This window comes from Lactuca serriola, chromosome 4, assembly GCF_051521515.1.
Source record: "Lactuca serriola cultivar US96UC23 chromosome 4, Lser_US96UC23_V15, whole genome shotgun sequence".
NCBI lineage: Eukaryota > Viridiplantae > Streptophyta > Magnoliopsida > Asterales > Asteraceae > Lactuca > Lactuca serriola.
The window spans coordinates 261,402,704-261,474,792 of NC_136411.1; the positions used below are offsets into that span (position 1 = coordinate 261,402,704).

Below are 72,089 nucleotides of genomic sequence, written 5' to 3' on the forward strand. Positions count from 1 at the left end.
AAACCATTAAACATTCCATTTTCATACTAGATAACAATTAAAAGAAATTAGAAAATTACCGTTTTTCATACAAAGCATCTAAACTTTGATCTAAAACACTTTCTTTATCGAGCTGCACTTCTGGCACACCATTCCCCAACACATAATCAGAAGGGACAGTTGACGATGAACTCACACTATCAGTATCATCGCTATCAAGCATTGCAGCATTCTTGCGTTGAGAACTACCTGCAAAAAAATAAAAATAAAAATAACACCACAATTACTTCAATGTTATACAAACACAAATTACTCAATAGTTGCATATGGAAGCAACATTTCGAATATGACGCGTTGACCACTAACAAACCATCCGCTAAATTTGGGAGGAAAACAACCCAGATTGGATTCAACGAAAAACGAAACCCTAGTTTTATTTTAGTCTAAGAATCGAATACAGAAACAAGCATATCAACAGAATCAGAAATCGTATATGAAGCAGACTGATTTACAAAAACTACTCACGTTGTTTACCCATTGGTGACAGCTCCTGGTTGAAATCGTTATAAGGAAATACAAGGTTGACTATGAACAGGAAAAGGCTTGAAGAATAACAAAGAATGAATGGAAGAACGAATGAAATCAAGTGTTGTTGAATATGCGAAAGAGAAACTGTCCATTAAAGAGCTTTGGTTTTTATGGAGCGCAAAGAGATGAGAAGGGGGCTGGCATAAATTTCTCTTATTGCCGACTCAAAGGAGTAATATTCAAGTTGAGTGGTTCGGAATATTCGAGTGGCGTGTGGGGAAGTAGAGGACCCAAAACGATCCTGGCCGTTGGATTGTGGAGATTTCGTGATTGTTCAAGGTTGCTTTGTGGAGAGCAGCTGATGTATCTTATGAGAAGATGCCCTACGTGTTGCACTGTATAACGACTTCAGCCGCAAACGTACGACACTTTTCAACAAAATACGTGGACGCGTGAAAATAAATTGCAAATTTGGTAATCTCGTCGACTTGGTATTTCATAATTGGGCATTTGACACCAAACCCCTTGAGTTTGACAATTTTATACGAATTTCTTTTAACTTCGTTTTCTTGTTCATTATTGCCTAATAGTTAGAAAGCATGTGTCATAAATCTCATTCATCAGGTAAAGGACCTCATGTTGAAGTGTGAAAACTTGAGCAAATGTGTTATTGATGAGAAAAAGGTGCTCTTTGTGCACCAAAGTGATCCTAGTATGCAAATGTGTTATTGGTGAGCAAAGGTGTTCTTGGTGTGCAAAAGTGCAAGTGCCCTCTTATTGATGTGTTGATATGTTGAATGCACTCCGGGTCATCAGAATGCGCTCTTGGCTTGTCAGGTGGAGCGGAATGCGCTCAATGATGTGATGAGGCGGTTTGAATGCACTCCTAAGTGCATGGCAGATGGTCATACACATCCTTCAATGTTAGTGTCCTATGATTTGCTGGCAATTAGGACATCCATTCATGGGTTAACTATGGATGTGCCCATGAGAATTAAGGTTTCGCATGTTTGCCTATAGATAGGCACATACCCACTTCATTACTATTTGTGTTAATTTTTTGGAGCACATTCAAGAGATTAATAATTGTGAGACCACATCTTTTGGAGCGGTTTCCAAAATAGAGTTTTTTTTAAGAGCTCAAGTGACATGTAAGAAGTCAATAAAACTCTCTCTCTCTCTCTCTCTCTCTCTCTCTCTCTCTCTCTCTCTCTCTCTCTCTCTCTCTCTCTCTCTCTCTCTCTCGTAGACATATGTCACTTTGACCGAACCACGTTGATATTATGGTTAGTTTTCAATTTTTCGTTTGTAGAATTTTCATTTTTATTCTATGTGTTTTTATCAAAGTTTGTTTATCATTTGTTTGTAGTGCTTAACTTGGTTTGTTGAATTCCTAACAAAATGGTACCATATCTATTCATAATTTCGGTTTATGGAAAATCCAAATCCAAGACTATCTCTACCAAAAGAAATTACATGAACCTTTTTCAAAAGAAAAACCTTTTCTTATGAAGCAAGAGGACTGAGATTTGTTAGATTGGCAGACACTTAGTGTGGTGAGATTATCATTGGCAACAGACATTGCTTACAACATTTTCAATGTGAAGACTACTCATGGTTTGATCAAGGTGTTATTTGACATATACGAAAAGGCATTCAGCGGCGAAACAAGGTTTTTCTGATAAGATAGTTGGCAAATCTAAAGATAAAGGAAGGTAGCTCAATGGCCGATCATATTAATAAATTTAATTCAACCTTGTCAATGTTGATTTCGGTCGATATTGGATTCAAGGATATAGTATAAGAATTGCAACTATTATCATCTTTACCCAAAAAGTTGGTACGGAACGGCACCAACATTTAGTAATTCAAACGGTTGTTTTAAGAGAATGTTTGAAGGTATTCAAAGTTTAATCCTTAGTGAGGATATGCTCATAAGAAGTACCGGAGAAGCTTCCAGCAGTCTTATAAGTACTGAAGACAGAGGAAAATGGAGTCCAATAGAAGGGGTAGGGATAGTGCAAGATCGAAGTCGAGAAGGAGAGGTGGATAGAACAACAGGAGAGAATTACCGATTGAAACTGCAAAGAGAGTGGTCATTTCAAAAAACAATGCTTGGAGCTCATGACAGGTAAAGGGCAGTAGGAGATGATCAGATGAATATTACAACAGAATTTGAAGGCGATGCGCTTATTTTTTTCAGTTAAAACACAATTGAATCTTAGGTCTTGGATTCTAATGCATCATTTCATGCTTAGTTATTCAAGAGATGTAATGTAAAACTTCATGCTTACAAAGGTAATGGAAAGACTCTCAGATTAAAAGTTTCTAGATATCATGAGTGTTAGGGATATGGCAACAGAATTTAAAGGCGGCGTGCTTATTTTTTTCAATTAAAAATGCAATTGAATCACGAGTCTTGGATTCTAATGTCTCATTCCATGCTAGTTATTCTATATATGTAATGTAGAACTTCATGCTCATAAAGGGAATGTCGGACTAGCGAATTACAAATGTCTAGACATTATGAGTGTTAGAAATGTGGTTCTCAATATAACTCTGAGTACTAATTAGACTTTAAAAAATGTAAAATTCATTCCAGATCTGAAGAGAGTTTTGATATCGGTGGGGCAGCTTGATAATCAAGGTCATCATGTTTGGGGTTGTAAACGAACTGAACGTTCAGCAAAACGTTCGTGAACCATTCGACAGAAAGTTCGTTTATGTTCATTTATTTAATAAACGAACGAACATGAACAATGCTCTCGTTAGTTCGTTTACGTTCGTTCGTTTATGTTTGCTTACATTCATTTGTTTATTTATGATTATTCGATTACATATATATATATATATATATATATATATATATATATATATATATATATATGGTTAGGATTAGGGATGACCAGTTTGTCCCAAATCCCGATCCCGTACCGGAAACCGGTACCGAATTTAAAAATATGAGACGGTACTTGGTACTCAAAATACATAAAATTCAGGAATCGGTACCGCTGGTACCGGTACTAGTACCGAAAACCGGTACCATTCCCGGTACCGGTACCGGTGATGTTAATTCGGTTCGGTACTCAGGATTGACTTTTGACCAAATTCGGTTTTCGGGAAATCGGGAACGGTACCGGTCGGTACAGGTTCCGTCCCACGCTCATCCCTAGTTTTAGACCATTAGATAAGATTAGTATACGGGTAAGATTAAATGGTGTACAATAGTTACAATGGAACACAGTACATATAAACATTTCCTCTTAATAAAAGAAAATTAAAAATAGTAATTATAAGTGCATAATTGACATTTTGATTGATTCTCAAATAAGGAAGTCAAGAGAATTAAGGATAACACATTTATCTTAATTCAAAAATAATATTCAGTTACTAAAATCAACTATAATTCTCTATATATGAAAAAAAAATGATGGTGTATGAATCATATTAAATAATCAAAGACACTATAAGCATCTACCATGTTGACCAATGACCCATATGTCATCCATGGGTACGTGTTACCATGACACTATAAGCAACTACCATGTTGAAAAATAACCCGTATGTCATCCATGGGTACGTGTTACCATGACACTATAAGCAACTACCATGTTGACCAATAACCCGTATGTCATCCATGGGTATACCATGACACTATAAGCAACTACCATGTTGACAAATGAACCGTATGTCATCCACGGGGTACGTGTTACCATGACACTATAAGCATCTACCATGTTGACCAATGACACGTATGTCATCCATGGGTGTTACCATGACACTATAAGCAACTGCCATGGTGACCAATGACTCGTATGTCATCCATGGGTGTTACCATGACACTATAAGCATCTAACATATTGACCAATGACACGTATGTCATCCATGGGTGTTACCATGACACTATAAGCATCTACCATGTTGACCAATGACCCGTATGTCATCCATGGGTATACCATGACACTATAAGCAACTACCATTTTGACTAATGACCCGTATGTCATCCATGGGTGTTACCATGACACTATAAGCAACTACCATGTTGACCAATGACTCGTATGTCATCCATGGGTGTTACCATGACACTATAAGCAACTATCATGTTGACCAATGACATGTATGTCATCCATGGGTATACCATGACACTTTAAGCATCTACTATGTTGACCAATGACCAGTATGTCATCCATGGGTATACCATGACACTATAAGCAACTACCTTGTTAACCAATGACCCGTATGTCATCCATGGGTATACCTTGACACTATAAACAACTACCATATTGACTAATTACCCGTATGTCATCTATGGGTGTTACCATGACACTATAAGCAACTACCATATTGACCAATGACCCGTATGTCATCCATGGGTATACCATGACACTATAAGCAACTACTATGTTGACCAATGACCCATATGACATCCATGGGTGTTACCATGACACTATAAGCAACTACCATGTTGACCAATGACCTGTATGTCATCCATGGGTATACCACGACACTATTAGCATCTACCATGTTGACCAATGACTCGTATGTCATCCATGGGTATACCATGATACTATAAGCAAGTACCATGTTGACCAATGACCCGTATGTCATCCATGGGTATACCATGACAATATAAGCAACTACCATGTTTACTAAAACGGTTCTATTACACTTCATCATTGTTTGGGCAGCATCCAAGCACAACATCATTATAGGGTGAACAACAATGCTTAAATTTGGGGCAATAACATCGACAATCCACGACTTAATCAAATTTCCCATAGACACAGGTATAGCAACCATCCAAGCAATAACCAGGAAAACCATCGAATGCAAGAAAGTCATGGCATCAAAGGCAATCACAAGAGGTGAAAAATGCATATGAGTGGAGGAACCAAAATTGAGATAAATGATACACCATAAATACCTGTAATAGAAAGTTAGAATCGGTTCCACATTGCCAACAAGGACAAAATCACTCAACCTCCTATAGATACACAAACATGTCTTTGCATGGGAACCCACATATATGGTAGGAATAAGCCAAGATGTAATAGAACACAACCTGAACATCAAACATGACAACATGATAGTAAAACGAAAGGAGAGGGCAAGCCTGAAATAGAAATAAGGCAATCAATGTGGAAATCGACAAGCTGGTGCAAGCGGGCATCCTTAGAGAGGCTATCTTTCCCTCATGGATCGCCAACCCGTTCATGGTCTGAAAACACGAAGACAGTTGGAGAATGTGCATAGACTACACAGACCGGAACAAAGCCTGCCCAAAAAACTGCCACCCACTCCTCAAAATATACCAAAAAGTAGATTCACTAGAAGCTTTCTAGTGGAAATGTTTTCTAGATACATACAAGGGATACCACCAGATATGTATACGTAAGGAAGACAGAGGAAAAACAATGTCCTACACGGACTACGACACCTTCTGCTACCAAGAAGTTCCTTTTGTTTAAAGAACGTCGGTGCCACCTACCAGCAGTTAGTTGACAAGGCCTTAAAAGTCCAATACAACCTTGTTGTGGTACGTCGAAGAAACCTTCAAAAAATTAGAGATATCGAAAATGAAGCTAAATCCTACGAAGTGCACATTCAGGATAGATGAAGGACAATTCCTTGGATACAACATCACCGAAGAAGGAATACAAACCAACCCAAGCAAAATCAGAGATATTATAGAAACCAATCCATGAAACAATTGAAAGACATGCAAGGAATGAATGAAAATATAATCGCCCTAGGACGCTTCATCTCGAAGTCAGCCAAAAAGGCCATGCCACTTTTCCATACCTCGAAGGGATTTGTCAACAAAAACAACTTCAGATGGGCGAAAGAATCAGCTCAAGTACTAGAATAATTGAAAGCATCCCTCCGGAAACTACCAACGATGGCCAACCCAATAGCTGGCAAGATACTGTCCATTTACCTAGCCATGTCCCAAGAAACTATCAATGCAACCCTCGCCTTAGAAAGAGAAAAGGAAGCAACTACCGATCTATTTCGTCAACAAAACGCTATAAGAACCAGAAATAAACTATCCAGTGTTGGAAAAACTAGTCCCATCATTAATCCGTGTAGCAAGAAGGCTACGATGATACCTTCAAACACACCACATTGAGGTTCTGACCACCCAAACCATCCAAAAAAATCCTAGAAAAACTGGAAAAGCTCGACCGTCTAGCTAAATGGGTAATTGAGCTAGGGGAGCATGACATCAAATATAAATCAATATCTAACATCAAGGTACAAGCCTTAGCCGACTTCCTTGTAGAATTCTCGAGGACCAACATAGTGCAAAAAAACACCTGAAAAAACGACAATCGAGTCAAACCTCTCAGAAGGAGAAGTAGCGTATTGGACCTTACACACCGATGGGGCTTCCAACAAAGAAGGGTTAGGAGCAGGACTAATATTGAAAAGCCCAAACGTGGACAAAGTAACATATGGGCCACATTTTGACTTCCAAAGATCAAACAATGAAGCAGAAAATGAAGCTCCTTTTAGTAGGAATGCACTTAGCAAAAGAGATCGGAGCAAAAATAGTGGAAGATTTACGCGACTCCTTGCTGGCAGAAAACTATTTCAACGGATTTTATGAAGTGCAAAATAGAAGGATGCAGAAATAGGTTGACGCAACAAAAACGTTAGCAAACACTTTTAGACACTCCACCGTAAAACAAATACCAAGATAAGGAAAATGAGTGAGCAGACACGTTGATTAAGCTAGAATCAACATCCTTTGATCACTTAACAAAAAAATGTCTTGGTGGAAGTTCTCTCAACAGGAAGCATTTAAGACAGAGAGATTGCAATATTAGACGAGGAACAACCAAGGTAGATGACAACGTGCATCTACTACCCGCTCCACGGTATCCTTCCAGACAATGGAATAGAGGTGAGAAAGATCAAGATCAAATCACCCCAATACACCATCCAAAACGGAACATTGTATCGAAAAAGTTACCTAGCACCCTGGATGAAATGTGTAACACAGAAAGAAGGAGGGTCGATACTCCAAGAAACGCATGCTGGAGAACCAGGCGCACATTAAGGGGCCAATGCACTAGCAAGGAAAATTTTCCATCTCAGAATTTACTAGCTAGACATCTACATGGACGCCATGGAAACCACATGCCAATGGAAAAACTGAGGTACCCAACAAAACATTAGTGGCTGGTGTCAAGAAATGACTTGGTAAAAAAAGGCAATTAGGTAGACGAGGTCACCACTGTGTTATAGTCATACATAACCACTCCTCACATCAAAACACAAGAAACACCGCTCAGCCTAGCATATGACAGGAAATTACAAGAACTAATAATAGATACACCGCACACAATTTCTTTTGGCGAAACCAAAAGCATCGAAGACCTCCGCATTAACCCCTACTTGATAAAAGAAAAGCGCGAAATAGAATCTCTTCTCGAAAGGACATATAAAGCAAACATCGGGAAAATTTATAACAAAAGAGTGAAGGAACAAGAATTCAAGGTTGACAACCTGATACTAAGGAAGAATGAAGCCATTCGTGGTGAACCAGGAGACACTCTAGGTCCAACCTGGGAAGGCTCGTACAAAGTCGTGGAAACATACAGTAAGGGGTCATATGTCTTGGAAACGATGGAATGAAGACCAATTCCTAAAACATGGAATATCCAGAACTTGACACATTGCCACTACTAAAAACATATGCACAAAAGTTTACGTCCTAAACAGACATGAGCACGTATTCTCTCTTTTATTTCCTATGTTTTCTTCATTAAAAAGCATGTAACAAAGGATATGCTAATCTCTATCCTCCTTTTTGATATGCATCCAACACAAAGTCTTTAATTTGAAAAGTGCACAATTATAACAATCACATGTGATGAAAAACGGAAAATGGTTCCAAAGCCTCTTTAATCTGCTATGAGTGTAGAGGCCAATGCCTCGACCTTATATTCTACACGACAAACAGTTCCAAAGTCCCTGGCTTTGACCTGCCAAGAGTTTAGGAGCCAATGCCTCGACCTTGTATTTTGCACGACAAACGGTTCCAAATCCACTAGCTTTGACCTACCAAGAATCTAGAGGCCAATGCCTCGAGCTTATATTCTACAAGGCAAATGGTTCCAAATTCCATGGGTTTAACCTGCCAAGAGTCAAGAGGCCAATACCTCGACCTTATATTCTACATGGAAAATGATTTTGAAGCCCCTGGCTTTGACCTACCAAGAACTTAAAAGCTAATGGCTTGACCTTATAATCTAAACGACACACGATCCCATAACCCTTGGCTTCGAGCTACTTGGAAGATAGGAACCAATGCTATGGCTCCATCTCTTTTATTTGACTTGATAATCTATCAAACAGTCCTAAAGTTCATAACTTCGTAATTGATTAAACACTTTACAAATCAAGGACCTAACAATTCTAACTGCCAGACTTCTAGGCACAACATACTTAGACCGTAAATTTTGAATAGCGAAACATTACAAGCTCAATACGATAAACTAAGAGTTGTTCAACAATGATTAAGGATTTCAAGCAAAACAAAACGAAATCAACACACGCATATAGTTCACAAAGATGATTAAACATGCCCAAATAGCCAAACCGGCCTACATACCCAACAACAAAATATTATTAAAGGGAAAACACAAACTTCACAAAGAACCAATGCCACCATCAGGCTGCATCAGACGCTTCAAACCACCAATGTCCAACTCCCCTAACCCTAACACCAACGCGTAATCTACATAGGGCAACCCATTTAACGCTTCATCAATAGTCACATCATAATCAATAGTACTTTCCGGAATATCTTCCAAACACCCACCACCCTGAACCAATTCCTTCACTTGACGAACACCTAATGTTTTCCCAACTGCAACACATGCTTCACAACACAGCTGAGCTCTTTACTCTCCAAAAGTTGATGAATAACCCTAGAAATACCCTCCTTCATAACCCATCACAGATCCGTTTTCGAACGCTTGACTACCATTGTTTTTTCCCCAACAAGCCGATCTTTCTCCACCATATCTTTCTCAAAACTTTCCAATTGAATGTTTAAACCCTCGTTCTCCTGCTCTTACTGACCGACAACAACACCAAGAATAATCTTTTCATGCTCCAATATACTAACCTCCTCCCTCAGAGCCTCCATCACTTCTTGAATTTTCTTCATCCCAAATAGGCCCTTCTCCAACCAGACAACCTTAGGTTTCAACTCCGATCGAGAGGATAACAACATAACATGCTCTGATTGTAACATATGCATTTCCCTCTACAGTTGGACTCTATCTTCATCAACCGCCAAAAACCGCTTTAAAGGGTTAGCACCCTCAGCAAAGAAGCAAGCACTCTGGGCCGCAACAATTCAGAGCGACCCAACAAAATTAAACAAAGAATACCCAGACATCTCAAAATCTGTACCGGGAGGAAACACATTCTTGGTTACATCAACCACCATCTCAAACACAGACATACGATAATCATCCTTAAGAGAAAAACGAGGGTAGAAATCCACAACACTCGATCCTTGTCCTTCGCTCTCATAACCTACTATGACACCACAATGTCCAAAGCCAAGAAATTGTGCATCCCTAACACCAACTTCCTCCACACCTTGAGAATTATCAGGAATAACAGTATGATCAATGATAACATCATTAACATGCACACTTAAACCAGGAACGCCACTCTTATCCACATTCATGTTGACTGGAATATATATAACACCAGCTTGAACAACATAGACCTTGGAACTACCACCACCCACCCAACGCGGCCATAAATGTCGGACAAGTGCAAGCCCTTCAGTGTCATCACTACTCTAATTTTCCTAGGTCGCTTTACGTTCCTTCACCATAGGAATAATCCCCTCTTTGTTATCCTCCACAAACTCCCCTTCCACAACTCTCTTCCCAGAAGACTCCATAACACGATCCAAACTCACACGATCGATCGAGGTGGACCAAGAAGGATGCACCGTAGATCAGTGCTACTCAACATCCTGAATGGCCAAAAACTGGGCAATAAAGGCCTCGTTCCTAAAAGCTACAGAAGAAAACACTTTATCAACAAGATCCACCTTGTGAAAACAGAGACTGTCTACCCATTTTTTAGCTAACACATCAAAAAAATCAACCCTTTTTTCATCCTGGCAGCCCTACTCGTCGAGCTGAGGCTCTCAACTCGTCGAGTAGGTGACTTAAAATCCTGCGTCAATTCTGGTTTCTACTCGATGAGTTTAGGGCTCCCCATTCGTCGAGTAGCTCTACAAAAGTGAATAAATTATAATTAAATGCGCACCACGAACCAGGCATTACAGATGGATAGTGGGTTGGGAATTGCCATGGAGATTATAGTCAAATACCTGTAAAATTAAGTTTCTGCAGAGAAATTAATTGAGTTTAAAAGGGAGCAAAAATGGAAATTTGCATAATTTCAAGGTTGATAAAAGATCCAAACACCAAACAAAACCATTCTACTCGGATACATTGGGAAATCTACCATATTACATAAGTGAAAATTAGTTTTCATCATACTTTCAATTACTTTCAGTTTTCAAAGTGAATGTCATAACAGAAATAAATGAAAGTAGTATGTTGTAATGACCAATGAAAGGATGTTGCTACTATTTGCATCCTTAAGAGAAATACTAATGGAACATACAATTTTATCATTTGGTAGTTCTTCAACTATAAAGTGCTAATAAGAAAAGAAAAAAAGTGACAGTAAAAGAAATAAAAAAAAATCCCTTTTAAGCACCTTGAGTTTCGGTCCATATTAAGATGTACACATCGAACCTGAAATCACAAATGATCTTATTATGATTTTTGTTTTAAAATTTCTAATATTTAGAAATTGTACTTTGAAATTTCTATGTGTTTTCTTTTCTTATTATGGCATCATACTTAGACAAATCTATCCAATTATAAATAATTTAATTAATACCTATGCCGGTTCAAGGTTACACGTATTCTTTCATGTACTACATCCCATACATTTATTATTGACTCAAGTGATTCACTGCAAATTGTAAAATAAATTAAAACTCATGCACACACATAATTAATTAAGTAATTTAATTAGTATAAATGGTAAATTAAAATAAAAAATAAATTGTAAATCATTATACGTACCTTGGCAACAATAGTTTTTTTTGGATTAATGATGCATAGCTCAATTGAACTCCATCTCACTGCCTTTAGTTGGTAACAAATCAAAGATTCCCAATTTAAAATAACCACAACTAATTACTCAAAATCAACCGGTTAATTATCTTAGTATGGTATCTTTAAATCATGAATGTGTTTCTCGTGCTTCATACTCCAAATCTAAACAAAAACAAAACTATTATTATTATTATTAAAGTTGCGTCTCACTTGACACAATGAAACTTACACATCATATAATGAAAAAATAAATAAGATATAAAGTTATGATCACTAACCTTGGAGGATAAAATAAATATGGAATATCAATTTCGGTCTCTGTTATTGATTAGTACAAAGTCAAGCAAAATCTCATTGCTTAATTCTATGAGACAATGACAGAAATATTTTTGTATGTTTTCATTTTTAAAATGCATCAACTTTTAAAACTTCATACTATATGTATGTAAACCATATGGTCCATTGATTAATCCTCTTAATAAAGTGGAACATAAATGAAAAAATGTCATTCGGACATTGCTTTTAGTACATCTTGTAGTAGGCATCGTATCTCATGGTATTGAATGATATATCATATATACCACATGCTCACCTAGCCCTAATACACAGATTTTAATCCAAGTTGTGTTAATAACTCATGTTATTTAAAGGGTTAATAACATAAAAGGGAGACAATACCTTAATTTTATAGAAATTATTGAAGCTTATTTGAAACAATAGTTACAAAGATATAAGGGTTTCAATTAGAGCCCAAAATTGAATCCAAAGTTTAAAACGATTATAACTGCTGGAAATTTCGATAGAACTACCACAACTGAGAAGTGTAAACTAACTTAAAAGAATAGGATAAATAAATCAATTTAAAGAATGAAATACATACAATTGTCTTCCCATTGAAAATGTCAAGTTATCTGTCTTTTTCCTGCAAGAGAAAAATAAAACCATTACAAAAGCTTTCCAGAAAATGATCACGAATAAATAATAATAATAAGATGAATGATCCTTGGAAGTCGAAGACGACAATAATCATTATTCGACCCATAAAGAAAGAAATATCCCTACCAGTTTAAGATCTTTGCTATTACCTTGGGACTTGTAAGAAGATCATCAATAGTCATCCAGAAGCATTGACTTCTTGATCAAAGCAAGTATGGGCATGAATGGAATCCTTTTGTGAGAAGTGTCATATCTTTCTCCTTCTGCTTTTCTGTTAAAAAGAAATCTATCAAAGACTTGAAATATCCATTTTTTATTGAAAAGTTAAAGTGTAATAAAAAATGGTTGCAGTTTATTCCTGGAAGGAAACACTACAAATTCCATAAATTCATCAGACTGTAAAATATAACATACGGAAGATGGATTTCATTGTTGTGTAACAGTTAATAAAGTCCTATTCATTTTTATGCAAACTCATAAACAAACATCTAATTACCTGAATGCATGGAGTTTGTACGCAACGGATATGGATATAACATTGGCCCTGGGTACAACTTTTTGCCTCTTTGCTACATCCAAATTTTATTGTTTCACAAGTAGCCTTGAATCTAAATTCAAAGTCAATAATTGGGTCCATAGGCGAAGCATTTAATTAAAAATCAAATTGACTGATGCATCTGAAAAGTCATTCGACCATCAAACATAAGCAAAAAGAGTTGAGACCTAGAAAATAATTTTGATGGTGGCTAAGACTTACACATTTATTTTGTTTTTCCTTAAAGGATTCCTACTAGACAACTGTTTTTATCCATTTTCATGCCAAATTGCAACAATCAAAAACAAAAAATCTTAAAACCCTAAATCGTATAGATGTTTTCATGGGAAGGGTAGAAGAGAAAAAATTGGCAGTAAGAGCCACGCAATATGAAGAATGAAAAGACAAACCCCCAAAAAAAACCACACTGAATCCCCACCCACGATAACATCCTTCGAAACTGACACAACAGGTATCACCAGACCACTAAATTCTGTATCCTAACTAAACCTCCATATGCCAGTGTCGATAATTGAAATCGCTAACAACCATCAACCCATGATTCCTCAATCTTAACAAAAGAAACAGAAATAGCATCGCCATCTATGAAACGTTCATGAATCGAAGCGGATAATTGAATCCATGAAACCCAAAATTGAAACCAATAGACTACTGACAGTGATGAGCATAAAGGTGATATTATGAGTCATCCATACCTCACCGATGTCGAAGATTGGAGTATTAATCGACATTCCCTAATTCAAAAACAAAAAAAAAAACAAAACAAATACAATTAGTATTTGTTTAGAGGATGAGGAAAGAAGTAAAACCAAAAGGTCGTCTCACAATCCAACAATATTTAAAGATTGCGGATAATGTGGGGATCCAATTTTCTCCGACAAATTTGAAACCAAAAATGAAAAACCGAAAGTAAGGCGGTTGAGATTGATTGTGGGATGTTCACTCTCTAAAGCTGATGAGTTTAGAGAGAGATTGAGGGTTCTCGAAAAAGGATGGGAAGCATTGATAGAAGTGTCTATAGGCGGTGGTCTGAGGAGAAAACACGTATTAACAGCAATTAGATTTTTATTGGCTTATGAAGAAAATAAAAGATGGACAAATTATAATAACTAGTGTAGCACCCCATGCTTCGCATGGGTCAATGTATTGCATTTTTTGCATAGCCAAGTGGGTTTATTGTGTTATTCTCCCAATTTTGTGATATCATACCCTAGGAAATACAGTCAAGAGAATGATGGAAGAAACCATCAAAGCAACATGAAAAACATGAAATGTTATTAATTATTAAGAGTTGAGAAAAATGAGAATAAGAAGGCAAATGATTCACCTATACATTCATTGTTTTGATCTGATCTGACCCATACTTCCCTTTCCCACTTCAATGTCATAAGTTGATCTAAAAAAAACTTGGATGATTGATGGCTGGGCAAATTAAGTAGGTTGGTTTTAAGGTTGTTTTCCAGGTCATATGTTTGTGACAGGTGTAAGTAGTTTCTACAACCGCTAAATCCAAAAACTTATTCCACCTGCCGCAAAGCAACAATTTTCTTTTGGGATTATTCTAAAGAATAGTTTATAAAATTCAGAACTTTGTATACCTGATACTGATCTGCTATGTTCACACAGACACAATCCTGTTCGTGAATATTCATTAAAAGTTTGCCCGGCCACTTCAACAGCAACGTCCATGTAGAAAGCAAATTTAAACGCGATAGCTCATAGATTCTTCAAAATATAATCCAAACAAATTACACATTTAGCATCAGCATATTGGTAAAAAGCTTTAAAAACTACATACCCAAATAAATAGAAAATATAAGTAATAACATATTACAGTAACTTCATCATCTGTTGCAATACAGTTGAAAAAGCCACTTAATAGAATGGAGAAGGATTTTCTACATTTATTGAACTTGAAGAAACTAATACACTAAAATGTCTTTTTAGAATTGTTGAATAAAAAAAGATAAACCTCTGTAGAGTGTAGAAGATGATGATACAGGAAAGGAGCCCATAAATTCTCATCCTCAAACCAATTCCTGCCTGTTGACACCAGTAAATTTATAAGTAAAGGTAATTGAATACTAATATTGTTCCTCACTCTGAAATTAATTACATTCACTACAGAAGTTAAATGTCTACAAATACAAATCTGATGAAGATAGTGAATCATGTCAATGAAATACTCACCACACTCCAATGACAATGCCTCCAACTGTCGAGAACCAAAGCGATGAGAACTTGTACCTTCATCGAAGGTTATCCCAATCATATCTAACCACGACTCTCCTGCAGAGCTTCCTTGAAGAACAACCTGCATCCGAATGAAAAATAACTAAAATCAAGATTAAAAATGCAATAAAATAAACAAATTTCAAAGTTATTTGTATATCTAATTATCTATCATTAGGAAAGTTGTATCTATGAAACCAAAGAAGCATAAATACAATCCATCGAAGAAACGACATCCACCATTTTCTCAATGACCTTCTCAATCGAATCAACAACATCTTGAATAGTTGCAATGGTCTGAGCACTTTCTTTTTCCATGTTGATTCGAAAATTTTCTTATGAATAAATGGTTTGAACATGTCACAAATTTAGTGTACATATACAAATAGAAAAAAGGATTTTGAATTTTCAACCATAATAAAGAAAACAAAATACCGTATGAAGAGAATCAGCTCCAAGTAAAGCAAACTTGGATTCTCCCGTGACAGCAGACACTTTTGGTAGTGGAAGTTACTTCCTAACAATGGGAAATTAGAAGCCCTGGTAAGTGCCTCTAAAGAGAAGGAATTGCATTCATAAATAGTAGAAACAACCAAGAAACAAAAACCCTAGGTAAAGAATCGACAAATAAGCAGAAATTTAGCATAAATTGGAAACAGAAACAACGAAGAAACAAAAACCAAAAACCATGCATAACGATTCCACAGATCCCGTATAAATCACAAAAAAGAAGCCTTCAGAAATTAGAGAGACAAACCTGATTTGATTGGAGAGATTGTTGGGGGTTGTAAGGTGCTCCGGTTTCCACTGATAACGGTAGTTAACAGAGATACCACTTGTAATCGGAGATGGAGAGCAACATTGATTTAAGATGCCGCCACCGAAACACTCATGCTGCTGGCTGGAGTCACAGTCCCGACTGTGTTTTCTTGCTTTTTCCTGCTTCTTCCACGGAGGCTATGGCGGAGGCGGTGTCGCCGAAACCTAAATCGGAGTCCGGTCGATCGTCATCTTCATCGTCACTCTATTCCCATCGTGACCGACAGTTTGCCTTCCTATCATGGAGGCGCTGATTTCATCGAACGCGATGAACATATATTGGAGAGAAGCGAGCGTTGAAGGACAGGAGATAATCATCATACTCTCCAGAAGACAGTGTCTAAATCGGGGAAAATATGGAATAAATGGGGAAGATAGAGATGAATGGTGAAATCGATCTACATGCGGAGGAAGAAAGAAAGAGATTAGCAAGAATGGCGGTGGAGAGCACGTAGGCACATGAGACGATCGGTAGAGCTACACAGTGCATCTGGCGATTGGGTTATAGAGGCGGTGGAGGCGGCAAGCTGATGAGTCACAAACCATTGGTGGTATTGAAGCCAAGCCAAACCTTCCAAGCCACAGCTTAATACCGGACACTTAGCTAAGAGCGTTGGAAATTAATTGTATATATAATAATAATAATAATAATAATAATAATAATAATAATAATAATAATAATAATTGGTGGACCAATAAAAACAATCACTATTCATAAAAGTGCTTTGGATTTAATATATATATATATATATATATATATATATATATATATATATATATATATATATATATATATGGAACTGTGAATATACCCTTACGGGTATATAAGCTTAAGTACCCAAACACACCACAATATGTCGTTTTGTTGAATATATTCATTATAATGTTTTTAAACTTCAATCCCTAACTTGATTTCCTTTCAAGATTTTCGAAATTTCACTATTATATTTCTTTATATTGCATATTTTTGTCGAACACCTACTAGACTATATATATTATAGTTGAAAATGAAAATTATGTAAGAGGAAGATAAATGTGTAATTTATAAAAATCATGGAAGTAAATCAAGTTAGAAATGAAATTATAAGAATATTGGACAATTAGAATGTATTATATGATACAAAATGACATAGTATGGTGAGTTTGGGTACCTATGCTTATATACCCTTAAGGGTATATTCACTTTTTCCATATATATATATATATATATATATATATATATATATATATATATATATATATATATATATATATATATATATATATATATACTATCTTAGAAGATATCTTAAATTTTCTAAAAATAAGTTGAATATAATAATATTATTTTTTAAGTCGTTCAAACCATCAAGTTAATTGAACGACTAATCTTTAATATAATAATATTAAATTTTTAACACACTTTTCCTTTATATGAAAATCAAGCGTATACACTGAAATCAGAATATTTATTCAAATCTAAAGGCTAAATTCCTAATTTTTTGCTGAAAGTAATGTAGTAGACTCATTCAAATTCAAATCAATGACTCATTCAAATCGTCATCTCCCTTTTCCTTCATTGCCCACCCCTATCAACCATCCATCGACTCGTATCAAGAGTTTGAAGGTAAAAATCCATGCGTTTGTTCTCATATTGTTCAAATCTTCATATTTGTAAGAAGTATTCAAGATTTTCTCTGCTCTTTCGTCTTCTATCTTGTAATGTACTACATTCACTTCTCTAATTTTGAATTTTCTTTCTTTTTCCTGCTTCCAGAAATGAGGGCTTGGAACGATGGTATTATGTAAAACAGTTTATGTGTTTACGCCTTACCTCCGTGGTTTACGCCTGCCACTACCGGAGCACCTCCACAATTCACACTTCCCATTGTCGGCGTCTATCTCTTTTTCTCTAAAAAGCCCTAAATGCCACCACGACGATCAACTAACTACAACCGGTCACCGTTGTTCCAGCTACAGGTGGTTTTTGAGATGGTTCTTTTTGCAACAGATAGAGAAATATTCAGTAGATTGAAAATTTTGGTGCTTATAATGGTAATATTTCACATCTATCATCTTTTCTTGGTAGTAAAGTACAATTTTACAGCAAAAATTACAAGTCACTGTAGCATAGAGTTTTTGATGCATTTTGTTCTTTTGAAATGTGTTTAGGATATAAAGATTTAGTTTTGGTACCCACACAAATCTCTTAGTTTGGGTACTTCCTTAATGGAGCCTGGAACTCGTACTTCCAACACAAAAGGTAAACTTTTAACCATCTTCAAGTTGATTAGTGTATCATTTTTGTGACATTTGGAATTTAAGAAATGCAGTTTTTTCCCATAAAAAGGGTGAGAGGAGAACTTGAACTGATGCTTAAGATGATCATTTTTAAAATCTTTTGCATTATAAATCCTTGTAATTTAATTTTTTGGAACTTGATTGGTTAATGGGTAGTTGTTTGATTCTGGCGTTCTTTTTTTTTTCAGAGAAACTACATGTGAAACTGAAACACCAGGGGCTTGGTTGTAAGTAGAGACATGCTACATTATAGATCGGTCATCTGTTTCTATTTTTGCAGCTCCAGATTGATCAAAAGAGTGGACGAGTATTCAATGAAGGGAATGGAAAGAGGATATATTTGGTTAAGTTTTTTCTTATTTACAATATTATCTAATGGAATGTTTATTATTAGTTGTTAACAATTTAGTTTCAAAGAGCTAATCATATTTGTTTCCCATTTTTATTTTGGTTATATGTAAAAAGATGCATATTAAATTCTTCACTCTTAAATTTGTTCAATATTCACATTAATATGATGGATCTATTTTTTTTTTTCTAGATTTACATGAAGGAGGGTTAGTAGCAGCGTATGCATACCTTTTATACTCTTAAGACGATTGTTGGTTCTTAACTTGACATGGACTCCACATCACCAATTAGTAGCTTAATTTCCAGTTTTCCATATTTTGAATCTCTTTTATCCAAAAACAAATATGGGACAATCCACACCCTTTAATTATACTCTTCATCTTTTCAAAACCGTGTTTGGTTATTCAGTTTCGATTTATTCTCGCACATCTAATTATTTGCATTTTACCTGTTAAAAATAAACTCATTTCTATGCTTTTGTTAGAAATGGATATAAGTTGTTATGAGGAAATTTTTTTAGATACAACTTGGCTCGATGCATGGAAATCAATGACACACATTATTTGTGTAGATTTGCTTATGTATTTACTAATTAAGGCATGAAAGTACTATTTATTATCAGTTTAGCCACACAATGCTTTCCTCTATTACCCCCCCCCCCCCTCCCCCCCCCCCCCCCCCCCCCCCCCCCCCTTTTTTGTTCCTTTTCAATTGGCATGATGGGGAAACCCAAAGGTGAGCTGATAGGAGATGAGAAGATAGACTTTGAAAATGTGTGTTCTTTCGGTAAATATCTTAAAATTTGATAATAAATTTATTTTGCCTGCAAGGAAGTCATCTGTTACAAAAGATATACGGATACTGGAGTACAATGCATCATAGTTTGAAAATCTGTAAGTACAATGCTAAAATTTGTGAGATTTATCAAAGTACAATGCATTATTAAGATAATTTATAAAGTACAAGTTTGCAATGGAAATAAATGACAGTAGGAAGTCATAAAAACACAAAGAAATAAAAGTAGCTACTTTATTTTACATTTTTTTTGTTATGGGTTATTAACTGTGACTAAACAATCTATGGTTTTATACTACAGTTACATATGATGAAATCTAAGTGAAGACCCTCATTCCATGATGAGTTATGTGTGCTCTATGTGTGGTCATGTGTTGGGTGTGTGTATGTGTGCTACTGTGTGTCAGGTGCTATGATTTTTTGTTATATGTATGTGTGGGTGATTATATGTTGCTATGAGTATGTGCTATATGTATGCTACAAAGTAAAAAATATATATAAATTTTTTGTAAAAGATGTAACAACTTTATGTTGGATTAGTTAGTTTTTGTTCAAATTTATCAATTTTCAAGTTTGTTATGATAAAATTTTAATGTTTCGTAAGGTATCTAACTAATTTAAGTCACTAACAATTTACTAATTTTCATGTTATTGTATTTAACTTAATTTTAGAGTTATTTATTAAAATGACAATGGATTGTCATGATATATGACAATTGTAGACATTTTTTTAGAATTTCCTCTTAAATCGAAAAAAACGGTGTATTTAGTTTTTTTTATAACACAAAGAATATTTGACTAAAAACGTCACTAATTTTAGCAGCGAAATTACGAATATACAAAAATACGCGAATAATTAGTGAGGATTATGTATTTTTCATTAGTAAAAAAAGTGAAATTAATATTTCTAAAAAACGTAAACAAATGTAATAAATTTAGTTGAAATGACTAAGGTTTATTTTATACAAAGTTGACGTTATGTGTTGAGATCCCATCGGGTCCACTTTGTTAAACATGTAAACTGAAAACTTAGAAAAAATTGATTTTGTGGAAACTTAATTTGTGACCAAATATGAAAAACAATGCATCTTAATACTTTCAACAAAACCTTCATATATTTTTCTTTTCAACAATATTTATATCAGCCATGTTTCAAAATTTTCACTTTATGGATTACTTGTGAATTTTATAAAGAAAAAAAATATGTTTGTAAGTTACTTGAGAACACGCAATCATGCCACAAAGACACACATAAAACACCATCTCCACGATCCAAATCCACTGGAAATTGTTTGGCCATACACCATCACAATTTGTGATCAAATATGTATTTTCCATTGTCGATTTAGAGTAAGAAATGATTCCAAAATAAAACTATTTGTGGCCATTGAAAGAAAACCAACCGTCAAAAGAAAACTATTCGTAAAAAGATAATACACCTTATCTATTGCGCATCCTTTGAAATATGATTTTTTTTTCCGAAATAACCTATATGGTCGTAAACAAAACTATTCCCTCCTCCCACATGCTCATTGGAATATTACATGTTTCTGAAAGGGAAACAATTCATAAAATCAAACTATATGCGACCCCCCAAATAGAACGTTTAGAATCTATTCACTCCCGCTGCTTTGCACGGGTAAACGACTAGTATATATATATATATATATATATATATATATATATATATATATATATATATATATATATATATCAAATCCAAAGCCCTTTTATGAATAGTGATTGTTTTTTATTGGTCCACAAATTATTTATTATTATTATAATGATCAGTTAAATTAAGTTTTATATTTTAAAAACAAGACTTCAATGCATTAGTATGATGGATTTTTAATGTGAATCAATATGTTTTTTTTACTACATCTATTGTCTTAGCGTCGATAATTGAAATCGCTAACAACTATTAGTCCATGATTCCTCAATCTTGACAAAAGAAACAGAAAAAGCATCGTCATCTATGAAACATTCGTGAATTGAAGCGAATATTTGAATCCATGAACCCAAAAATTAAAACCAATAGACTACTAACAGTGATGGGAAGAAAGGTGATATTATGAGTCATCCATACCTCGCAGATGTCGAGGATCGGAGTATTAATCGACATTCCCTAATTCAAAAACAAAAATAACAAAAACAGTTAGTATTTGTTTAGAGTATGAGAAAAAGAAGTAAGCCAAAAGGTGTCACACCATCCAAAAATATTTAAAGACTGCGGATAATGTGGGGATGCAGTTTTCTCCGACAAATTTGAAACCAAGAATGAAAATCCGAAGGTAAGGTGGTGGACATTGATTGTGGGATGTTTACTCTCTAAACTTGATGAGTTTAGAGAGAGATGGAGAGTTTTCGAAAGGGGATGAGAAGTATCGAGAGAAGTGTCTATAGGTGGTGGTCTAAGGAGATAACATGTATTGACATGAATTTGATTTTTATTGGTTTACGGGAAAAATAAAAGATGGACAGATTATATAATAATAATAATAATAATAATAATAATAATAATAATAATAATAATAATAACAACTAGTGTAGGAGCCCATGCTTTGTATGGGTTAGATTGGTATTTTTTTTTTGTTGAATTTGTATGTTGCTTCGTAGTAAAAGGATGTAAATGATGATGATGATATAGTAAAAGTGTAGTAAAAGGATGCAGAGGATGATGATATAGCAAAAGCGTAGGAAGGATCAATTTCTTCCTTTACAAAATAACAAAATCATATAAGTAGGTTTTAGATTTGGAAAAAGAAAAAAAAAGGAATAAGAGGTTGCATTAAGAAACTATTTTATTATATATTCCTTGATGTTAATACGACATGAGCTAATATAAATATCTATGTTATATTGTAAGTGTGAAAAAAAGGGATAGTTTTTGACTTTGTAACCTAATACCTTGGGATAACTGTTATGGATATGCCTATTGTGTTATGGATATGAGGTAATAAAACACATGCTGAGGACTCCGAAACAATTCCATCTTTGCCTGCTAAATCCACCATGGTGCCAAGACTTCCATCACTATAGCTACGAATCCAATTACAAAACTCCAATTATATTCATCTAAGCGAAGATCATGTGTGTGTCTGTGTGATACGCTGCTACACCGCCGACTCCTTCCCCTTAGACGAAGAGGTAACTGAAACCAAAAACTAAAACTGTAAGCACGAAACTTAGTGAGTTCCCCCATCATACCACATACCATACAATCACATAACATACATACTGCCGGCCAATTCTGGGGCGCCTGACGTACCCATGTCAAGCCATTATGGGGTGCTGACCTACCCATGTTAAGCCGTTCTGGGGTGCTGACCTACCCATGTCATGCCATTCTGGGGTGCTCACCTACCCATGTCATGCCATTCTAGGATACTGACCTACCCATGCCAAGCCATTCTGGAGTGCCGACTTACCCTCCGGTCTATCTCAACCGAACGCGGTGACTATTTCACCCCTACTACTACACAAAATATCATATCATAATCATGCTGTCATACATATACGGGGTGTCCGACCTACCCATTGGTCCTAGCGACCGAATCGAGGACTAATCCCCATTCTACTGATACTATCTCACATAACATAGCAACTAGCAAACTAGCAAACTCACATATCTAGCAATCTAGCATACTCACATATCCAACAATAACAGACCAGACAATTATCACAAAGATAATCATCCCAACTAACAATTACTAGCGGGCCGACCTTGGTGCCGTAGACCCACTTCTACTGGAAGGTAACTCACCTCGATGTCGTGTAGTGTCTGAACTGTCCTCGGCGTGAAGGTCGGCTCTCCTCGACACCTCAATCCCTACACGACAACCTCCAAGTCATCAAACAGAACATACAACCCTAACCCGGGTCAATACCAAAACCAGGCAAAGTCAACATTGGTCCAAGTCAGCACCCAGTTGACCTGACTCACCGAGTTGGTCTACCAACTCGTCGAGTCCATACTCCATTAACCCGATCCAACCCAGACTTCACTCGTCGAGTCTAGCAAGAACTCGACGGGTTCTGCTTCATTCAAACCATTGGGACCATCTTCATCCGACTCGCCGAGTTGTATGAACAACTCGTCGAGTCCTTCTTCAAAGGTTGGGAGATTGCCATGGACTCGGTTGGTCTGTTCTAGCACTCGTCGAGCCTCATGATTTCCAGGTCGAAGGCAAACCCCCTAGTAGGCTAAGCGTTCCTTTCACTCAACCAAAACCATTCCAGAAGAAGTTTTTGGGGGAAAAAGTGTCTCGACTCGCCGAGTCACCCAAGTGACTCGCCGAGTGCCTCCTTGTCCAAAACTATACAGTCGATTTCAGTGGGGCTTAACACACCAAAACCATAAATCTGGCCTCCTAATGTCCATTTTACACATAAAGTTCCAAACTTGGTACGCATGCAAGGGGTCTTTGGCCCAAGAAGTCATAAAAGATGGCCTCTAAGGTGCATGGGGTGTTCATGGCAACAAAATGGGCACTTTTGTGCCATAAAACCCCCCAATAGACCTGGATCTAAAGCATACACTGACTTCCAACACTAAATCCCCAATACAACCTCTCTAGGGCTTAGAAAGATGAAGGAAAAGGCCCAAAATCAAGATCTATAGACAAAGGTTCAACTTAATACCTCCAATAAGCTGAAAATGAGCTCCAAACTTTGGATCTTCTTGTTTCCCCTTGGCCTCACAAGCTCCTTTCCTCTTCTCAAGCTTCGCCATCCACCAAAAAGCACAAAAATGGCCTTAGAACACACAAAAACGGCTAGGGTTTCGATAAGATGTCTTCTGGGGGTATATGGGACGATGGAGGCTGAGATAAGGTGTTTAAATAGGGTGGAAACCATCAATTTAGGGTTTTACCCAAAAAAACACCGACTCGCCAAGTCAGTCTTCTAACTCGTCGAGTAGGTCACTTAAACTGTCCGCGAATCTCGACTCTACTCGACGAGTTGGCCTCCAACTCGTCGAGTCCCAAAGAAAAACACAAGAAATGCTTGAATAATAGGCATACCAGGCATCAAATGTTACAGATCTCCCCCAATTATCTTAGACTTCGTCCTCGAAGTCTGCTGCTCCATCCTGAAAAAGCTCGAGGTAATGCTCCCTCATCTCGTCCTCCGGATCCCAGGTCCATTCCGAGCCCGTGCAGTGCTGCCACTGCACCTTTACCAGCTCCACCCTCTTGTTCCTCAGATCCCTTGAATTCCTGTCAAGGATTGCCACTGGCCGCTCGATGTAGTTCAGGCTGTCATCAACTTGAATATCCTCCAATGGCACCACCGCCGAATCATCTACCAGGCATTTCCGCAACTGAGAGACATGAAAAGTGCTATGAATCTGACTGAGTTCGGCTAGAAGATCCAGCATATATGCCACCTTGCCCACCCGGGCTATAACCCTGAAGGGTCTAATATACCTGGGGCCTAGCTTGCCCCGCTTCTTGAACCGAATGATGCCCTTCCACGATGACACCTTCAGGAGCACCATATCCCCGACCTGAAACTCCAGGTCGGACTGTCGCTTGTCGGCATAACTTTTCTGCTGACTCTGAGCAGTCTGAAGCCTGCTCCGAACCTGCTGGATCCTTTTCGTAGTCTTGAGTACCACTTCGGTACTCCCCATGACTCTCTGCCCAACCTCTCCCCAGCATATCAGGGTCCTACACTTCCTCCCATACAACATCTCGAAAGGAGGACGGTCGATACTCACATGATAAATATTTTTATAGGAGAACTCAGCTAATGGAAGGTAAGTATCCCAACTACCTCTGAAGTCTAAAACACACGCCCGCAACATATCCTCCAAAGCCTGGATGGTCCGCTCGCTCTGGCCATCCGTCTGCGGGTGAAAGGTGGTGCTAAAATGCAGTCGAGTACCCAACTTGTCATGAAAATTCTTCCAAAACTAGAAGTGAACCGCACGTCCCTGTCCGAAATCACTGAAACTAGCACCCCGTGCCGCGCCACTACCTCCCTGATATAGATATCGGCCAACTTTTTGGCCAAAATACTCTCTTGAATCGGAATAAAATGGGCGCTCTTGGTCAATCGATCCACGATGACCAAATCGAATACACTCCTTGCGCGGTCCTAGGAAGCTTCATAATGAAGTCCATAGTAATATCCTCCCACTTCCACAGCGGGATATCCAACGGCTGGACTTTGTCGTGACGTCTCTGGTGCTCAGCCTTGACCTTCCTACAGGTCAGGCACCTCTCCACGAACCAAGCTACGTCCCTCTTCATACAGGGCCACGAATAATCAAGACGAAGATCCCTGTACATATTTCTCACCCTAGGATGGATAGAGAACTTGGATTTGTGCATCTCTGCCAGCAATACCTAGCACACACCCCCATGATAAGGGAACCACTCCCTACGGTGAAGAGTCAACAATCCCCGACTATCATAGTCGAAGGAGGAAACCTGACCCACAATTTGCTCGCTCTTCCGATGTTCCTCCTTCATGGCCTCCTGTGCTGGGCCTCCCGAATCTGCTCCAACAATGGAGTCACAACTTTCATCCTCAGTCAGATGTCCCTGATCGGCGCTGCCTTGCGGCTAAGCGCATCGGCCACAACATAGGCCTTCCCCGGGTGGTAGAGGATCTCGCAATCATAATCCTTCACCACATCAAGCCACCGACGCTGTCTCATATTCAGATTCGGCTGGTCCATGAGATACCTCAGGCTTTTGTGGTCCGTGTAAATGGTACAACGAACCCCATAGAGGTAATGGTACCAAATATTGAGGGCGAAAACGACAACCCCCAGCTCCAAATCGTGCGTCGGATAATTCGCCTCGTGAGGCTTCAGCTGCCTCGAAGCGTAAGCTATAGCATGCCCCCTCTGCATCAATATCGCGCCCAAAACCGAGATGGACGCATCACAGTATACAACAAAATCCTCCATGCCCTCTGGTATGACTAAGATTGGCACCTCACACAATCTCTGTCTCAATGTCTCGAATGCAGCCTGCTGCTTAGCCCCCCAGCAAAAGACCACGGCTTTCCTCGTCAACCGGGTCAGGGGCATGGCTATCTTGGAAAAGTCCTAAATGAATCTTCGATAGTAGCCTGCCAGTCCCAGGAAGCTTCAAATCTCAGATGGAGACCTTGGAACCTCCCACCTCATCACGACCTCCACTTTGGCCGGATCAACCGAAATCCCGTCCTGGTTGACAAGGTGCCCAAGAAACTGCACCTCGCGCAACCAGAACTCACACTTGGAGAACTTATCATACAAGCTCTCCCTCCTCAAAGTATCCAGAACCTCTGCAAGTGCTCCTCATGCTGCTCTCGCATCTTAGAATAAACCAAGATGTCATCGATGAAAATTATCAAAGACCGATCCAACATCGGTCTGCACACGCGGCTCATGAGATCAATGAACGCGACAGGAGCATTGGTGAGCCCGAAAGGCATCACCACAAACTCATAGTGGCCATAACGTGTCCGAAACGCAGTCTTCTGCACATCCTCCTCTCTGACCCTCATCTGATGATATCCTGAAAGCAGATCAATCTTGGAGAACCAAGACGCTCCATGTAGCTGGTCAAAGAGGTCATCAATCCTTGGGAGTCGTTAACGATTATTCACCGTTACCTTATTCAGCTCTCGATAGTATATACACATCCGATGTGACCCGTCCTTCTTCTTCAGAAACAGAATCGGGGCTCCCCAGGGTGAACTGCTCGGTCTAATGAATCCCTAGTCTAACAGCTCCTGTAGCTGTGTAGACAACTCCTGCATCTCAGGAGGAGCCAAACGATACGGTGCCTTAGCTATCGGAGCCGTACCATGGACTAGGTCGATCCTGAACTCTACCTGCCTCTCCGGAGGTATCCCATGCAACTCCTTGGGGAATACATCCGCAAACTCTCGTACCACGGACACATCGCCCACCGTTTCCTTACCCGCCTCCTGGGTATCCATAGCATAGGCGAAAAATCCTGTGCAACCCTACTGAAGGTAGCGCCTAGCTCTTGCTTCTGAACATAAAGCTGGTCCTTGTTGTGGCCTCTCACCCTGAATCACCAGCTCTCCTCCACTTGGGGTCCTGATCCACACCAACTGCTGCACGCAGTCAATCACTGCCCCATTGGGGCTTAGCCAATCCATACCAATAATAACCTTGTTCCCCCGCAAAGGTATGAGAACCATATCTACTAGGTAACGCTCCTCGAACAACCTCAAGACACAATCTCGGTAGACCTCTAATGCTCGCACTGACCGGTTGTCCGCAATCTCGACCTCTAGAGGGCAATCCAACATGCCCGAAGAATCAGGAAACTTCTTGCTAATTGCAAGAGAGACAAACGATCGCGTAGCACCCGAATCAAACAATACCCGAACTGGGATACCGTTCACATTGAACGATCCTAAACGGAGCACATACATAACATATCAGAATCACATCGACATAACATAAAAGCATAAGAAAGAAATCGTACCCATCACCACATCGGGTGCAGCGCGTTCCTCCTTGGCTGTCAATTGAAATGCTCGGCTCCGCACCACTGGAGCCTCTACCTTGGCCTTCCGGCCATCCGTAACCAGTGCCGACGCTGGGGTCGGCACCGCCACTGGTGTTGCTGCTGTCAATCTAGGGCAGTTAGCCTTCTTATGGCCCCTCTGATTGCAATTGAAGCAAATCAGGTCTGACATATGCACTGTGGGGGTGGGGGCAGTACAATCCCTGCCAAAGTGCCCCGTCTTGCTGCACTTGTAGCAGCCCGATGATCCCGCTCTACAAGCTCCCTCATGCGGTCTGCCACATTTCCTGCAGCGGCTCTGGCCCGGCTGGCCCTTCGACCTAATTTCGGATCCCTTGGGTTTCTTCCCCGAAACCCCTATCGCCAGCTCAGTCTCTGCTTTCCTCTTGTTGACGTGCTCCAAATCAAGTTCCCTCTCTCGCGCCCTGGCAATCATGGACTCCATGGTCGGTCAGGCTAAATAGCTGAAATGCTCCCGAATATCATCCCTAAACATATCATGGTAGCGGGTCTTCTACATCTCCTCATCCCCTGCATACTGGGGTACTAACAGGGCCCTCTCCCTAAACTTGGCGGTGATCTCTGCCACTGTCTTAGTTGTCCGCCTCATATCCAAAAACTCCCTGGCCAGCTGCTGAAGCTCCACAGCCGGCACAAACTCAACCCTGAATCTGGTCACGAAATCTGGTGACGTCATAGCCTCGACGGCTGGGGCTCCCAAAGAGTCACAAACCGACTCCCACCAGACTCTAGCTCTATCCCTCAGACATCCCACAACAAAGCAGACCTTCAACCCTTCCGGGCAGAAGCTCGTCAACTACGCATACTCAATGTCTGCGATCCATCTCCTAGAAGCAATGGGGTCCTTTCACCCCGTGAAAATCCGGCGCATCACTCCCTCTGAAGTCCTTGAAGGACAGTGTGCGCGTACCCACCTATCCAGACGCCAAATCACTCCTGAATGGTCGGAGGCGATCCTCCATCACCTCGATAATCCCCTCCTTGATCGACCCGAAAATAACCGGGATCGACTCAAGGATACCTCTCGTGATCTCAGATGCGTTGAACCCGTGTAGCCCGTCATCAACCTGCTCAGATCTTGCCCCCGAGCCTGATCCTGATCCTGACCCAGATCCTGAGCTTCCTGCTCCATGTCGTGTGACCACCATACTGAAAATAAACACGTAAACGTCAGGATCATACATACTCCCGAGTGGCCTCACACACTCTCTCGGTTTCCTGATTCCATCTCGACCCTCCTTGACTCGAGTAGGGATCCTCTGCTTTTAGTAGTACGGGCCCATACTACCTTCCACATCTATCCATACTCTCCTCAAGGATTGCCTCAACTTCACCAAGTCCCCTTACCAATATCCATTTCTATCTGATCTCATCCTAGGCTTTCCTAGGGCACCCTCCGACCTACTCTCCGCCATCAGCTGTACTAGGAGTCCCTCCTTCCTTTCCCTAACTAGCTCGGGAATACTGTTACATATCCGCTCACTAGTTAGTTAAAGTTAACCACGACCCTCTTAGCACAAAGCAAGCAACATTTGTGCATTGAGTAACCACATCAAGCATAACCTAATAAGGTTATCCTACCACTGGCTAAACAGTCCTAACATACAACTCATACAATGTGCATTCAATGAATCTTCTTAGATCCTCAGCCCTAATCTAGCATGCAATTCTCAGAATCATATATCAAGCATACAAGGCATCCTCCTAGATCCTCAGCCCTAATCTAGCATGCAATTCTCAGAATCATAAATCATACACATAACATAACAAGTATGAGTATCTTGGGGAAAACTTACTTGAGCTCGGCCGGAAGCACGCATCACACATCTTGTTCTTTCTCAAAATTCTATATCTTAAAATTTTAGAAACTGTTTTCTTTGTGAAAAATCTCTTAGTTCCTCGATTTGAGTCCAAACACCCCCGAGGGTGTGTTTGAATCCCTCAAACCAGGGCTCTGATACCAACTTGTAACATCCCAAAATTTGAGGCCAAAAATTTTGTTTTTCACTAAGTGATTTATAAATTAGTTTATCAAAACATTGCCAAGATCGTGTCAATACATAAAACCATAATATCATGTCTCAAAACCAAATCATCTTGAAGTAACAAAAAATCAAAGTACAATTCCAGAAAACTCTAAGCGGAGATCATGTGTGTATGTGATACGCTGCTACACCACCGGCTCATTCCCCTTAGACGAAGAGGTACCTGAAACCAAAAACTAAAACTGTAAGCACGAAGCTTAGTGAGTTCCCCCATCATACCAAATACCATATAATCACATAGCATACATACTGCCGGACAATTCTGGGGTGCCTGACCTACCCATGTCAAGCCATTCTGGGGTGCTGAGTTACCCATGTCAAACCGTTTTGGGGTGCTGACCTACCCATGTCATGCCCTTCTGGGGTGCTGACCTACCCATGTCATGCCCTTCTGGGGTGCTGACCTACCCATGTCAAGCCATTCTGGGCTGCCGACCTATCCTCCGGTCTATCTCAACCGAACATGGGGACTATTTCACCCCCTACTACTAACACATAATATTATATCATAATCATGTTGTCAGACATTTCTGGGGTGTCTGACCTACCCATTGGTCCTAGCGACCGAATCGGGGACTAGTCCCCCTTCTACTTATACTATCTCACATAACATAGCAACTAGCAAACTAGCATACCCACATATCTAGCAATCTAGGATACTCACATATCCAATAATAACATACCAGACAATTATCACAAAGTTAATCATCCCAACTAACAATTACTAGTTGGCCGGCCTTGGTGTCGTAGACCCACTTCTACCGGAAGGTAACTAACCTCGATGTCGTGTAGTGTCTGAACTGTCCTCGACGTGAAGGTCGGCTCTCCTTGACTCCTCAATCCCTACACGACAACCCCTAAGTCATCAAACGGAACATACAACCCTAACCCGGGTCAATACCAAAACCAGGCAAAGTCAACATTCGCCCAAGTCAACACCCAGTTGACCTGACTCGCCGAGTTGGTCTACCAACTCGTTGAGTCCATACCCTATTAACCTGATCCAACCCCGACTTCACTCGTCGAGTCTAGAAAGAACTCGATGGGTTCTCCTTCATTCAAACCATCGGGATCATCTTCATCCGACTCGCCGAGTTGTATGAACAACTCGTCGACTCCATCTTCAAATGTTGGAAGATTGCCTTGGACTCGCCGAGTCTGTTCTAGCACTCGTCGAGTCCCATGACTTCCAGGTCCAAGGCAAACCCCCTAGTAGGCTAAGCGTTCCTTTCACTCAACCAAAACCGTTCCAGAAGACGTTTTTGGGGGGAAAAAGCGTCTCGACTTGCCGAGTCACCAAAGTGAGTCGCCGAGTCCCTCCTTGTCCAAAACTATACAGTCGATTTCAGTGGGGCTTAACACACCAGAACCATAGATTTGGCCTCCTAATGTCCATTTTACACGTAAAGTTCCAAACATGGTACGCATGCAAGGGGTCTTTGGCCCAAAAAGCCATAAAAGATGGCCTCTAAGGTGGATGGGGTGTTCATGGCAACAAAATGGTCACCTTTGTGCCATAACCCCCCCCCCCCCCCAATGGGCTTGAATCTAAAGCATACACTGACTTCCAACACTAAATCCCGAATACAACCTCTCTAGGGCTTAGAAAGATGAAGGAAAAGGCCCAAAATCAAGATCTATAGACAAAGGTTCAACTTCATACCTCCAATAAGCTGAAAATGAGCTCCAAAATCTGGATCTTCTTGTTTCCCCTTGGCCTTACAAGCTCCTTTCCTCTTCTCAAGCTTCACAATCCACCAAAAATCACCAAAATAGCCTTAGAATACACAAAAACTGATAGGGTTTCGAGAAGATATCTTCTGGGGTATATGGGACGATGGAGGCTGAGATAAGGTGTTTAAATATGGTGCAAACCCTCATTTTAGGGTTTTACCCAAACAACACCTACTTGCCGAGTCAGTCTTCTGACTCGTCGAGTAGGTCACTTAAACTATCCGCGGATCTCGACTCTACTCGACGAGTTGACCTCAAACTCGTCGAGTCCCAGAGAAAAACACAAGAAATGCTTGAATAATAGGCATACCAGGCATCAGGTGTTACAATTATAGAATATTATATTTGGTTCTATTTGTGGGACCGAAGACACAACACATAGTGTGAAGAGCCAACAATGGGTATGCTACTAATCAAAGAAGGAATTGTGGCACAGAAACTTAATCCTTTGCGTAAATCATGAGGCCAAACATAGTTTCTGCCTTCCTGTATAGAAATTTCTACTTCTATGACTGAGATTTGTAGGTTTCGAATTGCAATTGAAATTATCAAAAACATAAACTTATAGAAAAGCAAAAAGGTGTTGAAGTACCCAAATAAGAGGGACGAGACTCGAGTCCATGCCTGGAGGAAGAAGAGAAGTGTTGTCATGGCAGTGCTGTAGCGACTTGCTGCTATAAAGCCCATCATCATGGTAAGTTAATGTAAAAAATAGTTATAATCATAGAAGCATTACTGATTACACAAGCATACCTAAGAAAAGTTTTTTGTATTGGATTGCTAAGATCTAAATTCAAAAAATAGAGCAAGTTTTCTTGCATTTGAAAGTCAATGGCCGAACCGCTCCATCCATTAGAATAGTAGACGGAAGATCAGAGAAGGGAAAATTCAGGTATCATAGGAAGATTTGTTAGTGATCGACTGGAATACCTCATACATGAAGAAAGCCTCAAACTTATCAGCACCCATTAACACATCCAAATCAGTTCAAAAATCTTAAATTTTAGTTTCATCTCTTCTTACAATTTTCTCGTTTCCACGACAAGTGTGAACTAACACACCAGGTTCTATTCAATTAAATTCGCCTACAAAACTATATTTTAAAGGCCTTCTTTTGATGATCAAGGGAGCTTGAATTAAACAAAATCCACAATTCATATAATCACGTTCATTAATAATCACTTGTTCCATACCATAAAAAATCAAGAAAGTTTTGCCTGATATTAATTTGAAGAACTATAACAATTTAAAATTTTATACAAAGTTCCCTATGAAAACAAACACCAGAATGACCTCTATATTAGGTTAAAAAATATCCTATGATAAAATATACAATAGATACCAACATATATCTTGAGCACAACACATTAAGTTATAGAAAATAAACCTAATATATGAAGGTTACCTGTCATACGAGGATATTTTAGGAAGATAGCTACATATTGTTAGCTGTGACATTGAACATATGAGTTCCAGGGATGCCATTTTCATGCATGCTTTAGGATTTTAGGAGCTTAGGTCCAAATATGCTTCTTGTTACTTGCAATCTCTAAAATCTGTAAGATCTTCGGATCATCTACTCAATTCAAATGAGTTCACGCTTCATTCCATAGAGAACTAATGCTTCTACAGTGGCATAAAAACAAACAAATATTAGTAACAATTTAAGTTACCAGCCTCATACATATCACAAAAAATGGACAAATCATTATTGTAACTTTGATTTTATCAAAGACAACAGGGGACATAAATCGATTTCTTAAAGAGAATAAAACCCAGATTTGCTTCTTCTTCGAAGTTCGACATCTGCTTCTGCTTCGTTTTTTAGTTTCCTTTCCTATATGTGGAGAAAGAAACATGAAACCCAAAATGACAAATTTTTAACAAATACACCTGACTCTGTTCAAGGTTCGGCTAAAGCAAATAACGCCTGATCAAGACTCCCACCGACAATAGCCTCTCCGTCTTCATCGACTCGGAAGCAGAGACGGTGAAGAGTAATACTCAGCTCTCTCTGACAGTGTCGCTCGAACCCCACCCATTTTTTTTATTTGCCTGCTCAGAAGTAATCAAAATCCATAAAAAAACCCAAATTCTAACGAATCATAAATTCGAAGTAAGTCATGAAAGTTGAACGTATCAAACCTGATTGAAGGAAGAAAAAACGTTCGCTAAAAAAGCGGAGGATGTGTAGGAAATCGAACGATGTGAATGGTGTGGTGGCTGGATTTGGCTCTAGCAATGGTTTTGAGGGGCGTCGCAGTTGAAAGTCGGAGGAATGAGACGGTGGATGCTGGATCTTTTTCATCATAGATAGTGGAGAGATATCAGGTGGAATGGTGGGGATTAAAGTAACCCTAGTGGAGTAACTATATAACCTGATGAGCAGTACCCGGTAACGTACTCCTTTTGTTTATAAAGTATGTTGTGAATTAATTATATATATTAATATTAATAAAGCCATAAGAAGGAGATAAGAAACGACAGTCATGGCGATGCGATGGTTCCCCTATGTCACTGTCGGCAGCCCACTTTGATAAATCAACTTCTAGTGAGAAGTGGAGATCGATCCTAATGGATTTCGGAGTAGAAGTAGAAGAAGCAGTTGATAGGTGGAATAGCTAGGAAATATAGAGTGAGCGGTGGTGGTGGTGAAAGCTTTTCCCGGTGTAAGAATCTGGAGGCGGTGGAATAAAAGAGAACAACAGACGGTAAACGGGGACTATGGATAGACTAACCAGATAAGATAACCCATAAACAATATCTAGGGTTAGGTACTGTTCCTAACTTTCATTTGATATATATATATATATATATATATATATATATATATATATATATATATATATATATATATAGGGTTAGGTTCAAATGTTTTCACTATCTATTGTGTGAATGTATGATTGATTATGGACCAATCATTTTACTTATTTTAAGAAAGTAATTAATGCATATTACATGTTGAAGATATAATGGATATTAATTACATCTTCAACATTTAATATGCATTAATTACTTTCTTAAAATAACTAAAATGATTGGTCCAGAATTAATCATACATGCACACAATACATAGTGAAAACATTTGAACCTAAGTCTATATATATATATATATATATATATATATATATATATATATATATATATATATATATATATATATATATACACACTAGCAATTGGTCCGCGCAAAGCGGCGGCAAAAAATTAGTTTGTTATTAGAGAACATATTCCAAAAAAACAGTTACCACATTGGTAAATCGAATATGGAAAATTTTGAACTTTCGCGTTTTATTGGACATGTGTTCTAAGTCTATTGATTGTCTTTGTGTTTGTTCGGTATGTATTTTCTTACTTTGGATTCGTTATACCAAAAACAGATAATATACAACTACATTTTCATCTGGTATGATACCAGGAAAAGTGTCATCGGTGAATAGTTTTTTTTCGAAGACATTTCACATTCCAAAAAACATGTGGTGAATATTTTTAATAAAATATGTTGAATATTAATTGGGTAGGATGGTTTTAACATGCTATTCTATCTCTTTGTTGATTTTGTAGCTTTTGAGTAGATTCTTTCTACAATTGTTCTAACAATAATCTCTTTTGTCTTTCTAGAAAAAACATGTGGCGAACAAAAAAAATTTAGTGGTCACTTTGCTTTTCGATTAATATATTTATCGATTTTGCATTTGTTGTATGTGTGTTTTTATATATTAATCGGTGTTGCATTTGTTGTATGTGTTTGGTTTGCTTTTGGATTGATTTAGAAATTATCAAAAATCACCTATAGTCGTTTACCCGTACAAAGTAGCGGTGACAAATAGTTTTCTAGCAATGATTAATTCATTTCGTTGAATAGTTTCATAGCAGCTATAAGATCAAACCATTACGTGTTAACCAAATTACAACATATTGATAATTCTTTAGTTCTTACAATCTTCAAACAGTGATAAATCCATTTATATGTTACTTCCTTGCAAGTTTCAATTAATCACTCATAAGACAAACTCCAAATAACTATAACATCTTAAGTTGTCCTGAAACTTTGGCCGGTTTGGTGAGTGGTGTGCTGGTGGTGACCATCGTCGAAGGTGTGCGCTGCTGGTGGTGACCTTCGATGGTGGTGAGAAGTCACCACCATCGATCATGGAGCAAAGAAGAATTGTTAATATTGTACATGGAACAGAGATAATGGTGGGTCAAGGGTTAATTTGAGAATGGTGGCTGAGAGGACGAGCAGCGGCAGTTTGGCATGGTGACGTTAATGAGTAAAGGGTGCAAGTCGCCTTTATTTTTCTTGTAGAGAAAAAAAAATTGTTAGTTCGAGGCTTTTGGTTTCTGAAGGAGTCTCTCACTTCAAATGAACCGGTAATTGCTCACGTTAACTAAAAAAAGGGGATTTGCCAAGATACGTGGAGAATTAATAAGCCAGGTCAATAGGATGATAATGTGAGATGAGTTGCGTCAAAGGTGGATAAGAGGGTGTTGTTAAACACATCCGATTTTAAAGATAAAACCACTTTAAAAAGTCAATATCATCTTTACATGGGTTAAATAACCCTAATTGATATGATTTGAGGTAATAATTACATATTAGCATAAATTGTTACATTTTTATTTTTATTTACCGATGGAAACAATATTTTATCAAAATATTAAATAACTTTTACATCTTTACCCCTTTCAGTTAAAACATATTTTTAATTTATATCATTTTCTATTTTGAAAAATTACTTTCAACCCTTATTACTTCGCTTTAATATATATATATATATATATATATATAATACTTCTTTGTTGTGTTGGTATTCGAAGGTTTTTGCGGAAAATAATTTACAAGTCGATCACTATACTAAAATAAGAAACTAAATAAAAATAATTTTTATATAAGTCGGTCAGTATACCTAATAATAAAAATAATTGTTATTATCACTTATATTATTTTTTAATTAATATAATTTTTATACAAGACGCTTTTAAATAAGAAACTAAATAAAAATAAAGTATAAAACAACCAATATATTCTTGCTTTTAATCTTAAACAATAATAATAATAATAATAATAATAATAATAAATTGTTAAAAGAAAATGAAAAAAAAGAAAGATTAAGTTAGTGTTTTTATCCTAAAGGACCAAAACTCCTATATATATAAACCACAAGGATACAATATATTAATTTTTTAACTTAGGGACTAAAACTTATTAACTTTTTAACTTAGAGACCAAAACTTTAATCATACCAAAACTCAAGGATCATTTCTATAATTTACTTAAAATAAACGGAAGATTTTAAACACACCCAATAAAAAAAAGTCAAAACCACCACACAAAACCATTGATAGTAAATGCAATTAAAATAATATTAAAACTAATGATGGTATATACTGAATGACATCGGTGTTTATTTTTAAAAACCATTTTCGTTAGAGTAAATTACAGAAATGGTACTTGTGTTTTGATTTAATTTATAGTTTTGGTTCCTAAATTTACAAATTAATAGGTTATATCCCTATAATTTATAAATATTACAATTATAGTCCTTGTTTCATATAAAAGAATAACTTACTATTTTTTTTCTTTTCTTTTTCTTTTAACAATTTATTATTATTATTATTATTATTATTATATAAAAATTTTATTTGTCTTTTATTTTAATGGAATTTATATAGATTTCTTGTAAAATTATTTTTATTATAAATTGCATATATCATATTGCTATTTATTCATATTTATTTTTGTAGTTTAAAAATATTTTAATATTTTTGACGTCTTAATCAAATATATGATTTACTATTATTATTTTTACGTCTTATTCGGACACAACATACAATGTTTTTTATATATATTTTTTATTTATCTTTTGCTCGATTAAACAAATTAAAATAGAACCCCGGATAACTATTAAACATCAAATATGATTATTTAATGTTAATTTATGTGTTTTTCGTTTACATCATTCGTTTATATCATTTACTTTTTTTTATTCAACTTTAAGAGATTTTATTTTTATTTTTTAAACGAATGATCTTAAATATAAGAAAAAAAAAACTTTTATGCCGTCATAACAACTACTTTTAACAACTATTTGTTAAAAGAATAATTTTAAATAAAATCTACCACTTGCTAATATTTATTAAGTATATATTGTCCGACATACTAAAAGAATTCCCCTCGTATTTTAATTTGAACCATATTTCTTTTGTTAAAATAAATACAAGGAAAATTTTTTATTATTTCAGACAATATATACTTAATGGATATTAACAAACGGTGAATTTTATTTAAAATTATTCTTTTAACAAATAGTTTTTAAAATATAATTGTTATTTTGATAGTTGTTGTGACAGTATGATAGTTGTTTATCCTAATATTTAAGATTATTCGTTATAAAACATTTTAAAGCTGAATAAAAAAAACACATAAAGGAATGATGTAACGGAAAACACAAAAAAAAACATTAAATAATTATATTTGACGTTTGATATTTATCTAGGGTACTATTTTAATTTGTTTATTCGAGCAAAAAAAACATAATATAATGTGAACGAACAAAACATTCAAAAAAATATGAAATCGTATATTCGAATAAAGGTATAATAGTTTATAGCAAACCTTTTTTTATTTTAAGAAAATTTTAATTTAAATATTATAATATAAATAACTGAAAAATAAAATGTGTTTAGGAATGATTAAAAAATTAAATTATATAACTATAAATAATAATACAAAAAATAATATTAATGCAATTACATGCAAAATTGATGGGTTTTGAATAAATATACTAAAAATAATATATATATATATATATATTGATGTATAGAGAAACTGACAATGCCAACTATCATTTAATATTGTAAAAAAAATATTTAAAAAAGAAGGTAAAGGTGAAAAAGAAAACAATAAAAAATTAATATGTCAATGGTATTGACTTTAAGGTAGTAATGGTTTTGACCCAAATTTTGGATGACATTAGCAACACCCAAAATAAACGGAAAAATAGTTTTGAAAAATATATTTGAATGAGTGGTTTTGACTTTTTATTGGTGCCTTTAAAATCTTTCTGGATAAGATTTCAAAATATAGTTAGTTTAACTTTTAATTATTATTTTAATAAGAGATAATTGTACTTTAAGCTTATATATTTGTACAACTTAAAAATATTATTATTTTATTAATGGTTAGTTGTACTATTAGCTTAATGACTTGAACGTCTTAAAAAAATATTATTATTATATTGAATTTATTTTTAGAAATAGTAAGATTTACTTTATAATGTAGTATATATATATATATATATATATATATATATATATATATATATATATATAATATGACCAGTTAAATTAAGTTTTATATTGTAAAAACAAGACTTTTAAATGCATTAGTATGATGGATTTTTAATGTGAATTAATACTTTTTATACTATTTGATTTTAGAACATCTATTGTCTTAAACTTTGATTAAAGTGACATTGTTAATGTTACTTTTGTGATATCGAGATTGACATATTAAAAAATTGATATTTTATATGTAATTTTTTATGATAAGATTTACTGCATAATTGTTTTTTATTTCTTATTTGAGTTTTACATTTGAGATCTATGTCATAAGTTTTGGTAAAAATAACAAATGATTTATTTTGTTAGATGATGCCTCGTTTTATTTTAAACAAAATCTGGTTTATAGTTCGATTGTTTATATATAAAATAAGTGATAGTAATAATAAAACAAAAATCTATGTGTAAAACACAAAACACATGGGGTTTCACACAAAAGTGATAGTTGAAGTTTTGCATTTAACTAAGTTCATGGAAATTTTTGTGTTGTGTCTAATGTTTTTTAGAACGAGACATCTTTCATTAAAAAATTATGTCGCGCAACATGATTTTTTTAACATATTAAGGACCTAACTCATTGGCCTTTACAATCGTCACCTAACATAATTTAACAGTCACCAACCTTCTACCTCGACGTTACATACATCGATCTCTGATTGTCTCCTTCCCCACCATACTAGATCGCCATCTCAGGTTTGGTGGATCTGCATCCTTGCGCTCTCATTTCACTAGGGTTCTAGTTCAAAGCTTCTTTCCCCATTCACCAATCGCCAAAAACTGAAAAGTGTTCAACATCCAAACGTATTGACTCTGCAAAAGTAGGTGTGATGCTTGAACATAAACAAAAAGTTAGCACCCACGGTCCATGAGGTCGAAAAGTCGAGTTGTTGTATCGATTGTTGCTATGAAACTATTATGCAAAATGAAAATAATCGCCATCTGTCGTTTTGTGTGGATAAACGACAAGTTTATGTAAGACTATTATATTAAAAATTGTATAATGTTTACAATTGATATTAATTTTTTTTATCAAAAACGTATAATATATAGGTCTTATATCTAGTTATTGTAATAGAACAATAATAAATACAGGGGACATGATTCATTTGAAAAATGAAATTGCTAACATGTTTTACAAACTAAAGTTATTATTTTTATTAATTTTATTTGCGATATGGTAGTTTTACTTATCTTATAATCAGATAAAAACTTAGAGTTTATATATAAATATATTTTATAATATAAGTATGTCTTAAGATTTAGATTATCTTTCTGGTAAGATACTAAAATAATAATGTTTTAATATTTAAATAATGTTTCTTGAAAGATGCAAATCTTGGTGATATCCAACATATATTATCATAATTTAATTTGAAGATTTTTTTTTTAAAATATTGACATGCATCATGCATGGTCCAATAAATGTTGACTAGTGTCCAACATATATTATCATAATTTAATTTAAGACAAAATTGCAAAAATGGTCCCTCTGATTGACAAATTTAAGTGTTTTTAGTCCAAAACAAAATGTTGGTATATTACTGGTCCAATTTTAAATACCTTGTGTGGTTTTGGTCCCTATGGTTATATTTTTCTTGTGTTTTTGGTCCATATCCCACCTAAAATGACTAATACGCCTCTTAAATAATTGTATTTTAATTTCTTTTATTTATTCTCATATTCATATAATAAAATGAAAAACAAAAACAACATAAACCCACACACACACACACTTTCTTTCTTTCTCTTTCTCTTTCTCTTTCTTTCTCTCTCTCTCTCTCTCTCTCTCTCTCTCTCTCTCTCTCTTCTTTTTTCTGTATGTCATCCTCCCAACCGGAACCTCCACCACCAAAATAAAATCAAACCCACAACAACACCACCATACCTTCTGGAACACTAGCTTCATCGACATGACTTCATCGGACCACCCTTTTATGATGGAGGACATTTTTCCGGTTCCTACATCTCTGAGACCTCCATCTCATATGCCTTCAAGATGGTGCTGCCCCAAACGCGCTTAAATCCCCAAATCAAATCCAAAAACTGAAGTCCTCATTTCAAATTCTCCTCTAAAATCGAATCCGAAAATTGTTTCCAATCTTGTTTCAGGAACCAAAATTAAAAGTCGGTAGTGGTGTAGAGACTGAGAGGAGATAGAGTAAGGGGGTTCAATAGATTTTAGAGGAATGAGCTTGCAGTAGTAGGGTACGTAGTGGAGTAGAGAACAAATGAGAGTAAGACTTGAATTGATTGCTTGTCGTTGGAGATGGAGTTGGGGAAGCTGTGATGGTCTTCGATTTGATGGTGGTGGCAGACAAAAGGAAGCAAATGTGGACCAAACTGGACAAGGTGAAACCAATATTGGCGGTGATGACGGTCTAGTGAAGCTTGGTGGAGGTTGTATGGTTGTGACAGTCGGCTGGTGGTGGGTAAAGAAGAGGTATTGACCTAATTTTTTTATCATCTTCTACAATCGATCTCCCATCACCGAAGGCTCCATGTTTGGTGGGTGATTCGATTTGGGGTTTAAATTCCCCTGCTGTCTCTGTTGACCCAGTTCATCACTCATTCCCCAATGTATGAATAGATCAATGGGGTGTGAAGGTTTCCGACGGCATCGATGCTGGCGAATGGTGATGGTAGTGGGGTGGGGAGTCTAGCAACCAGGTCTTTGGAAAAGGTGGTGGTGGTTGCGATCTAGATGAACTCCGACGACAATAGTTGTTGATAATAGAGGTTCCAGATATCGGTGATGAGGGTGGTGCCGATGATGAAGGGCTTCTTTAAGATAAGAGTGGGGAATGAGTTATTTGTTTTTATTTTTTAGTTTTAAGTTATATATATATATATATATATATATATATATATATATATATATATATATATATATATTAAATTAGTTTATGTATTTCAACAATTAAAGAAAATAAAAAAAATATAAATTATAAGGGCATAACTGTCATTTTAAGTGTGTAGGGACCAAAAACAATAGAAAGATCCAATTTTGGACCAGTGGTGCGTCAACATTTCGTTTTGAACAAAAAACACATAAATTTGCCAACCATAGGGACCATTTTTGCAATTTTGTCTTAATTTAAAGATATTTTCTTAAAATATTGCCATACAACATGCATGTTCCAGTAAATGCTGACATTTAGTTTAAAGACCAGGTGTCCAACATATATTATCATAATTTAATTTAAAGACATTTAAATTAGACATGTCCATTAATCGCGTTTCAAATGTCATTAGGAGTTATACACATTTAGTTTATTAGATGGAGTAGAAAGAGCTGTAGTTTGTGAGATGAGTTGAAACCAGAAAATGATTAAACACAAAAGACAAAAGTATGTTTTTGGATTGATATAATGGAATGTGAATAAAATAATGAATATACGTAGAACTGTGGTTCTAAAATTATTTTATTAGTATATGTAAAATTGTTTTATATTAATAAATAATTAATTAGTTGAATTCTGTATTTTTGTGATATAATGAATGGAGATAATCTACGAAAAACTTATCGTTGAACTTGGTAATTTATAACGATTATACTGGCGTAATTAGTTTCGCAATCTGAAGATATTTTTGAGTGTTAAGTTCAAAATAAAATAACATACAATTTATTAAATTCTTTTGGATTCATACGCCGATAGAATTTCATATTTTCACAGCTGATATACAATAAACATACTTTGTAACGCTTTTACCGAAAAAGAAAAACAAATGTTATAACGATGTAAATGAAAACATATTTTGAAAACAAAAATATATATTATTTGTAATATAAAAATGAAATGAAAAAAGAAAAACTATACATTTATATAGATAAGAATGAGAAAAAGTCAAATATATATATATATATATATATATATATATATATATATATATATATATATATATATATATATATATATATATATATATATATATATATATATATATATATATATATATATATATAGGGAAAAGTGAATATACCCTTAAGGGTAGGTATATAAACTTAGGTACCCGAACAAACCATAATACGTCGTTTTGTTTCATATATTCATTATAATGTTCTTAAACTTCAACCCTAAGTTGATTTACTTTCAAGATATTCGAAATTTCCGTATTATCTTTCTCTTACATCACATTTTTTGCCGAACACCTATTAGGCTATATATATTGTAGATGAAAATGAAAATTATGTAAGAAAAAGATAAATGTGTAATTTATAAAAATTTTGGAAGTAAATCAAGTTAGAAGTTAAATTATATGAACATTGTACAATTAGAATGTATTATATGATACAAAACGACGTATTATGGTGAGTTTGAGTACCTAAGCTTATATACCCTTAAGGGTATATTCACTTTTCCCATATATATATATATATATATATATATATATATATATATATATATATATATATATATATATAGGGTTAGTTCATATGAGACCACTATATTTTGTGAGACCGTGAGTACAATCCTAGACAATCATTTTGTAGATAAAAAAACATTTTTAAAATGCAAAATAATTGAAAATTTTCAAAAATATTTTTTTAAAACATTATTTTCGTCACTTTTTTTTTAATAAAAAAAAAAAAATAAAATAAAATAAAATAAAATAAAATAAATAACCATTTTTTTAATATATGTGAAATACTTTATTAGAATATTAGAATATTCGTAGAATATTAAAATAATGTACATATCTGATAAATCTACTAGAATACTAAAATATTTAACATACTAAAAATCACATTGAAATATTTACAGTTTAATATTTTATTAGAATATTTCATGTATTTTCAAAAAAACAGTAATTTTTTTTATTTTTCTAGGTAAAGAAAATGAAGAAAATAATAATTAAAAAAAGAATATTCGGATTTTTTCTTTTATTTTGCATTTTAAAATTATTTTTAAATTTCATCTCACGATATCACAAAATTAACATTGTCTCAAATGAACACACACACACACACACACACATATATATATATATATATATATATATATATATATATATATATTTTGCATTCTGTGGACGTTTGTCGCACGTGATTAAATCATCGAGTTCGTATTACATACCACATACGTGGGTCGCATACAAACGCACCATGACCAAGTATTTGGGTTTGACGTTTGTGTCATTGACCAAATAATTGGTAAAGAATTGTCCTTTCAGTACTCACCATTTTTGAGTACTCTTCAGAACCATATATATATATATATATATATATATATATATATATATATATATATATATATATATATATATATATATATATATATATATATATATATATATATATATGATTTATTGAAAACATAAAAAGGTTAAAAGCATCATAACAATTATAGACAAATCATTTTTAAAGAGTTTTATAGAAATTTTACTATTGTATTAATGAAATAGTCAAACTTAATTAAATGATAATTTCATATAATGTTACAATGATACAATCATTTAGTTCAATATTTTTCTAAAAAAAATTAGTGTTTTTTTTATCAATCGGAATTCAAATCATATTATATTTAAATCATTTGTTTTTTTCGTATATCAACAAACCCATTATTATTCCAATTTTTGTTGTATTTATTTATGAATGCGTAATTTGTGTTTTTTATAAAAATTAATAGTTTATATAAAATAAATCTTATAATGGATTTTTATTCATTGATAATTGATAAATGAATTCACCAGCATTTATATTCATAAATGAATATGACAAAGTTAGATTTTTATATTACACGGTTCTATTCATAAATGTAATATTATACTACAATTTAATTCATATATTTATATTGATAATATTCTAGTTACAAATGATTAAAATCACGCTAAAATTAAGATCTTGTATTTATAGATGACTATACTTGATCTTTTTTCTAAGATATTTAGATTAAAACATATTCATACAATTGTAATCACAAATAAATAAAACATATTTCACTCATTCTAATTAAGATGATACCATTCTTGTTTTTTTTTTTTTTTTTTTTTTTTTCTAAAATTAAGTTAAACCTATAACATAAGTAATAGAGTTCAACATATTATTTTCTTTAATCAAATAAAGATATAAACACCAAAAGAAAATTAAAAGAAAAAAAAAACTACAAGTATCATTGCAAATATATTACCTTACATCATTCTAAATTTGTGATGTAACATTTGTGAGAACAAACGATCTAGTGCGCAGAGACAAGGTTTGAGAACTAAAACATTGAGTTAATGCTTAAGATTAATGTCCGCTTGCTAAGGATGTTCCACTCAAGTCTGAGTTAATGCAATCAACAAAGTATTCAAGATATTAATGAATACTGAAAATAATGATCAAGGTAAAGACAATAAATGAAGAACAAGAAGAATGTTTGAGAGAATAATTTAGAAAGTGAAGTAAACTGAAATATTGCTAGATATGTTTGAATAATCCGTCACTTGATTTGGTATTTTAAAGCTTCTTTAAATAGGAGATAATATTACATCGTACAAACCATTAACATACATGAAACCGGACAGAAGAGGTGCTTCTGACACTCTGATTTATCTAAGTTGACAGAAGGACTAAGTCCTATGAGATGTAAAATCAAGCTAAAAGACAAATACAATAAATGCACATGGATAAAACATTGATTATGACAAGCTAACATTCCGGACACATTATTCATTCCGGAATGCCTTCTACTGATCTTCTCATCCGGAGCAAGGCTTCAAGTCTGGACACAAAACTGATTCCGTAACATCTTATATTTCGGAACTCTGACTGACTTCGGAACTCCAAGAAGGTTAGATATTGCTAGATGTTCACTTTGCCTTGACAAGTTCCAACAATCTCCCCTAAGTGAACTTAGCAATCAAGTCACCTTAGTTCGCTTCTTCCTTGATGAACGTGTAAGCTCTAAACAACTAATCCCTGACTTTGATATACCACTGCAACTGACACACAAACTTTGCCTTGACATGTTCAAGAGCTTCGGACCTGGATGCTCAACTGATAAACTTCTTGAGGGCTCTTGTAGGAACTAGGTGTTTGTCAAGGACTCTGAAGAAGTCTTTCTTGTTTGTCTTCTTTGTTTTGTAAATGATGTGATTGAAACTTAATCTTGAAGATCGATTAGATCTTAAACAGGTAAATAATGATTAAACAGTAAGAACACGAAAATAAAGAACAAGTCAAGAATGAATCAAACGTGTCGAATGATTATAAAATAACCCTCAGAAGAGCTTGATTAAGAACATCAACTATAGAGGGTTGGAGGTTTACAAGAACGATGAAAGAAATCTGTAATACTATCATAATTATCGTTATTCTCTAAATCGTTTACCTAATATGCATGCAAGCATATTCTTATATAGTAACCTCACAAGCTCACGGTTGGACAGGCCCAAACCGGAGCACAAAATAAATGGACTAACAGCCGAGCCCAATGACACAACACATAGACGAATCTTCAACCCAACAATCTCCCCCTTTGCGTCAATTGGAGCGAGATTTTTACTTGTTACTTGGGCCAGCAGCGGCAGCAGGTACTTTCTTCTTCACGGTCTGGAACAGACGAGAGATAAGAGCTAGTATCGTCTGTCTAAACCTGATGTACCATTGGATCATATCGTTGAAGTACTTGACATCGTCCGCTGCATTCTCTTTACACCTTCGGATGATCGACAGCACGTGCTCTAGACAAGCAGTGGTGTAAAGATGTTTGTCTGCTAAAGCAAAGAGACATTTCTGTCCTTCTGCTCTAGTGAACATGACCGAATTGCGCTTCGGGTCGATCTTGCCCATCTGCATTTGATTGAGATCACTGGCCGATCCCACAGGAGATATCTTTGGTTTCTTCTTGAAGACTGTGGCTACCTCCTGATCCATTAGGGCTACCTCCATGATGTAACAGACTAACATCCTTTTGAGATGGTCTATAATTGGACCATATTCGGCTTCATTCGTCAAAAGGATGTTATGCAAAACAATCCAATCATGAGGATTTAGGTTCGGTAGATTTGCCAAGGATATAAGATGTTCAGTTCTTGCAGACCCTCGAATCACCCTGAACCGAACATTGATGAATCTTCCTTCGGTATAAGGCTTCAAAACCCGAACATGCACTATCTTCTGAGCGCTCCATGTTTGATACTGAGGTCGAGCAGCCTTCAGATAGAATTCAGTCAGCTCCCTATCAACCTCAGGATTAGGATGAGGGACTTCAAAAATATTGGAGAAGGCGTGGAAGATAAACGCCTTTCGAGTCAACGGCATGTCGAACTGCGAATCGACAGAATTATAGCAGTCGAAGGAGATCACCGGCTCGAGCCATAGGATACTAGGAGTATCTATGGCCTCCTTTATCATTCTCTCCCGAGTCCAGGCAGGGAAGAGAGTCTTCCTGCTCTCAAGGAGATCGTGGGCTTCTTTCTTCTTGCGTTCGGCTTCTTCAGCCTCTCGCGCCACACGAATGTAGTCATCATCAACATTGCGACTGTTTTTGCGCTTCAACATGTCCGCAATGGTTTCTTTATCTTCATCTTCATCTTCTTGAGACGAACTTGGCCAATTGCTGAACGATTGGTTCCAAAGTTGTCTTGGTAGAATCAACGCTCTCCTGTAAGGACTTCAACAGGGATGAGGCGTCAGTGAATAGTTTATCGACTTTTGCGGTCGCTGCCTCACATGCTTTTGTGGAGGCGTCTATGGCTGCAGTGGCTGAAGCGACAGAATCATGCTGAGCCCTGGAGAAGGCATCAACAATCTTCTGAAGAGCGGCCTCAGAGAGAGAGGACTGAGTGTTGGAAGATGAAGCAAAAACTAAGTCAACCTTCTCGTTTAGCTCCTTAAGATGCTTCTTCGTTACCGGAGCATCGTCCTCATCGTCGCTTTGAACCTGAAACGGACTAAAGTAGACCGAATCAAAGGTCATATTTTCCCCGCCAAGGAAAGGATTATCTCCATCAGAGGCATGATCTGGAGATGGTGGGGGTGGGGATGCTGGGGGTGTGGTGGTTTGGGTAGGTTCAGGTTGAGTGTTGGTGGGGGTAGTTTCGGGTTGAGGTGGTGGTTCGGTTACAGGTGGTGTTTCGGTTGCATCGGTATGAACCCCCGTATCAGATATGTTGGTTGTAACCTTTGCAGTTGTTGTGGTTGTGTCTGTGAAAATGGGTGGTGGTATAGGGAAAGAGGTTTGAGGAATGGTGGTAGTGGGGGTTATGGTGGGAATGGAAGTGGGGATTGTTTGAGTAGGAGAAGGAATGGGTGAGACATGAATTTCCATGTCTGGGGTAGGTGATCGGGATGGGGTGTTGCCTCTTGGAGGGGTTTCGCCTCTTTGAGAGCCGTCCGAACCCGAACGCTCGCCTTCTGAGTCACTAGAAGAGGAAGCGATAAGAAGCTTTTGCTTCGGTTGAGTCTTCCTTCTCTTCGGCTGCGGGGATGGTGCAGGTTTGGTTGTTTTCCTCTTCCTGGGAGAAGGACCTTTGGGAGCTTTGGTCACTTGCTTCCCTTTATCCGCCTTTTTGCCCCTGTTAACCGGTTTGTCAGCATCATGGATGGACTTGAGCATTTCCTATGTGAGTTCCTTAGGTCCAGTTGCCCTGAACTCCTTAATTGTCCGGATGAGTCTGCTGTCAGACGAAACATCGCCGTACATTGTCTCCGGAATAGAGCCAATGAAAGAAAACTTGGATGCATCAGAGACAATGATCTTCGTGGTATGAAAAGTACCGATCGAAGACATCGATGTACCAACAACAGTTGGGACATCAAGTTTATCCATTGCCCATTTTGTGATAAGAATCCAGAACCGGGCATACGACACCTCAGAATGTCGTGATGAAGAAGAAAGGCTCTGGATGAGCTGTTGCCAGAGAACAGACCCATAGTCAAGATTGACTCCGTTGTAGATGCCATACATAATCGACAAGAACAGTCGACTAGAACCATCGGATCCTGAGCTCCGTTTAGATAAGCCCTTGAAGAGGACTGTAAACATGCCGTTCCACTGTGGCGGCAAGCAGGATTTCTTAAACTTTGCGACGGAGGTGAGCGCCTCTGTGTACCCCATGTTATAAAACATGTTGTAAAGATGCCCAATCGTAATCGTCTCCGGATTGATTCTTGTAGGATCAGCAGCCAACCCAAGCAGTGTGCAAAATCGTTGTCTAGAAATGGAGGTCTTGTGATCAGCAACCTCGAAGAACACCCTCTCGACTGCTTTGTCGTAGTGTGCAGTCGCATACACCTGCGATAGAATCTCCATGGGCACAGACTCAACCCTAGAAAGAGCTGGAGCGATTTGTGAGTACTTCAGGCACTCGATGATCGGCGACATATAAGAGTCGTACGACAGAGGGTTTAGGTCGATCACCAAGCATTGGTGAGGGCGAATGGGTAGTATATGGGAGGTAGCATGGACTGAGGATGATTCCGCCATTGTTGAAGGTAGGAAGAAGAAGAGGAACAATAAAGCTTTTGGGAGTTTTTGCTCTCTTGGAAATTCGGATGCAGTAAAGAGGTAAATGGGAGTGGAGACTGCCTTTTATAGTGGGTGAAAGGAGAGAGAAAAATCGTTTCAAATCTTCTATGGAAATACGAAAAGGTTTCCGGAATGACAGATGCGTGACAGTTAAGGCATGCGATGATCACGTAGGAGAGAGAGTGTCAGATTCCTAGGAACACGCCGCCCAACAAGCGCCGTTTCAGAACAAACCGTTTCATATCCACACGCGCCTTGAAGTGCCAAAGAGGAGCCGCTTGAAATTCGCACACGCGTCCATGATGTCAGTAAAAGAATGGGCGTTTCAAATTCACACGCGTCCCCCTTTTAACCGTCGTTTGAAATTTCAATCCTTTGATCTCCCGCCTGAGTCAGCAACCCTTAGTCTTATCTCGAAAATGGCATCTTTTGAATTAATTTCCCACGTGGATGATTTTTGACCACAGCTTGATAATTAACCACCAAAGTAATAATACAGCCTGTAATTATTAGTACCGGAATTTTGGAAAATCAAAGATTTTCGTGCTAAGAGTGTAAAACAAAAAAAAGAAATAAAGCAACTCTTTTTAGGAATAAATGTGATGTCAATAACGACACGAAACAAATGATCCCGGGCACGAATCTCTTCCTTCAAGATCAAGAGAGACCTTAAAGTGTTTATGTGGATTCCCGTTGAATGACGATCAAACACTTATTAATAAATGTTGAAAGGTTTCTTTTAATTAGGCTATGTAAGGGTGGCTTTCGCTTTGATGCAACAATTCTAATCTTGATATAAGAAAGAAAGTGATCAAAGTACTTGTGAGACCGGTGTAGTCTGTTGAACAAGTAGGTAGGAATAAATTTTAAATAGCTTGGAAAATATAAAATCTCAACAAAAAAATGAAAACTGGATCCCAAGGGAAGAAATGTTATGGTGTTTAACAATTTCATAGGAATCACACAAAATAAGATTTGAGATTTCAGCTAGGTACATCCGTCAATTCTTTTGGTGAAAACTTGAGCAAATTAATTGTTCACCGTCAATTCAGATTAGGTGTTGAATTTTGGGTTTCACTCAGCGCGTAGTGGCACGAAACTAAGATCATAAACACAGATGTTGTGTAACCATAAACCTCAGTGGTAATTTCTGAGAGTCTCAAGGGGTACATTGATGAAACGAATGTAATGGAGAAATGTGATGGAGATGGTGTAAGAAATTAAAGTACCTCTGCTGCGAAAATAAGGACCAAGCAGAAAACTCTTATCTCATGTGAGAGGAGAGTGAGGTAGCTCTTGATTAGAATAAATGTGACAGCCTAATTGGGAAGACAAGGTTTGTTTATACCAAGTCATTAAGGCTTTTATTCAGAATCTTATGAGGCTTGAGACACATACAGCAGCATGCTTCTAGGGACACTTAAGTAATCCAACAATTATATCCCCATAAACGAACGAACACTTAAATAAAAGAAGAAAATATTTTTGGAGTTTTTGAGATATAAAATAAAAAAGAAAATAAAAAAAAAGCAAGAAAGAAAAGAATAACACTTAGAAAGAGAAAAAAAAACTTTGGAAAAATTTGGTAACTGAACCCGAACGTTCGGTTGGTTTCGGTTGGGAAAAAGTTGAAAAACTGAACCCGAGCGTTCGGTTGGATTCGATTTAAGAAAATTTTGAAAAACTGAACCCGAACCTTCGGTAGGTTTCGGTTAAAGAAAATTTTGAAAAACCGAACCCGAACCTTCGGTAGGTTTCGGTTTTGGAAAATTTTGAGAAACCAAGGAATTTAAGCTTGCAATAAGAAAATACTTTGACAATAAGAGAAATAACTTTGTACATGAAATATACAACCAAGAAATCTACCTATGTGGTGATGAGCGAGTTAGATGATTTAACCGAACTTGAACGTTCGGTCAATTTCGCTTCTTACGTTTGAGGTTGAGAGGTAGTTTGAGGTACTGACTCTGATTCCATCATACCTAGCCCTTGTAAAATTCTGTTGAATGATGCTTCAGGAAGAGCTTTGGTAAAGACGTCAGCCAGTTGATCAGTGGTTCTTACAAAGTGTACTTCAACGTTTCCATCTTCCACATGATCTTTGATGAAGTGATACCTCAGTGCTATGTGTTTGGTTTTAGAGTGTTGCACTGGGTTATGACAGATCCTAATTGCACTTTCAGAGTCACAATATAGTGGGATCTTCTTCATATTGAGTCCATAGTCTCGAAGTTGATTGTGGATCCAAATCACTTGAGAGGTGCAGGATGCAGCGGCTATGTATTCAGCTTCGGCAGTGGACAACGACACGCACTTTTGTTTCTTTGATTGCCAGCTGACTAACTTTCCGTCAAGGAATTGACAGCCGCCAGTGGTGCTTTTTCTGTCGAGTCCACATCCTCCAAGATCTGCATCTGAGTAGGCTTGAACAAAGAAGCCTGAGTTGGAAGGATACCATAGACCTAAGGAGGTGGTTCGCTTCAGATAGCGTAGAATGTTCTTTACTGCAAGCATGTGAGGTTCGCGTGGGTTTGCCTGAAATCGAGCACAATAACACACAGAAAACATGATGTCAGGCCTGCTAGCAGTAAGATACATTAGTGAGCCTATCATTTGACGATAGGGCGTGATATCAATAGCCGGTTTGTCTAGGGATGGAGTTAGCTTGGTGCCGAATGCCATTGGGACTTTGACTTTGGAGTCTCCCATCATCCCAAACTTTGCTAGGAGAGTCTTCGTGTAAGCTTCCTGATTGATAAAGATGCCTTCGGGTCCCTGTCTAATATTTAAACCAAGGAAAAAGTTAATAGGACCCATTGCGCTCATTTCAAATTTAGTCTCCATCAGCTTTCTGAATTCAGCTGTTAGGCTGGGATTCGTTGAGCACGTAAATTTGAACGATCATAAGGTGGTTACCTTCCTTTTTGCGAAAGAAGGTTGGGTCAACCGAACCTTGTTTGAATTTGGACATCTTTAAGAATTTAGTTAGCGTTTCATACCAGGCTCTCGGAGCTTGTTTGAGTCCATACACAGCTTTATCCAGAATGTAGCAATGATTTGGATATTTTTCGTTTACGAATCCAGGAGGTTGCTCCACATACACTGTTTCTTCGAGTTCTCCATTAAGAAATGCACACTTGACGTCCATTTGGAAGACTTCAAAGTTTTTGTGGGCAGCATAAGCAAGAAATATTCTTACAGATTCCAGCCTAGCTACAGGAGCGAAAGTCTCTTCATAATCAATCCCTTCCTCCTGACAATATCCTTTTACGACCAGACGAGCTTTGTTCCTTATAACGTTCCCTTCCTTGTCCATTTTGTTCCTAAAGACCCATTTGAGACCAACAACTGATGCATCTGGAGGAGTTGGAATGAGGCGCCAGACTTTGTTCCTTTCAAATTCGTTCAGTTCGTCTTGCATCGCTTGAACCCAATCGGAGTGATCGAGAGCAGTGTTAACTGTCTTCGGTTCAACTTTTGATACGAATGAGTTAAACATGCAAAATTCAACTTTGGAAAATAAGGATGTCTGTTTTGCCTTGAGTTGTGATCGGGTTAGAACCTTTTCAGAAACATTGCCAACAACTTGAGAGATAGGATGATCGCTGGTCCATTTGGTAAGAGGAGGGTAGTTTGGATCAAAGGTTGGGTCCAGTTCAGCATTGATCATTTCTTCTGGCTCGGATTGGCTTTCGTAGTCGAGTGACATATCAACTTGCTCCCCCTCGATAGATGGGCTTTCTGGAATGCTTTGAGAAACTTGAGGTTCAGAGGATTCTTGTGGTGCTGGGCTTTCAGGCGTTGATGCACCTTCGGATGGTGAACCACTTTCGGTTGAAGAAGTTCGTTCGGTTGGAGAAGAACTTTCAGTTGCAGTTGGAGAGCTTGGCTCCCCCTCAACATGTGAGGTCGGCTGAGTTGATGACGGTTGATCCTCCTCCTCGACTGAAGCATCGTTTGATGGAGGTTTGTCAGAATTCGATCCTCCTTCGTTCGTTCTCCTGGCAGCTTCCTCGACAATTTGCTTCATATGGTCTACCTTGTTGTCTGCTGCTCCTGCTTCTGAGAAAGTAGCTTTCTTTGGTTCGTCAAATAGCTCCATAAACTTCTCGAATAGATTAGCGATCGAGACTGTGACTTGGCCAGTTTGAGGAAAGATTTCCCCAGCTGTGTCTTCTTTGGCCTATAGCTTTTTGACATAGCTATCGTCGAAAGTCACGTAGTAAGTCTCTTCAATTTTTCTCGAACGCTTGTTTAGAACTCTGTATGCTTTGGAAGTAAGAGAGTAGCCCAGAAAGATTCCTTTGTCGGCTTTGACATCAAACTTGTTGCGGTGTTCTTTAGAGTTAAAGATGAAACACCGTGAGCCAAACACGTGGAAAAATTTCACATTGGGCTTTCTGTTATTGAGAATCTCATAAGGTGTGAGCGTGAATCGCTTGTTGAGATAGGACCTGTTCTGTGTAAAACAAGCAGCAAAAATAGCATTAGCCCAGAAATAAAGAGGTAAGGAAGCGAAACTTAGCATTGTTCGGGCAGCTTCACACAAAGATCGGTTTCGTCTTTCGACAATTCCGTTCTGTTGAGGTGTGTAGGGAGCAGAGAAGTTGTGACTTATTCCCCTTTCTGCCAGAAATTCTTCAAATTCTTTGTTTTTGAATTCCAGACCGTTGTCGCTCCTGATGTTGCGAACGACCTTCTTGAGCTGTACTTCAATCTGCTTGATGAACACTTTCAGCTTATGAGTCGCTTCAGATTTGAGCTTTAGAAAGAACACCCATGTAAATCGCGAAAAGTCATCAACAATAACAAGAATATACTTGCTACCACTGATGCTTTCGATAGATGATGGACCACACAAATCAATATGAAGTAATTCGAGTGGTTCAACAACTTTCGTGTTGATTATAGATGAATGACTTTGACGACTCTGCTTCCCCATTTCGCATGCAGCACACAAATGATCTATGTCGAACTTGAGCAATGGAAGACCTCGAACATGACCTCCAGTGACAAGTTTGTTGATATCTTTAAAGTTGAGATGAGAGAGTCTTCGGTGCCACAACCAGCTTTCGTCAGATTATGCTTTTGATAACAGGCATATAGCTGGGTTTCCTTTGATGGGTTTAAGGTTTAGAGGAAACATTTCACCCTTACGCTCCGACTTGAGAATTACTTTCTTTGTCTTCTTCTCAATAATTTCAGAACCTTCATCATCGAATGAGACTTTGAGACCTGTACCTCCATCAAGCTGAGATACACTGATGAGGTTGTGTTGTAGCCCTTCTACATATGCCACTTTCCTTATAGTGAAATCACCATTGGTAATCATTCTGTATCCCTTTATGGTGCCGAAAGAGTTATTCCCAAACTTGACGTTGCCACCATTTGAAAGACCTGTATTCCCTGAGCTCTTCTTTCCGCCCTGTCATGTGACGCGAGCAGCCACTATCGATGTACCATTCTTCGTCAAACTGCTCGTCACTTATAACCTGCAAAAATTAAGCAGATTTAGGAACCCAAAGTTTCTTGGGTCCTCGTGAGCCTTTCACAGGTACAGGAATAGTAAGAGAGATGTCAACAAGATATGTTCGTTTTATTAGTGTTGTTTCATCTTCCTTTTAATGGTAAAAAATTTGATTTTATTAGGATTAGGTGCATTCGGTTTAGAGTCTGATTTGGATGCTGAATCCTTCTGTTTGCCTTTTTGTTCAGCTGACGAATGAGATTTTTGAGAACGAACAGACTGAACTTTTGAGTGAAATGTAGATGAATTGGAAGAATTAGAAGAATTAGATGAGTGAGAATGAGAGGGCTTAGATTGAGATAACTTCTTGGCTGGAGACTCTAGGTGACCCTTTTGCTTTTGATCATTGGTGGGACTAACCTTAGAGTTTTGATCTCTTTTGACTTCTGAACCGAACCTTTGCTTTCGGTTGGTGTCATCTTCTGAACCGAACCTTGGTTTTCGGTTGGATTCGTTCTCTGAACCGAACCTTGGCTTTCGGTTGGATTCGTTCTCTGAACCGAACCTTGGCTTTCGGTTGTTGTGGCTCTCGTGTTTTTTAACAGGATTATTCTCAAACTTGAGATTCTTGTCTTGATGTGAGAAATATGCATTCTGGGATTGCCAGAATTGTTTCCTTTCAGAGAGATTCTTCCTGTATCTCTGGTTCCTTTCACGTTTCTGATTCCTCATCTGCTTCGGTTGATGATGGATATTGGCTTTCATTTTCGGTTTCTCTTTGGCTGGTTCACTTTGAACCGTGGGAGTTTCATTTTGAACTGAGGAACTAGAAGGAATGTCTTCTTTTGCCGAACTTCCATTTTCTTGAGGAATGTCTTTCGTACCACTGGTGCTTGGCTCATCGAAATTATCTGGCTTGTTCAAGGGTTCTGGTATGTATCTACCTTTACTCATCCATGAGGTTCTTTCTGATAAGCCTACTGTTTCATTTGCATTATCGATTGGAGCTGACCAGAAGTACTCATCGTAGCCATCAGCATTGTCTTCGTTTATAATAGCTGTGAGTTCAGCAGTCTGATGTTCGGTTACTCCAGTGACCTTGTACACTTGATTTGGAGTGGTCCTGACCTTTTGATATACAACCGCTTTTTCTGCTAAGATCGGGGACTTTTGTTGGGACAATCGAGCGGACTCCACTGAATTTTCTGAAATTAGATTCTTGTGGTTTTCAGGTTCGCTTTTCACAAATTCTGAGCAGTCAACCGTGTCCTCTACAGAAATTTCACTCATATTTTCATCCTCATTAAGCTCAGATGCATTTTCAACATCAATTTTGTTTTCTGAGCTCAAGTTGGCGTTTAAAGAGTCAAATTTTTGTATGGTTTCGGTTCGCAGTTTAATTCTATCATTTTCATCCAAAAGGTTTTTAAGCATGTCCTTATGGTCCTTGGATTTAATGAAAGATTCTATTTTGTCCAGTCCATACATATAGGTCGGATTGACGTCATCAGATGATATCACACTCTCACAATTATAAGCTTCGGCATCAATTTCATCCTCCTTAAACTCAAGGAAGGGCAAAATCATGCGATGAATCTTTTGGCCTATTTCACAGTCCAAGTGAAGCTGAGTAATATTAGTGTAAAGATGTTTTGCAATCAAACAAAAAACATTACGTTGTTTTAACAACTTTAAATTGTCTCTTTGTAAGTAAATGTTTTCATCTTTTATTTTAACTAATTCAGACTCCTTCAACTCGATCCACATGCGCCGCTCCTCACTCTTCGAAGACGCCCTGCTTAATTGATCAGTTAGGTTAGAATTGGTGACTCGAGTTTGAGTTAAACTACTATCTAGATAAGAAATTCGTGAATTAACACTTTTTAGTTCTTTTTCATATGAGGATTGTGGTACTTTAAACAAAACAAAAACCGATTGTACCTTCTTGATCAGTTCATCAAGTTCGTTGAACTGCACGCTGAGCGGTTTGGCTGTAAAGCACATATCCTGTTGCTCCTTTGGTTCATTGCTTCCACCATCAGTGTTGTATCCCCTCATCTGAGATACATCGGACACCATGAAGCACCGTCCTCCACTGCTCTCCTCTTTTGCCACACAAGCCTTTCCATGGGAAGGCTTCCTCACTTCATCGTCTTCTGAGTCGATTGACCAAACTTCTACTCCACCGAACTCGTCATCAGTAACCGAACCCTGCACAATTAGAGCATTCATGGAAGGGTTAGCGGTAGATTTCTTCTTCCTCATCTCATCAAGCTTTTTCTGCAGCAAAGCTTCCTCATCCTTTTCCTCATCCTTTTTTGCCATCTTTTTGAGGACACAATCCTTAGCATAGTGGTTTTTCCCTCCACAGTAGTAACAACTTACTCCAGAATCACCATCTGCCTTCGTTTCCTTCTTGGAATCTTCAACCTTCGGTTCATTGTTAACCTTTTCTGAACTATAACTCCCCTGCCAGTTTCGGTTTTTATTGCTGGGGAATCTCTTCTTAATGAACCTCTTGGGGTTAGACACCATCATAGCATAATCCTCAGACGTGAGGTCATACTCCTCCAAGTTGAGGTCTTCTTCCTCCATCACAACTTTACTTTTTGACAGGAGGGCCAGCGAACCAAGACTTGAGACAACATTATTTTCCTGTAGCACAATCTTCTCCTGAGACTTGAGAATACCCACCAGTTTCGCCAAAGAATATGATTTAAACTGCTCATGGGCTTTAACTGTAGATACCACTGCTCTCCACTCTGACCTTAGTCCATTTAGAAACGTAACCTTCTGCTCGATAAGCTTCCTTTCGATGTCATGTTTGATCATCTTGCTGAGAAGATGATTGAAGCGATCGAACGTTTGGGTCACAGTTTCTTTGGCTCCTTGCCTGAATTCTCCAAACTCAGATAAGAGCAAGGTTTGGATGGAGTGTTCAAGATCCTCGTCTGTAGAGTACAGTTCACGAAGCCTATCCCAGACTTCCTTTGCCGTCGTGCATGAGCTTACCAACCTGAAAGTGTTGGACTGAAGGGCGAATCTGATCAATCTTAACGCCTTGATATTGCACTGGAATTTATCCTTTTCATCTTGCGCAATATCTTTAACATCCTTCAGCAGATCATTGTACTCCTTTTGAGTTTTGATAATCCTCGACGTTGCAGAGTGAGAAAACGGTCCATTGATAATTGCTTCCCATATGAGGTATCCATTATCCTCAGATCCTATAACATAGTCTTCGAAGTGATGCGTCCAGACTTCATAATCATGGGTATATAGAATGGGAATCTTCGTGGTTGAACCAATGCTGTTGGAAATATTGATGGGATTCGATTGCGTCTCGTCCATAATGATCGAATAACCTGTTTAAAGATCAGACTTGTAATAAATCAGATTAGGGCAAAACAATAAATATCAAGATACGTCAATAATGAGATGACGGCTCAATAAATATCAGTAATTGCGGAAAAACCCTAATTGAAACCTTTTCACAGAAAAGAAGTGTATCGATTACACAGCCTCCTGGTCTGATACCAATTGATGTGATTGAAACTTAATCTTGAAGATCGATTAGATCTTAAACAGGTAAATAATGATTAAACAGTAAGAACACGAAAATAAAGAACAAGTCAAGAATGAATCAAACGTGTCGAATGATTATAAAATAACCCTCAGAAGAGCTCGATTAAGAACATCAACTGTAGAGGGTTGGAGGTTTACAAGAACGATGAAAGAAATCTGTAATACTATCGTAATTATCGTTATTCTCTAAATCGTTTACCTAATATGCATGCAAGCATATTCTTATATAGTAACCTCACAAGCTCACGGTTGGACAGGCCCAAACCGGAGCACAAAATAAATGGACTAACAGCCGAGCCCAATGACGCAACACATAGACGAATCTTCAACCCAACAGTAAACAAACCCTAGAACCGATTCATCAATAGGTCCTTCAAATAACAATTCAACTTCTGGTAGCACATATTCGATCTTGGCAAGAAAATCTTCGGTTCCGAACAAGTGTGCTAACTCATAGTCGTATTTGTAAAATTCAGCAACATAATCCTTAAGGAAACTTAAGGCTGTGTGGTAAGCACTCATGCTGATACTATCTTTTTGGAGACTCCGGAGATGAGCAGCAATGGTCAGAACATCGTTCGGATTGATTTTAGGGAAGTCAGCATCAGTGATGGTGCAGTACGTTGGTTTGTTCCGGATGATGTGATATCGGAACAATGTGCAGTTGAGTTCAAATTTCATCAAGATATTCCTTCCTAACCCAGAGATCTTTATTATCCTCTTCCTTGTCCACACTTCCTTTTGAGGTTGTGCATTCTTGGAGTAGAATGTTTTCAGTCTTTCATGCTCAGTCCGGATGATCAGCTCCAGATTGTCATTGGGGTGGAGAGGAGAAAACTTGATATAGAACTTGCTGTGTGGAGAGAGAGGTAAATCTAGTTGTTTTGAACCATTTGAAGAAATGTCATAGTACATGAAGGGTACTATATCTGAATCATGAAGGATTCCTTCTCGGCATAGAGGAGAGATAAACAGGATTATCTTTGAGAGCTTGGATCCGGATGCTATCCTCTAGGCTTTGTTGATATCCTCCTGAGACCATCCAAATTTTTGCTTTGGTGGAGGTCCAGAGTGGAGAGCTTGATGACCTTCCGTGATAGGATTCTTGCCTTTATCTTTGTTGAGAACCGAGATAACATGCATCATGTTCTCGTCAATGGAGAATTTTGAAGGAGAGGATTGAAGAGGTTCTTCCGGAATGTCATCTGGAGTTTGGAGGGGAGAACCTTCATCAATCGGAGCAATCATTGGAGGCAACATGGATGTTGTGACAACCCCCAAATCTATTGCCGTTACAAATCCTATCTTCACTAACGGAATGTGTCGCTATATATTATTCTCTGTAATAATTGGAGTCGTCAATAAGCAAATATCTAGTTATTTATATGTCTTGATATTATCATAAGTAATTATAACTTGTATGTGTTAACCGTTTAACCAAATAGAGTTATATTACTTTTTCAACCACTTCACCCGGGTAAAAAGTTTTAACCCCGTTAAACTTTAGCATCGGATAGCCATGTATCGGGTGCAATACCCGAGACATATATAAACAAATGGACACTACATTTAAGCTCTTTTACCACACATTCACTCTCTCTCACTACTTTCTCTCTCTAGACCCGAACCCGACTCCAAAACCGCGAGTTCCGGCTTCCAAAACGTAAGGACTTCTTCCCTATCTTGTTCTAAACATACTTCATTGTATTTAGAAGCCAAAAACCATAGGATTTGAATGATTAAAAGGAGTTTACGGCCTAGGAATCCCCTTAGGCCGTAAACACCCAATACTTGGCCAAATACCCTGTTTTTCCTTCCTTTAAGCTCATATACTAATTAAGGGATTTACCTAGGGGAGTTTGGACATTAAAACATAAGAAATTGAGGCCTAAAGAGGAGTTTACGGCCCAAGCTTATGCTTAGGTCGTAAACACCCAAAAACCTTTGATAAAAGTCCCAAAAACTCATCTAGGGCATGTAGGAATTTAGCTATGACCCTAGGAAATGTTTAAGTACATTAAACAACACCATTTAGAGGCAAAAAGTGGAGTTTACGGCCAAGTCTAAGCTTGGGCCGTAAACACCCAATAAATATGCCAAAATGCCCCTAAAACTTCACCTAAGGTCTTCTAGTATTTATCTAAGGTGAAGGGAAGTGTGTTGTACCATTAAGCATCTCATTATGAAGCCAAAAGAAGAGTTTACGGCCAAGGCTATACTTGGGCCGTAAACTTCCCAATATTTATGCCAAAATGTCCCAAAAATCCATCTAAGGCCTTCTAGTATTTATCTAAGGTGAAGGGAAGTGTGTTGTACCATTTAAACATACATTTTGAAGAACAAAATGGAGTTTACGGCCCAAGCACAAGCCTGGACCGTAAACTCCCCAAAATGTCCATAAATAAGGGTTTAAACCCTCCAAATTGGTTCAAAACACTTGCTAGTAAATTAGGGAAGTGATTTAAGGCCTTATTTTGCAATTTAGGAGGACCACATGAGTTTACGGCCAAGCCTAGGGGGCTTACGGCCGTAAACTCCCAAGGAGTGGCCTTTGGGCCGTAAACTCCAAGGGAGTGAGCTCATGGGTTCCCCCGTAAACCTTTCTTGGCCTCGTACCACTCCTGGGAACCCTTTCTAGGCCCTAAAACCCCGAAACGATGCTAGAATGCCCAAATACTTTAACGGAAGGCATAAAATGTCTAATTTATTGTAAAGTACATATTTCATATGAATCTAGGGTCCTAAAAGGTGCACAAGTCGTTATTTGGCACAAAACGCTCAACCGACACTTTTACCCGATTTACCCGACTCACCCGATTTACGCGATTTCAGGTGAGTTCATACCCCTTCAATGAGCCTTTCAAATGTTTTACATGTTTTAGGGGGGGATACAAGTCAATTATACATGTTTATGGATATTTATACAAGTAAATTATTCATGTTACAGGAATTAATCACATGTGATTCATTATTCATAGTTCAAATCACATGTGATTTACCACAATGCCTTATAAAATGATTTTACATTTTCAAAACTATTTTGGATAAATGAATAGGTTTTTAAGTGTTTCCTTTGGAAAAGATTTTCATTAAATAAAATTTCTTATAAAATGTATCCACACTAATATATTTATATAAGTAAGACTTGAAGTGCTTAGGACCGATAGCACGCCTTATTTCCTGTTCTTGTTTGATTGTGGGCTTAGGGTAGTTATTATCCGTCCGACTGTCGTTGACTTCTTAGTTATATATCATGTATATTAGTATAGGATACGAGTGTTTTCACTTCATTAGATGCCTAAATCACTAGTGATAAGAACCATACACACTAAGTTAACTATGATAGGCATAGTTAATGCTACTATTACTCGCTATAGCCACTACTCTATACACTATAATACACACTATTACGAGGCTGTACACTGACAAAAGAACACACTATGAACTATACTAAAGACTACTACACTATAACATAAAGGAAATCACTAAACAGGCGATAACACGCTAACCCACTACGAGATACTCTATTCGCTATCCACTACGCCCGGAGTTTTCCGACAGGAAGACGACACTACATGTATAGATCTATACGGGGCAGATGCTGTGACAACCCGATATTTTGAGATGATGAAATGTAACGCCAGTCAAATTTAAGCCAAAAGTTAACTTTCCTGAAATCATATTTGGATTAATTAAAGTGGTAGGACTCGTATCAAGGTTTTTGTACATATAAAGAACACTAAAATCCGAGTTATAACGAAGAAGTTATGACCAATCAAAAATTCACGGCGAGAACCGGCAACGTTGGTAGACGTAAAACGCAAAGTTTCGATACAATAGTTTTTAGCCTTAGGTATCTAAACGAAAGTCGTAGATTACGTTAAACCGTGATCATGCATAAAAAGAACGCCCAAATCTGACTTCGTATGAGGAAGTTATGATTTTTCCGAAGTTTCTAACCTAGCAGTAGACAGCTAAAAACTCGAAACAGAGATTGAGCGATATTTAGCCGACACAACCTAAACGAAAGTTGGAGAGCCCGACAATAGGAGTATAACAATAAAAAGTCTGACGAAAATGGACGTTGGATAAAGAAGTTACGGATTTTTTAACGAAGTTATCGTGTCCCGACCTATTAATTAAAATATAATTAAAAATAAATTCAAAATTTGCCGACGGAGTCTAAATGAAAGTTGTAGAGCATTTTCTCACCTTCGCGTGGATATAAAGAACGTCAAAAACGGAGCTCGTATGCGAAAGTTACACATTTTTGAAGTTCTTGGCACGCACTTCAAAGTCTTATCCGAAGGAGTACGCCCTGCGTACCCTCGTACGCCCCGCGTACTCGGATACAAGGCTCCGGATCAACCACGTCGACTAGAACTTCGCCCGAGGATGCGGTAAGCAGTGACGCAAACGTACGCCCCGCGTACCCTCGGAGTACGCCCCGCGTACCGAGGACCTCCAGCCTCTATAAATAGATTGCGAGGGTGCCGGCTGATTTCACTAAATTCCTTCAATTCTCTCTCATTTTCGCCTCGTTTTTCGTGCCGACAATATCCCGACTTCCCGGTTTCATATCCAAGCCCCGACGAAAGTCCGAAGCCCCGAGATTCCCGAAAATCTCGCCACTCTCCGGTCGAGGTGCCGCCCGGGAAAATCTCGTTTTCTTCAAATCACGCACTTTCTTCGGTGAGTTCATACCCCTACAATCTACATTTTAAATGTGTTATCAATATTGTTTTAATATACACTTTTGAGGGGGGGAATACAAGTAAACACACGATTATTATCGTGTGTAACTCAAAGATTCACTAAATACTCATTTTTATCTAGTAAATCATATGTGATTCACAACCATTATGTGGAATCTTTCATACGGAAAACGTAACACGATACCGCCTGATATATATATCGAAACTAAATATGTTGTTATACGTATACGAATCAAAACAGTTTATTTATACCTCGAGTTTAAGTGTTCATTATGTCACCACAAGAAGTTACACATTTCATAACAAGTGAGCATTACACTAGGGTTACTATACAAACGAAACGAACTTTTGGAAAAACTATAATAGTTTACGACAAACATTTATACATGTTAAGAACTCTTTATCAAACTGTCTTACATACTTTATGATTCCTTTCAAACGCTGTTAGAATCATGTTACTAATAAAGGCCTTCCTATATTTAAAACTATTCTTATCAAACAAACTGCTTTCAAATCATTTTATAAACTGACATCAAGTCATCAATTCTTATTTATTAAACTTTTCAAAGGTTTTACAAAACTTCTTTTATATTTTTGTGCTCGCCTATATATGTATACTTATATAAGTAATATTTGAAGGACTTAGGACGGCTAGCTCGCTTTATTTCCTTTTCCTCGTTGGGATGTGGCCTTAGGGCATCGGTTATTCGTCCGAATGTCGTCTAAATATTAGTTATATATATATGTACATATATAGACATAAAAGTTTCCGTCAGTTCGTTCAGTACCTTTGAGTGGCAAAAGCATATTTCGAATTATACACGCACATTATCAATAACTATAATAGGTATAGTTAAGACATACTATTTACCATTCCAAGTACCAGGAATCATACAAGACGTAGTCTATTCATGAGTCAATACAAATACATTACATACTATGCGAAGAGGTACAATTACATACAATTACAAAAGCATACAACTTCGAGACATACCATTTCAAGGAATACAATTACATGAGATAGTATGCTAGATAATCATAACGTTTTATATACTACAAGTACCATATCAAGAAGGTATTTTCATATAAAAACAAATGGACATTTTCATACGTAAATCAGTTTTTATACTGGGGTGTGAGACAGCTTCACGTACGTTCGAGTATGCATTATTAAGTCCTGTATTATATACCATAATCCCTTGTAGGGGGAGCGTGATACTTGTGTATAGATCTATACGGGATTGACAATCCCACACCTAAGCTGTTAGCTACAGCTAGGCCGGCAGGCCTGGGGTGACAAATGTCATAACAGTTCCAACGCCTGAAGAACGTTGTTACAGGCCATCAGTGTCATTAGCATGGTTATAAAACTCACATGGGGTATTAAAAACACATTGATTTACGGAGTTTTCATATATCTTAGCAGTTATAACTGTACACAAAGCTACTATTTTAGACATGAAAAACATCATGGTAGTTTCATTTTGGGACTTTTAACGTACCATCTACTTACGAACAAATATTGGATTTTTGAAACAAACATTTAAAACAGTCGAGCCTTGGTAGAAGGCTACACTTTATACTAGTAGAAAATATGGGATTTTCTAGAAGTTTCAAACGTTTACAATTACTTACAAACATATTCGTTGGTACAAACTTTCTTTCAAACAATTACACGTCTTTCTTTACAGCTTTACAAATCAAAGTCACATAACTATTTATGAACTCACCAGCATTATTGCTGATACTCGCTTTCAAAATAACTTGTATTCCCAGGATACGAATAGACAGGTACGACTACCAGATTCTGTGAAGACGGAGCGATCAAGACTCGTCTTTTATTTCTGAATATTCATTTTTGTAGAATTATACTATGAAAGAACTCAAATGTAATTACAATTATACTATTAATGCAATGGATGATGTTGTTGCTTGTTTACTACTTAGCATTGTTGTGATACATTACATGACGTCCTCCGCCCCAGAACGTTTCCGCCGTTCTCGGTTTTGGGGTGTGACAGATTGGTATCAGAGCATTGTTTATAGTGAATCAAGTATATCAACCCATAAAAGATATACGAACTATAAATACAATAGGGATTAAAATACTCTGATTAAGAGATTATACTTTTAAATAATAAAATATTTAAGTAAGTATACGTGCCTGCATACATACAAAAATTAGTATCACTAGGACAGAACAAAAGTATTACGATTGTTGGGCAACACAAGTAGACTTAGAGACATATAGTCAAAACTAGGGTGATATAGCCTGATCAACTATATTTTCCAAGGGTTGACTAGCATGTGCCTAAGTGTGGTTGTGAGTTGCACCAAGTCTAAAAACTTACCCACAACACCACAATGGGAACAATAGAACGTAAACCTAAAATACTATAGGAGTATTTTGGGTATTCTATAAACTACTTATGTGTTAGATTCTTATACCCCAAATTACCGTATAGATAACATAGCTGGACCCCATCCCCACGACAACTCGTACTTCCCGAGCAAAGGCAGTGCTAGATGGTTCAGAGAAGAACCAGAGAATGATCATCCAATCCCTTTTGAATGATCACCATACTGAAGACCTTTCGGACGATGATAACTCTGAACTCGAGAATGAGAACCTACCCCCGGTGGCTCCCAATTCAAACCCTAACCCTCGTCTAGCTCTTCATGGCCCGACGCCTCCTTCGGAAGGATACTTGGAAACATGGAGCGAAGAACAAGATCGACCTATGTCGTCAAAAGGAGACCGAAGTTACTACAACTTAAGCGAAGGGAGCTCAGCAGACAAAGTTCTAACAATCCCGATCCGCAGAGTTGGTCGAAACGAAATTCAAGGCAGGACGACTCTCCATTATATCAAAGAGGTTAAATACCAATGCGAGAATGCACACCATCTACACCAATCATCTTGAAAACACTCGTGAGAGATCTGAGAGTTCACCAGAAGGATGACCTCCGCCAGAAAGAAAGGCTTTGTTTCCTTGCCTTGTTTAAATGGACTATTTTTCTGTCTATGCCCGATGCAACATTTTCTATGAAACTATCTTGTACTGTAAGTACTGTTAGTTAGGCCTTTATGCTGCTAAAACCTTCCTACTCTGGATATGATGTAAGACCTTCTTCAAAGTCAAATTTTTCCTAAGCTTATTACATCGTAAAGCATCGGGGATATTGACAGTCGGCTAACTCCCGTGTCACCTTTGGTTCAAAAACCCTCATTATACCTTCGATAATATGCTTTAGTCAAGTCATTGGACTATAGTAATTTAACTCCGGAGGTATTTCCATGTCTCTTCTAGCGGTTGGATCATGTTATCCACCAACCAGCGATACCACAGCTTGAACGACAAACGTCTTGAAAAAAAAAAAAAAACCATTTTACAAACATACTTCTACTCTATACTATGATTGCATCATAGGGATGTAGATCAAACCATCATGAACATACTTCCAATCCGTACTAGGACTGCATCATAGGGATGTAGGTCAAACTTGCGAGAACATACTTTTACTCTTTACTTAAAGCAATCGAAGTACATCTAGAGTCAACCATAATCACTCACAAAAAAAAAAAATCTTTATCTTTCGTATTACAAAAATCATGTCGTCATCCGGAAACGATCCGTTGAACAACGAAAAACCCTATCCCCCTATATCGACGCCGCTTCATTTTAAGCTGCAGTCTCAGCTGCCGTGACAACTGTTCTGAATCACCTTAACGCCAACTATGCAAATGTTAGCGGAATGGTTTTCAATAATTCCAATCCAAGTAACAACCAAGTACACCCACAAGTAAAAAAAAACTACCACGACATCTTTAACTACTACCACCAACACTACAAGTATCCCAATTATCCCTAATCCGGCCAGACAGTATGCTGGAAACCTACCGAATTGCAATAAGTGCAACTTCCATCACTTAGGTAGTTGTCGTCTGTTACACTGCAAGACCTGCAACCAGAACGGACACATTACCCGCTTCTACAGGACTCGGGTCAAACACATTACTTCAACCACCAATGTCGAAACTTCTCGGATATGCCATCTATGTGGTTTAATGGGACACTTCAAGAGGGATTGCCCAACAGAAAAGAACGACCGTAGAACAGGAGGAGTTTGAACTCAGAATGGAAAAAGGCAATGAAGGACCCGACCATAATAAGGGCTCACTTCCAATCGTCAGCATTAAGTACGTCGTTAAACTCGCATAAAACTAGTGCAACTCGAGTCTTACCTTTTGAGAGATCCCGTCAGTATAAGGGGACCCTCATCTTACATATACTTGCCTTTTGTAGTATACCTTGTTCGCAACAATAGTCTTGTAGTAGAACCAAAGTACTGTAACTCTGTTAAAAGTTGCACTGTTGTGTTTTGTCTGTAACACCCTTATGATCAAACCTAATACCGTATTTCCAAGTAAGTCCGATATTATCATACAATTTGACTCAATTCGATCCTCGCAATATCAGTTCGTGCGTATCTCTCCTTCTCCGAAAACGTCTTCCTAGTGAAACCATCATTCCAGAACACCGAGGTACTCATGCATAGAGTACCTCTTGTTTCTCATCCTTTCCAGGGAAACCGCAGCAAACCTCCCCGAAGTATCACTCGTACAGTACGTCAAGTTCAATCTAAAGGCCCATATGGTTGATCTGTCTCCGAAGAATGTATACATGAGGGTGGTGTATAATCAAGATTCTACAGGTTTAGAATTGATGATTCCACTTTAACTTCTTTTCCTCGTTGGGATGTGAGCTTAAAGAGGAATCATTTATTCAACTACCTTTTCAATCTGAATTATATACGACTCGTATACCCGAGACTGTGATGGATGAACCAGGTATGAGTTCTACTATGAACTTCAGGACGGAGACTGCCCAAGACTGCGAGTGATCGTGCGTCCGTAAGAATAAACTTAGAAATACCTACCCTTTTCCCCTTATTCATGAGTAGTCATACTTCTTTTAGATATTCACGACAGCTAATCCACCCCAAAGTTTTGACATCATAAACAGTAGGAGTTGGTTAAGTCTACATCGAGCCGACATCAGGTGTCTTGATAAAGCAATTTTCCCTAACCTCCCTAAAACAACAAATCCCTAGTTATTTACCGCGACAAACCAAGTATGAACCCTCTCATCAATTCGTGTATGCAAGCTCAAGAAATACTTATGAAGGGAATATCATGCATTCCTTACACACATCGTCGAGACATGCCTAGAAGTGAAGGACATTCAGAACGTCCAAGAAGTATGCGACTTTTCCCAACACCTTTCCGAAAAGACGACCGAGACTACCAACACGGCATCAAGTCAAATTCAGAGTCGACTTAGCTCCAGTAGCCAAATCACCTTATTCTCTAGCTCCAACCGAGGTGCAAGAACTTCCTAACAAACTTAACAAACTCCTCAGAAGGGGATTCCTTAGGACAAGTTTCTCACGTGGAAGGGCATCGTAATTGTCTATAAACAAGAAAGAGTGTTCCAAACACTAAAGTAAGTCTGATGCATCACACCAATATTATCCCTACCAAAAAGAGGATAGAATATTGCATGGTGTAATGCGATACATCCAACCAAGGGCTTGATTGTGTTCTTATGCAAGAGGAAAGATCACTACTTATACCTTAAGACAGTTTAAGACCCAAGAATTTGATTGTTCAAACACATGACCTTGATTCAGGAGCAGCGTTGATTTCTCTGAAGATCTGGAGACACTACTTGTAGAGCACAAGGTGTAATACTCTCACCGAACATGGAAACACACAACACACATTCGACAAGGAAAGGATATCATACCAGCAAAGTCAAACAAAAAAAAAAAAAAAAAAAAAAAAAAAAAAAAAGCAAATGAACACTTACGAAATGCCAAGCGAGAACCTGAGTTCACTTACGAACACGAGAAGCAAATGAAACGTCTATCCGTAACATAATAATTAAGCCTTACTTAAAACTCGAATTTCGGGACGAAATTCCCTCTAACAGGGGGATGATGTGACAACCCGATATTTTGAGATGATGAAATGTAACGCCAGTCAAATTTAAGCCAAAAGTTAACTTTCCTGAAATCATATTTGGATTAATTAAAGTGGTAGGACTCGTATCAAGGTTTTTGTACATATAAAGAACACTAAAATCCGAGTTATAACGAAGAAGTTATGACCAATCAAAAATTCACGGCGAGAACCGGCAACGTTGGTAGACGTAAAACGCAAAGTTTCGATACAATAGTTTTTAGCCTTAGGTATCTAAACGAAAGTCGTAGATTACGTTAAACCGTGATCATGCATAAAAAGAACGCCCAAATCTGACTTCGTATGAGGAAGTTATGATTTTTCCGAAGTTTCTAACCTAGCAGTAGACAGCTAAAAACTCGAAACAGAGATTGAGCGATATTTAGCCGACACAACCTAAACGAAAGTTGGAGAGCCCGACAATAGGAGTATAACAATAAAAAGTCTGACGAAAATGGACGTTGGATAAAGAAGTTACGGATTTTTTAACGAAGTTATCGTGTCCCGACCTATTAATTAAAATATAATTAAAAATAAATTCAAAATTTGCCGACGGAGTCTAAATGAAAGTTGTAGAGCATTTTCTCACCTTCGCGTGGATATAAAGAACGTCAAAAACGGAGCTCGTATGCGAAAGTTACACATTTTTGAAGTTCTTGGCACGCACTTCAAAGTCTTATCCGAAGGAGTACGCCCTGCGTACCCTCGTACGCCCCGCGTACTCGGATACAAGGCTCCGGATCAACCACGTCGACTAGAACTTCGCCCGAGGATGCGGTAAGCAGTGACGCAAACGTACGCCCCGCGTACCCTCGGAGTACGCCCCGCGTACCGAGGACCTCCAGCCTCTATAAATAGATTGCGAGGGTGCCGGCTGATTTCACTAAATTCCTTCAATTCTCTCTCATTTTCGCCTCGTTTTTCGTGCCGACAATATCCCGACTTCCCGGTTTCATATCCAAGCCCCGACGAAAGTCCGAAGCCCCGAGATTCCCGAAAATCTCGCCACTCTCCGGTCGAGGTGCCGCCCGGGAAAATCTCGTTTTCTTCAAATCACGCACTTTCTTCGGTGAGTTCATACCCCTACAATCTACATTTTAAATGTGTTATCAATATTGTTTTAATATACACTTTTGAGGGGGGGAATACAAGTAAACACACGATTATTATCGTGTGTAACTCAAAGATTCACTAAATACTCATTTTTATCTAGTAAATCATATGTGATTCACAACCATTATGTGGAATCTTTCATACGGAAAACGTAACACGATACCGCCTGATATATATATCGAAACTAAATATGTTGTTATACGTATACGAATCAAAACAGTTTATTTATACCTCGAGTTTAAGTGTTCATTATGTCACCACAAGAAGTTACACATTTCATAACAAGTGAGCATTACACTAGGGTTACTATACAAACGAAACGAACTTTTGGAAAAACTATAATAGTTTACGACAAACATTTATACATGTTAAGAACTCTTTATCAAACTGTCTTACATACTTTATGATTCCTTTCAAACGCTGTTAGAATCATGTTACTAATAAAGGCCTTCCTATATTTAAAACTATTCTTATCAAACAAACTGCTTTCAAATCATTTTATAAACTGACATCAAGTCATCAATTCTTATTTATTAAACTTTTCAAAGGTTTTACAAAACTTCTTTTATATTTTTGTGCTCGCCTATATATGTATACTTATATAAGTAATATTTGAAGGACTTAGGACGGCTAGCTCGCTTTATTTCCTTTTCCTCGTTGGGATGTGGCCTTAGGGCATCGGTTATTCGTCCGAATGTCGTCTAAATATTAGTTATATATATATGTACATATATAGACATAAAAGTTTCCGTCAGTTCGTTCAGTACCTTTGAGTGGCAAAAGCATATTTCGAATTATACACGCACATTATCAATAACTATAATAGGTATAGTTAAGACATACTATTTACCATTCCAAGTACCAGGAATCATACAAGACGTAGTCTATTCATGAGTCAATACAAATACATTACATACTATGCGAAGAGGTACAATTACATACAATTACAAAAGCATACAACTTCGAGACATACCATTTCAAGGAATACAATTACATGAGATAGTATGCTAGATAATCATAACGTTTTATATACTACAAGTACCATATCAAGAAGGTATTTTCATATAAAAACAAATGGACATTTTCATACGTAAATCAGTTTTTATACTGGGGTGTGAGACAGCTTCACGTACGTTCGAGTATGCATTATTAAGTCCTGTATTATATACCATAATCCCTTGTAGGGGGAGCGTGATACTTGTGTATAGATCTATACGGGATTGACAATCCCACACCTAAGCTGTTAGCTACAGCTAGGCCGGCAGGCCTGGGGTGACAAATGTCATAACAGTTCCAACGCCTGAAGAACGTTGTTACAGGCCATCAGTGTCATTAGCATGGTTATAAAACTCACATGGGGTATTAAAAACACATTGATTTACGGAGTTTTCATATATCTTAGCAGTTATAACTGTACACAAAGCTACTATTT

The 72,089-nt window shown here is 37.4% G+C and overlaps 1 protein-coding gene and 2 long non-coding RNA genes across 3 annotated transcripts in view; 1 reads left to right on the plus strand and 2 right to left on the minus strand.

The window, feature by feature from the left end:
• LOC145096981 (uncharacterized) overlaps nucleotides 1–825 on the minus strand; it is a 4,825-nt gene extending 4,000 nt beyond the window's left edge. The window contains exons 1-2 of the mRNA XM_079034407.1: nucleotides 505–825; nucleotides 60–228 (exon numbers count right to left, since the gene is read on the minus strand). Coding sequence (XP_078890533.1) covers nucleotides 60–228; nucleotides 505–517 — 182 coding nt within the window. The 5' untranslated portion in view covers nucleotides 518–825. The remainder of the gene's footprint in view (nucleotides 1–59; nucleotides 229–504) is intronic.
• A 9,037-nt stretch (nucleotides 826–9,862) lies between these two features.
• LOC145096983 (uncharacterized) lies at nucleotides 9,863–13,924 on the minus strand. The gene is made up of 5 exons (XR_013704187.1): nucleotides 13,114–13,924; nucleotides 12,767–12,888; nucleotides 11,649–12,603; nucleotides 11,461–11,535; nucleotides 9,863–11,312 (listed from the first exon to the last, which is right to left on the minus strand). It is a non-coding gene; the product is annotated as an uncharacterized LOC145096983 (long non-coding RNA).
• Nucleotides 13,925–17,688: 3,764 nt separating this feature from the next.
• On the plus strand, nucleotides 17,689–18,988 carry LOC145100595 (uncharacterized). Its single transcript, XR_013705150.1, has 4 exons — nucleotides 17,689–17,830; nucleotides 17,981–18,258; nucleotides 18,376–18,466; nucleotides 18,693–18,988. It is a non-coding gene; the product is annotated as an uncharacterized LOC145100595 (long non-coding RNA).
• The last annotated feature ends 53,101 nt before the right edge of the window (nucleotides 18,989–72,089 follow it).